Here is a 72,089-nt window from a genome sequence, read left to right on the forward strand (position 1 = left end):
TGTCTTGTTGTTGTGCGTGTGTGCACGGACGCATATACCCCTGTGAGTGTGTGTGTGGAGAGAGATAGTGCAATGGTGAACACTGTCTACCATCCCACCGATCCCAGTTCGATTCCCACTCACGACCAACACCTTTAACGATTATATTAATGGTTGCTGGGCTTTCCGTCGATCAACTCAGCCTCAAATAAGTGCCTGGTGTGGTGTGTAAATATCACCACTGGGGAGACAAAGGCAGCCGGGCGTGGTGCTGTCCACGCACCCCCTCGTGCGACATTCCAGCCTTCATAGGCGCTGCTGACTAACAGCACTTGCCCCAATATTCTGGTTAGGCTATTCGGGGGATGACTGCCGCTGTTGTGTGTGTGTGTGCTTGCGGGCGTTCACCCCCAACCCCCCCGTGTGCAGTTATGGGGACTCATTATGCCCCCTCTCGACAAACGGGCCCACATCCAGACTCAAGGTAAGTGACAAAAAAACATATTTTTTTCTATTTACGTAACTTTATTTTTTGTTTACCATACAGTATTTATTACAGTATTATTTCCAAATGTATAATATTCCGTGTTATGACTTTAACAATGCTTCCAATTTTTTGTTAAACCGTAATACATTTTACAACACTTCCAGTATGTGAATTTATATACAGTACACTATTTTATTCAGACTTATGAACTGTTCGACTTACTAACGATTCTCTGTAATGGAATCCAAAAGTTGTACTATTCATTAACAACACCTCCCATTGGTATGGTTGACTACATGTGATGCAAAATAAGTTAAACATAGATAAATATATATTGTACAACTTTCCCCAACAGTGTGTTGAGGCTACATGGGGGACCTTTGTGTTTGTGCTTGTGATTGTATTGTGGAGGCCTTCTTAGGTGCTGCTCCTTGCTAATAGCACTTGCCCCAATAGTCTTGATTCTATACGGGGAACGTTTGTCTTTGTGAATAATGTTTTAATTGGGGCGGTGTCATTTTCAAAATTGCCCCAATGTTTTTAAATGGTCGACTTGCGTTTCAGCCATTTTCGGACCCAATTAATACATCTCTTCATTTCTTGAGCTTGGTGGCGGTGGTGGCAGCTGTGGCAGCGGCGGTGGCAGTGGCGTTGGTGGTGGTGGCATCTTTATAAATTTGAGAAATGGCGCATTTCAGCTCTTTCAGCTGTCTACTGAGATGCCGGCACTCTTTGCGCATCTTCTCTTCGCCGTGCCACTTTTCCTCGTGACGCGCCAGCTTCCCGCGCAGCCTAAACTGCTTCTGCCCTCTCTGTGGATTCAGGAAGTTCAACTCCCTCAGGTGGATGCGCAGCGACCTACGGAGACCTTCCTTTTTACAGCGCAGCGACATTTGCCGCTGTGCTGCATTGCAGTCTCGGAGAAAATCCGCACGGAGAGACGCACGCTCGCAGCAAGGCACTCTCGTGGACTCCAGCTCCAACTGGTGCTCTTTAAGCTGTTGAACCAGGCCCCTGTTCTCTCTCTGGAGAGTCTCTCGGTTATCCATCAACTCCTCCTGCTGCTGCTGTAGCTTCAGATGGGGCGTCTTGTTCTTCTGACAGAGCTCCACATTCTGCTGGCCCATCATCTCCCTTTGCAGCGTCGTGGTCTCGCGGTGAAAGTCTGAGATGGAAAGCGTAAAACGAAGATAAATGAAGATCTCCATCCCAAGCAGGGCCAAGAGCAGAACGCCAACGATCAGCAGCGCCATGCTCAGCTCGTGTTGACGGCACGCGGGACAGAAGCAAGTGTGAGGCACGTCACGAAGGGGCGTTATTTATATAACTTCATTACCGGATGTGACGTACGCTTTGACGTAACAGCCATCCCTGCCCACTTATTGTCAATCATTGCCAACCACGTGACTCCACGGCCCCGCCCCTAACCGCGCAGCTCCTCCCCCATACTCTTCTTCCGCCTTCCCCACGTGACGCGAAGCGAGCCAATCACGCGAGAGGCGGCGCGCGGTCGGCCCCGCGACCGCTTCCCGCCATTCTTGCAATGGGCGGCGGGGGCGCGCAGGGTGGGGGGGGCGGTGGGGGCGGGGCCGAGTTCACTCCACGTCGCGAGCTGGAGGAGAGACGAAGGGGAGGGGCCAGGAGGGACGAGGGGGAGGGGCCAGGAGGGACGAGGGGGAGGGGCCAGGAGAGACGAGTGGGAGGGGCCAGGAGGGACGAGGGGGAGGGGCCAGGAGGGACGAGGGGGAGGGGCCAGGAGGGACGAGGGGGAGGGGCCAGGAGCGGGAGGGGGGGTGCCGTGGCGCCGCTCTTGGGCCGCGAGGCCTCCCCCTGGGCCCGCGGCTCCACGCGGAGACCGCGACAGCAGCAGCAGGAGGTGGTGGTGGTGTTTGTGGTTGTAGGCACGGGAGAGGTGGTCGTGGTGTTTGTGGTTGTAGGCACGGGAGAGGTGGTGGTGGTGTTTGTGGTTGTAGGCACGGGAGAGGTGGTGGTGGTGTTTGTGGTTGTAGGCACGGGAGAGGTGGTCACGGACAGGCGGTGAGTGCCGGGTGATGGAGTGGGGGGGGGAGTGGATTGCAGGGTGAGTGAGTTAATGAGGAGAATTAATAGGTGAGGAGGGTGAGTGAGTTGAAGGGTGAGGTGAGTGAGTGGGTGAGTGGTGAGTTCACGACAGGGAGATTGGGGCTGAGTGAGTGAACGCAGCGCACGGTAAAGATCCCCTGAGAGCATTCGCAAGAGTTGGACATTGAGTGCCGCTGTCAGGGTCCACACGCAAATTACTCACTTGGCATGATATACAAATTAACCATTGTAAACGATAACTTTAAAAACATACGCTATTAGTCAGAGCTAATGCGATGTGCCTTCAGCATATTTGTAGCACGTTATAACCAACGTCAACATCGTCATTTAGAGTAACCATTAGTCCATACGTGTCACTTGCTAATAGTCCCCGGGTCAATCACAACTTTGCCGTGCGTGCAGGCTTTGTCTCTGGCTGCTCGCTAGGGCTGCGATGCCTTTCCATGCCACAAGATGACGTTCATTGCTCCTTCCACAACCGCGACAATATTTACTGCAGTGTTCTATAACGCGGTAGTTGCGTTGCTGAATAACACCGCGTTGTGTAAACTCCCTCGTTACAATGACTAATACAGGGTAAAGCACAGTCCGTGATAACAGCGTGAGATGCGTGTGTCGGCTGAACAAAGACTGAGGCGCGTGGGGAGCATCAGGAAGCATCCAGCAGCATCCCAATGCCTCGTGTGACGCTGTGCCCAGGCAGCCGTACAACCGCACATTCCTACTCGCGCGACGTGGTTCTGTTGACTCAATCGCGTTATATCCACTTAGCATCCGCGTTATAAAACGTGTTCCCTAATACATCAATCGTGCTATATCCAAATGGCGTTATGAAAACACGCGTTAAGGCAGAAAGAACTCTATAAACTAATTTTATTTTACCAGGTGAGACCCACTGAGCTATGTGGCTGTTTTTCAGAAGCGACCTTTCCACAAATGATAGATCAGCAAAATGGCTAATCACGTTAGAAATGTGTAGCACCAGCCACAAATACTCTAGACATGGGATCCCCTTTGACAGGGTCAGTGTCTACTTACATTCACTCACTCCGCCTATTGTCATGTGGCGTGTGCAGCTGCGTCGTGACACTTGGTAGAGTGCTGTTTTTGAGGCAGAGAACTTTACAACCTTGTGCAGTGGCTAATTTGCTTAACAGCTTTACACCGAACCCCTTGCTTGTGGTAAAACATGTTTGCGACTTTGCTGATCGATAACTATGCAGATTTAGGTTCATAGTAACATGTACTTGGTGTGAGATGAACTTCCAAATAATTTCCTTTGCTCAACATCTTGCAATTAATGTCTTTTTAAATGGTCAGCTTAAGTGATTCCGTGATGTTTATGTAACTTTACCATTAAGATAACCTATGGAGCACAATTATTTCAGTATTATTTTTCATAAGTAAACTTTAAACTGAACCCATATGTGATATTATATTGCCTGATTATTTTAATTTTTAATGTAGTCTACATGCTCTTCTGGGGATATTACCCCACATTTACCATTCATTGATGTTCCCTTTGACATTGGTAATTGGCATTGTCACACCATAGTAATTCATGGGCAATTATGTAATTCTCTGTGTCTATATCTCTCTGCATCTACCTGTGCGGGTGTCTCTCTCTGCCGGTGTGTTTTTCTCTATATGCGTCTCTCGTGTGTCTTTTTGTGTGTGGCTCTCTCTGTGTGTGGATGTCTCTCGGTGTCTGTGTCTCTCTTTCCTTTTCCACGATGTGGTGTTGTATTTACATGCAAATTCTACCTCTAGCCCCACCCACTTACCCTTGGGCTGAACTTATCTCAAGCCAATATAACTTCGTGTTTCAGCAGCTTTCTCGCTATATTTTTTCACCTGATGATGGTTGCTTGTGTTGCGATCGAAACGTCATGATCTATTATTTTCTTCTACCTACGTGACTTTACAGAAAGAACCAAAGAGTATTGTGATTGTAATTTTGATAGTGATCGTTGTGGTGGAGGTGGTGATATTGATGGTGGTGTTAACGATAGCGGTGATTTTGGTGGTTGTAATGGTGGTATTGATGGTGGTAATGGTGGTTGACTATTACCCCTCTCGTGTCCTTACTTCCACCACCAGGTTTAAGAATCTGCCGGTGTCTGTGCTGGAGGTGGACGTCTGGATATCTGTGCGGTCTGGAGCGGTGGACAATCAGGTGGACGCACTGGGCAGGGAGCAAGATGGTGGTGGCCTTAGAGACCCACTTACTCCCACAGAGAGCCATAGACTCACTCAGAGAGAGCACTCACACAGAGAGCCAAAGTCTCACTGACACAGAGCCATAGACTCACTCACATGGAGACACATAGACTCACTCAAACAGAGAACCATTGATTAACCCACACAGAGAACCATAGAGTCACTCGCACAGACTCACACAGAGAGACATAGACTCACTCACGTAGAGGACTATATGCAGTACATCCTCGTCTTTTATGTAATGTGTTTCGCTTAGCGCACACCACACCCACTATAACTCGAGTAGCACATGACGGACTGCTCTTATGAGTGGTGTGGGTGTTGGCAGCGTTGTTCTGTATTGCTGGGAGCTGATGCTGTACCGGTGCGCACTGTGTTACGTGGCGTGTCATCCTCTTCCTCAGCCTTTGTTCCAGCATCTGTGTGTAGTGTCATCTCACTCACTCCCTTATAGTTTTCACTCATCATATCTTCCTTTCATGTCCTTTGTATGTATATTGATAAATGTAACATAATTTTTTATTATTTGGCTGCTATAAATTTCCACGTCATAAGCTACTTCATTCATCTATCATTTGTGGCCAGTTCGCTTCTGAAATAGAAGCTAATAGCTTAGAGGGCTTTACTAGGTAAGATAAAAAATAGTTTATTTTTTTTGTGATTTGCTTACCTTTCCTATACTTTTCACTTCGATTGTGTTTTTGCATCGTTTGTTCTTGTAACTTTCTGTACCACCCCAACTGGAAATCTGTGAAAAAGGGCTGTTTAGATTCCTCCAGTATAAATAAAGATTATAATATAGATCTTCTACATATACACAACACATTTAAAATAAACATAGAAAACAGTGTACTGTACTCTCAATTAAAAATAATAATATAAGTTATATTGTGCTAAAACGGAGTCTCTCCCTTTACCGTTTTTCCTTGTAGAAAAGTTTTCTGCTTGACGTAAAATAGCTTTAAGCAGCAATTTTCGACAACGCAACCCCCGCGTTAAGCAAGGATATGTTGTACTCACTTACACAGAGAGACATAGACTCAAACTTGATTTGGCACTTTCGTGACTGCAGGAATTACTCTTTGGTTATTTCGGTAAAGTCACGTAGACATAGACTCGCACAGAAAGCCATAAACTCACTCGAACAGAGAGACTTGAAGTCAATCACACAGAGCCATCGACTCATTCAAACACAGATGATGATAACAGATACCCATGAACTCACATTGAGACCCATGGACTCACACAGAGACCAGTAAACTTACCAGACCCGTAGACTCACAGAGACGCATAGACTTACAGAGAGGTATAGACTTACACAGAGACCCATAGACTTACAGAGAGGTAAAGACTTACACAGAGACCCATAGACTTACAGAGAGGTAAAGACTTACACAGAGACCCATAGACTGGTGAGCGAGATTTGAACTTGGATCACCAGATTTGTAGCACAGCACATTCGCCGATACACTACCGTTCACCTTACACACTCACATGCTCACTCATTCATGCAACCAGACGCTCACTTACACATTCAATCAATCACTCAATCACTCACACACTCGCGTTTTATTGCATGTAGCAATATCTTCAGGAGCTAAATGTCAATTATTGAGGTCTGTTAAGATAAGCGAGTGTGTGGGTGTGTGGATGACATAGCAATAGTGGGTGAGTAGGTGAGTGAAGAGGTGAGCTCAGTAGCATGTTGCAGGTCTTCGCCAGGACAAGGCGGGTCATATTTAGGGTGTGTAACATGTTGATTGACTGGGTTGAGTGTTGTGTTTGTGAGCGAGTAGGTGAGCTCACTCGAATGTCGCAGGTCTCGCCCAGCGTTTTCCAATCAAAGATTAAACAGATGAATGAGTGGTGGGATTTTTGTTATTGTTTTCAGGTGAGCAGCACCACCTTAACACAAATATCTGTATTACACCTTCATCCATGTAATAGCTGTGTCCGTCTTACACCTTCATTTTCTTAGAAGCCTCTGGATTTGACATAGGGCATCTTTTTCTGTGTGTGTGTGTCTGTGTGACCCAGTCCTGAACCTTCCCTCGGTCGACTCACCCTCTAAAGAGTACCTGGTGCAGTGTCTATAATAAACATCAGCAATTGGGAGAGACAAAGGTGGCCGCGTGCATGGTGTTGGCCACATCACATCCCCACAGCGGATTTTGGCGAACCATCGAACAAAGGCGGTCGCTGCATCGCACTTTCAGAAGCGCTTCTGCGGCCGTCTCGAACGCTCTTCCTTCTGATATTAGAAGCCACTGGAGCTGTGCACTTTTACATCTAGATTGAAAACTCATTTCTTTGGAACTACTTTTTGTGCTTACTTTGTTGCCCTTCCCCTGCACCTCCGATTGGCACGGTTGGCTACGTTCCGTGCAAAAGAAGTTCAACATACAAAATACATACCACCCCCTCGTGTGTTCCACAGCACAAGGCTCCAAAACTTGCCCTAACATGTCTATTGAGGCTACTTTGGTGACCTGTGTGCATGCATAATTAATTATCATTATTTTATTAAATGGCCTTCATCAACAAAGGACACGAGTCCATTGAGGGACGGGGACAGCGTGGGACCCTTCTTGGAGCCGATTCTCACAATGGCGGAGGAAGAGTTGGAGGGATGCAGCAGAGGAGGGGGTGGCACCGCACAATGTTCGTGCTGAGAGTGAACGTGGCACTGGGGGAGGCTCCGGAGTTGGGCCTCTTCAGGGCGACTGGCGATAGAGTGGAGAAGTCGAGGTGAGAGTGACTCGGGGAATGGGGGTGAGGTGAGTGGAGGGGTGACTCGGGGAGTGAGATTAGTGGAGGGGTGACTAGGGGAGTGGACGTGCACCTGATTATGCACGAATGTGAGTGGACTGCCCATGCATTCATCATCATTATGGGCATCATCACCAGTGGTAAATCCACTGTTTGATGAAGGCCTCCCCAAACCAACGTCACTTCTCGTGACACCTGCGTTGTGACAATCGGCCCCAGCACCTCCTGTGCATGAGCTTCCCACCTCCTCCCCTCCAAGTTACTCTTGATCATCAGCCATCGTCACTTCCAGAAACGTTTTCATCCGCGTGTTGCTTTTTCCTTCTCATCATGGTCAACATGAGGAGGGATCTTACCTCTGTGTATGTTCTCTCATCTGCACGTTCCTCTGTCTTGGTGTTGTTTCGAGCACGCGTCTCTGCATGCTTCTCTGCGCAGGGTTTGTTCTGTACGTGTTTTTTGAGCTGGTGGCCGCGTCTGAACCGTGTCGTGCCCGTCAGGCTGCCACTCAATACAAAACAAATGGAAGGAGTGAAATTATCTTGGGACCACAGCCTTGTCTCAATTCTTCACCCCTGGTGTACAAGTCAGCAGCTGGGACCATCACTGCTATCCATTAATATGTACGGGCTGCTAAGGATTCTCTTCATCTCTGGGTCTCTACCTCTAAATGATGACTCTGAGTATTGACCGCAGTGCATTTTTCAGCTCTATCGAGTACCCGGTAAGATCGAGAAACTCTCAGCTCACACGGTGGCTTCGGGTGATCATCCAATGAATACATCAGGATGTGCACCCTCATGAATAACAAACGTGCATTGCGGAAGGTGCCGACTGACTGCCATGCTGCATACTGCTGTATAAATAACCCACCCACACATGCACAAGCCTGTGTGGGTATGCGTATTATCCGGTAATTGTGTAGTGTTTCGCGTATTGCGCGATGAACTTGGCAACACCAGTACCGATGAACTAAAGTGGTTTTGGGCTAACCCGAGGTCGCCTCAGCCTCAAATGAGAACCTGGTGCAATGTGTAGTGAACATCGCCACTGGGGAGACGATGGCGGCCGGGCGTGTTGGTGCTGGGCACCCACCCCCTCGTGTGCCACAGTGGCGGCCCTCATAGGCACTGCTCGCTAGCAGCACTTGCCCCTACAGTCTGTTACAGGCTATACGGGAGATCTTTGTCTTTGCAGAGTCTACGTGAGTCTAACTCTAAGTGTGTATCTATTCATACGCAGACACAAAGGCTCCCCACAGGCTATACACACTCACTCACATACTCACTCACACGCTCACTCGCCCACACACTCACACACTCAGTCACTCACACACTCACTCGCCCACATACACTCACAAATTCACACACTCAATCACACACTCACTCACTCAATCACACACTCACTCGCCCACAGACACACATTCACCCACTCACACACTCATCCACACATTCACACTCACACACACATTCACACACACACACATTAACTCACACAAAGTGATTTAGTCACACATTCATTCACCCAACAACAACCGCCATTCGCCACTACGTGACGGTGATGTCACCACGACGCTTGTGCCAGGCTATGTGCACGTTAAGGTCACGTGAAGTGGCGAAAGCCTGCTGGGCAGGAGGTCACAGGGCAGACCCAGGTGCCACGGGTCGACTGACTGAGATGAGTGGCCGAAGCACCACCTGTGCCCCCTACTGTGCCAACTTATTCTGCTTTAGCCACCTGGCGCTCTGCTCGTTGTTGTGAGCGTCGCTCCTCCCCCTCTCCGTTATTATTGGAGGGCGACTGCCTCCATCTACCCAGTAGCGTCATTCAAGAGCCTCTTCCACAGAGGCTGATCTTGACACCGCTGGTACCAGTCATCGGCAAGTCCACTCAGCTCCACATCCTCCTGTACCATCTCTTCTCTACGTTTCGAAAGCATAGAAAATTGGGCAAATGAATGTGGCCGAGAAGACCTCAGAATTCGTTCAAAGCGACAGACCAGGTAGCTTCCACACAGCATTATGCAACCGATGAAAAGATAATGCTGCACGAATGATTCGGAGTGAGACTTCTGCTGGTTAACCGGAGCCAATCATGAATACACTGCCCAGGTATGGGAAACTCTCCACTCTCTCCACAACTGCCCTATCACCAATTGGGAGTGTCCGATGGTACAAAATACCCAGGCAGGTGCTTAGTTTTGGTGGGGCTGATGGTAAGGCCCCACCTCTTAGCGGAAAGCTGAAGGTTCAGCAGCAGCGCCTTCAACTCCTCCTCTGAGTAAGCAGCAATTACCAGATCATCGGCAATAGGGAGCCATCCCTTGACCACACCTGGGCATTCCTCAGCCTCCCATTGTAGCTGTAGCAGATAGAAGGCTTCAGGAAGTACGTGGTAAAAATAGATGTAAATTAATGTGGGAGCCAGAGGACATGCCTGTCGCACCCGAAGGTGTAGAGGGAATGGCTCCGACTCCCGGCCATGCAGTTTTACCCGGGCGGCAAAGAATATGAAATCCTGCAGCCACGAAAGCTGTAAGTGAAGATAAGTAATGTAATAATAGGAAGGTGATATTTAAAAAAAAATGGTTTATTTGAACGTGAGTTCACACAATAATAAAGAATATATTTTAACGTGAGTTGACACAATAATGAAAATGAAACCAACTTGCAAGTTATAAGATACACAAGCAGAGACAACACAAAGACACAGACCTCATACCTATCCGAAGAGTTGGTTCAAACTTGATTTGAAGCTTCTGTGACTGCAGGAATTACAGCACGGTAAAGTCACGTATAAATACGTGACTTTACCGTGCTGTCTCTGCCTGTGTGTGGGTCTTGTAGCTTCTGAGTGGGTGCTGCCGCGCCCCACTTTGCTCCATGCATACCTCATGCTGATTTGTCCCATTGTCTCTCAGCCTCACCTTCTCTGCCTATTTAAGGCGACTTCACTGTGTGCTTGTCTCTGTGCTGGTTCGCTCTACTTGGATGTCTGTGTGTGTGTGTGCGGTCTGTATTTTGAGTTTCATACTTGCAATTTAGCAATCTTTGAAATAGCGTGATCAACCGGACTATGCGTTAATTGTGTTTTGACCGACCGTCTGTGTTGCTTCATATGGTTTCCAAAATTTTGCTAAACCCTGTTTGTTTGGTATGCTTCTCTCTTTGTGTCCCCTGTTGTATCTGTGTTAGTTCCCCCTACTTGGGTGTCTGTAATATACATCTGAGGTTATGTGTTTCCCCGCTCTCGTAAATTTAGCTCTTCTGTACCTGATGATGGCTGCTTGTGTTGCAACCGAAACGTCGTACGATATTATGTTATTTTATTATTTCTTATTAATACGTGACTTAACCGAAAAAAACAAAGAGCAGCTATGCTTTATTTCAGTGTAAAATAATATATACAGTTCATTACACACTACATACAACTTAAACAATGAAAATACTGCACGTATATGTTTCATGACTAATAACTACAGTCATAGACACAAAGTATAAAGTGCGATCTGGCGAAAATTGAGTGCAATTCGGCATTCACCAGAGCACCGGTTTGAAGGCTGCATCAGTCCAACGATTGACCAGCACAAGTTGTTGTTGTCAAACACAAGTTGTTGTTGTCAAACACAAGTTGTTGTCAAACACAAGTTGTTGTCAAACACAAGTTGTTTTCAAACACAAGTTGTTGTTCTCAAACACAAGTTGTTGTCAAACACAAGTTGTTTAACAAGAACATAGTACACACATCACGCCATGCAGAGTCTTTGATATTGGAGTGGTTAGTACGGTACAGTAAATGGTGTGGCCAAAACGTCGTGATAATTTTATTTTATTATGTTTCATTTTTTTTATTTCCCTTCAACGTGACTTTACCGAAAGAACCAAGAAGAGTAAATAGTCACTTTTTACAGCAGGATATTTATTTTGTCTTTGTATATTTAGTTAAGCGATTTTTATATCGTAAACTATTGAAAACAGTCAATATATACAGTGAGGGGGAAAAGGATTTGATCCCCTGCTGATTTTGCACGTTTGCCCACTGACAAAGAAATGATCAGTCGATAATTTTAATGGTAGGTTTATTTGAACAGTGAGAGACAGAATAACAACAAAAAAATCCAGAAAAACGCATGTCAAAAATGTTATAAATTGATTTGCATTTTAATGAGGGAAATAAGCAATTGACCCCTCTGCAAAACATGACTTAGTACTTAGTGGCAAAACCCTTGTTGGCAATCACAGAGGCCAGACGTTTCTTGTAGTTGGCCAACAGGTTTGCACACATCTCAGGAGGGATTTTGTCCAACTCCTCTTTGCAGATCTTGTCCAAGTCATTAAGGTTTCGAGGCTGACATTTGGCAACTCGAACCTTCAGCTCCCTCCACAGATTTTCTATGGGATTAAGGTCTGGAGACTGGCTAGGCCACTCCAAGACCTTAATGTGTTTCTTCTTGAGCCACACTTTTGTTGCCGTAGGCCGTGTGTTTTGGGTCATTGTCATGCTGGAATACCCATCCACGACCCATTTTCAATGCCCTGGCTGAAGGAAGGAGGTTCTCACCCAAGATTTGATGGTACATGGCCCCGTCCATTGTCCCTTTGATGCGGTGAAGTTGTCCTGTCCCCTTAGCAGAACAACACCCCCAAAGCATAATACTCCCACCTCCATGTTTGACGGTGGGGATGGTGTTCTTGGGGTCATAGGCAGCATTCCTCCTCCTCCAAACACGGCGAGTTGAATTGATGCCAAAGAGCTTCATTTTGGCCTCATCTGACCACAACACTTTCACCCAGTTGTCCTCTGAATCATTCAGATGTTCATTGGCAAACTTCAGACGGGCATGTATATGTGCTCTCCTGAGCAGGGGGATCTTGCGGGCACTGCAGGATTTCAGTCCTTCACGGCGTAGTGTGTTACCAATTGTTTTCTTGGTGACTATGGTCCCAGCTGCCTTGAGATCATTGACAAGATCCTCCCGTGTAGTTCTGGTCTGATTCCTCACCGTTCTCATGATCATTGCAACTCCACGAGGTGAGATCTTGCATGGAGCCCCAGGCGGAGGGAGATTGACAGTTATTTTGTGTTTCTTCCATTTGCGAATAATCGCGCCAACTGTTGTCACCTTTTCACCAAGCTGCTTGGCAATGGTCCTGTAGCCCATTCCAGCCTTGTGTAGGTCTACAATCTTGTCCCTGACATCCTTGGACAGCTCTTTGGTCTTGGCCATGGTGGAGAGTTTGGAATCTGATTGATTGTTTGCTTCTGTGGACAGGTGTCTTTTATACAGGTAACAAGCTGAGATTAGGAGCACTCCCTTTAAGAGTGTGCTTCTAATCTCAGCTCGTTACCTGTATAAAAGACACCTGGGAGCCAGAAATCTTTCTGATTGAGAGGGGGTCAAATATTTATTTCCCTCATTAAAATGCAAATCAATTTATAACATAGGAATGGGTTTTACCCTTTCAACTGGCACAAAAACTGAAACCTTTATTCAAGGCATCATGTTTGCAATAACCACAACACAAGCAGTCAAAATGCAAACAAAAAAGACAACTCTGATAATCATATGCACTGTCCTTGAATTTGATTGGTCCACACCCGAGACAGCTTTTCTTAGAGCCTAGTCTCCATTGGTGTTGGAACAGAAGATGCCAAAAGGCATACAACCCCAAAAACAGCGCACTATCAGAGTATTGAAGGCTCGGGGTGAGCATTTACATTATGAGACCTCCTTTGCCAGTAACAAGATATAGGAATAGGTTTTACCCTTTTAACTGGCACAAAAACTGACACCTTTATTCAAGGCATCATGTTTGCAATAACCACAGCACAAGCAGTCAAAATGCAAACAAAAAAGACAATTCTGATAATCATATGCACTGTGCCAGTTAAAAGGGTAAAACCTATTCCTATATCTTGTTACTGGCAAAGGAGGTCTCATAATGTAAATGCTCACCCCGAGCCCTCAATACTCTGATAGTGCGCTGTTTTTTGAATTGTACGCCTTTTGGCGTCTTCTGGTCCAACACCAATGGAAACTAGGCTCTAAGAAAAGCTGTCTCGGGTGTGGACCAATCAAATTCAAGGACAGTGCATATTATTATCAGTTGTCTTTTTTGTTTGCATTTTTACTGCTTGTGTTGTGGATATTGCAAACATGATGCCTTGAATAAAGGTGTCAGTTTTTGTGCCAGTTAAAAGGGTATAACCTATTCCTATATCTTGTTACTGGCAAAGGAGGTCTCATAATGTAAATGCTCACCCCGAGCCCTCATTACTCTGATAGTGCGCTGTTTTTTGAGTTTTACGCTTTTTGGCGTCTTCTGGTCCAACACCAATGGAGACTAGGCTCTAAGAAAAGCTGTCTCGGGTGTGGACCAATCAAATTCAAGGACAGTGCATATTATTATCAGAGTTGTCTTTTTTGTTTGCATTTTGACTGCTTGTGTTGTGGTTATTGCACACATGATGCCTTGAATAAAGGTGTCAGTTTTTGTGCCAGCGAAAAGAGTAAAATCTATTCCTATATCTTGTTACTGGCAAAGGAGGTCTCATAATGTAAAAAAAAACTATTTATAACATTTTTGACATGCATTTTTCTGGATTTTCTTGTTGTTATTCTGTCTCTCACTGTTCAAATAAACCTATCATTAAAATGAAAGACTGATCATTTCTTTGTCAGTGGGCAAACGTACAAAATCAGCAGCGGATCAAATACTTTTTTCCCTCACTGTATATACAGAACACCTAAAAATATAATCGTATTTAAGAATATGCAAAAATAAGCCATTTTAAATAATGATGTGATCATCCGGTGTTTTTTGAAAATCCAGTACCCCCTCCCCTCCGATGCTGCTAGATAATCGATGATCTACTGTATTACCACAATATAGTTTGAAACAATATCATTGGTCATAGTAGGTAATGTGACAATGGTAATTGTATTGTTATTCTTGTGTTTCGGTAAAGTCACGTAGATAGAAAATAATATTTGATTATTTTTCTATCTACGTGACTTTACCGAAAGACCCAAAGAGTATGAATTCCTGCAGTTACGAAAGCTTTAAGTGACGATATCATTGTATTGTTAACAACATTCCTGCTCCGTTGACCCTGGTCAATGGCCAGGGTCAACGGCGGCGTGGTGTATTCCGCAAATATGCCCGACTGTGAGGGCGGGCACAACCCGGCGTGAGTAGGTTAAGCGTTGAGTTTTATAAGGGCACCACGGGGTGACTAGCCCCTCCCCACCCAGCCCCACCCCTCCCACCCCCCACCCCTCCCACCCCTCCCACCCCCCACCACTCCCACCCCCCACCCAGCCCCACCCCCCACCCAGCCCCACCCTGCCCACCCAGCCCCACCCTACCCTCCCCTCCCCACCCTCCCCTCTCCACCCAGCCCCACCCCTCCCACCCCCCACCCCTCCTACCCCCCACCACTCCCACCCCCCACCCAGCCCCACCCCCACCCAGCCCCTCCCCACCCTCCCCTCCCCACCCAGACCCTCCCCACCCTCCCCTCTCTACCCAGCCCCACCCCTTCCATTTTATCCAGGTGTCCGGATACACGTGGACAGACATCTACAGACATACACAATTAATCCCCTGCCTCCTGTGAATTAATCCCGGTTGGGCTTCCAGTCCACTACGTTTCCTACCAGTAATGCCCACTAATAGCGCATTTGTTATATATCAAGGTGTCCGAATACACGTGGACAGACATCTACAGACATACACAATTAATCCCCTGCCTCCTGTGAATTAATCCCGGTTGGGCTTCCAGTCCACTACGTTTCCTACCAGTAATAGTGGTTAACAGTGCTGTAATAAGTGTGGCTAATAACTTAATTGATGAGTGCATAAAAATAAAGTTATAATGGACGTTTAAATACATTATTATGCTATACTGAGTATCTTTGTGTTTTGTGTCTGTTTGTGTATAAATTTGTTTAGGTGTACTTATATTAGTGTGTGTGCATCAGGACATTACTCACTCTAACGTCTTCAAACTCCCTTCTCTCCCCAACATCACGTCCGCTAAAAGTCGGAGGCCCCTGTCTCCAATCTCGTTGTGACTCAGCCTAAACCCGGGTGAATGGGAGAAGGTACAGTGCTGACTCACTGAGCCCACGGGAACCGCGGAGTCAAACACGCGTGAGTGAGAGACACTCACAATGGCGGTGCACATGACCAGAGCACACACGTTCATCAGCAAAGTTACTCATTGTTTAATGCTTCTGTGTTAGACATTTTATATATATAATAGGTGGCACTCACAAATATCAGTTTACTCACAATCATCCATTCATTTATACTGCACTTTAACTTTATAATCTGAAACGTGTTTGTATTTATAAGGGTGTTGTGTTAGGGAGACTGTTCCCCGTCTCCCCGTTCTCCCGTGACCCACTGTCCTCCTGCTCTCCCCCCTTCGCTGCTGCTCCTCGAGGCATGATTTAACTAGCTGCACTGACCAACTCGCAGATACGCCGCGGTGCCCCTCTCGTACACGCCAACCACGAGCTGCGCAACGGCGAGAGTGCCCACGCGTACGGAACACACGGGGCACAATGCACAGGCTCACAGTTAACGTGCGCGGCAAACGCGCACACGTGGGCAAAATATGCTCTCGCGCGCAAACACAGGGCACTCCACCGAACAGTTGGATGTAAATACAATGCGCCCCGGCGATCCGACTCACGACACTATACCCTCCTCTTCGCACTCACAGAAACAACACGACACGGTTTATACTCTACTGACGATTTATTCCCCGCGACTAAACAAACTAAACTACGCGTGTCAGTGTGGCCCAGCAGGACAGGTCTAACCTATCTACGGTCTGATACTCAATTGGCCTGTCCGCTCGCTATTCTCCCTCTCCCTTTTGGAATTTCTCCCTTGCCTTACCTCTCCTCGCAGTGTTAGAGGTCGCGGAAAGATGATGCTGTACGTGGCGTTGGCTGGGAACTGAATCTGGCTGCTCTCTGACCCTTCTCATGGACGTGCGAGTAACAGCGAGATGACTCCTCGATCCCTCTCTCCAGTTGATCCCCAGCGAAAAGACCCCTTGCTTCCCAATTTCACTCCTTTTTATCCCCAGCTTCAGAGCCTACGTGCCGTCGCCCCACTGGTCCCTTATCCAATTGGTAGCCTCGCCTCTGACGCCCCGCCCCCTCCATTGGGTGACTGAGTGCTCGATGTCCTCGTCCTCCTGTACCGCCCCACCCCCCGTTGCGCCACGGTGAGGTCCCTGCGCGTGTCGTGTACCCATCCCAAAGGGCAGCCGGTGCCGCATCATAGGCATCAGCCTGCGCCGTCCCGCTCCCCACCTGCCTGCGGTTCGTGGGTGCCTTGGGCATTCCCTCAATGCGGTTCTCACTGAGTTTGCCGTGGCCATACAATTTTAAGTCACTCTACGGCGCCGCAGTGTCATTCGGCCTGGGAGGGGTTCTGCCAATTCCTGGGCCCTGGGAAACCGTAGAGCACCCCCACGAGGGGTCTCTCGGGTAAAAACTCAGGGGCAGGCGACCCCCCCACGAGGCCCTACGTGAGGGCATGTGTGTGTTTATGTGGGGGGTGGTGGGGGGAACACTGTAACGGGAGCCGGGTGGCTCCTCGGCTGTAGCAGCATGGAGACGACCCCGGTCATAGGTGCTCGCTGTTAGCGAGCACCTATGAAGACCGGAACGGCACACGAGGGGGTGGGTGGCCTGCACCACGCCCGACCGCCTTTGTCTCTCTAGTGGCAATGTTTAGACAACGCACCAGGTCCTCATTTGAGGCTGAGTCGACGTAGAGTCGACCTAGAGGGAGGCCCAGGTCCGGTTCAGATAATCGTCACTAGTGTTGGCCGTGAGCAGGAAGTGAACCCAGGACGCCGGGTTTATAGCGGAGCGGAGCGCTAATCGCGACACTACCGCTCCTCGTCTACACACCTACATACACACAGTAACTGAAGTAAATAACTCATGAAATTAACTTAAAATTCAAACCAGCAATAGAAACATGGGAATATACAGTTCTCAGCATAGAAAACAAGCAATTACATAATGCTACAAAAAGAAGATAATTACGTAATGATATTTAAAAAATACCTTAATCCTGTGAAGCTCGGGCTCGGTGAAGGCGGCGTTTTGGTTGAGGCGGGGCTTAAGCCTCGCTCCACAGTAGACAACCGCAACCTCAACGTGCTGCACTAGTTGTACTTATGTAACTACCGCTAACATTTCCACACATTGAGTTTTATTACACGATTCATGGGAGCATTTCCGCAAATTCGGATTTCCGTAAACCTGGAACTGCCTGCACATACATGCGTATATTAACTAATTTGTCCATGGCGCACTCAGATCACTGGACGAATTGCGCCTTACGAATGTGAATCCTTATTATATGAAGATTGCTTGCATTCATTTTAATGTAAAAAAATACTGTCACATTAAAACTGCAGACTCAAACAGGGGTGTGTAAAAGTGTGTGTGAGTGTGTAGTGTAGTAACGTGCAAGTATTCATGTATATGCATATTAGTGTATATGTAGATGTGAGTGAGTGTGTGTATATTCATATATGAGAGTGTATATTAGTGTACATGTAAGATCTAATACATCTGAAAATCTAAATAGGCTCGAGCCTGGATGGTGCTTCTACCCATGACTACCATGTATAACAACAGGTGTTGTAGCCTGCGGAGCTGCGTTATGGTAATGGAACATTCATCTCTATGCTCTACACCAACCCACACTGACAAGAGGGGTGATGTATGGTGAAATAACCCCCAAGACCTGCATGGTGTGGGAGTGCCTTATCCAGCAGTGGAGTGGCCAAAGGCTTTACTTGTACATGTGTAGGAGTGTGTGAGTTTATATGTACACTGTGTACGTTTGTGTGTGTACATGTCTGTGTGTGTATATACGAGTGTCTTTCATTGTTTATTTTTATACGTTTGTAGTGGAGTAAACAATACGCATAGGAATTGGCCACATACAGTACATACAGACAAGGAGAACGGGTCACATGAGGTCGAACAGGTGGTCGAGTCACGGGTGGCGTAAACAACCCGAAATAATTAAGGGAGTCGTGGCACGAGGGCTGTGATTGGTCGAGAGGCTGTTAGTGTTAAGTGGTGGCGTCTGGATGTCTGACGGAGGGGACAGGTGCGAGCTGGCGGACAACGGCCAGCGAGCCACGTGGCAATTAATTAAGGCTAATGCGAAAGGGGATAAAACGCGAGGTGATTTGAACGGGGAGAGAGAGTTGTTGCTGGAGAGTTGTTGCTGGGCGAGAGTTGAAGGGATACGAAGAAGACAGCTGGCAATGTTAGGGAAGAATAGATAGAGAGCCCAACCCCAAAGACAGTAAATAGCGATAGGGAGAGTTAGCGTTAGCGGAGATAGATAGAGTCACTGTGTGTGAATAGATAGATGGAGTCACTGTGTGTGAATAGATAGATGGAGTCACTGTGTGTGAATAGATAGACAGGATACTGTGTGTGAATAGATAGAAGAAGAACCACTGTGAGTGGAAGGGAAGTCACTGCGTGTGAAGAGATAGCGGCGATACTGTGTGTGAGGAGATAGAAGACGAACCACTGTGTGTGGAAGGGAAGACACTGTGTGTGAAGAGATAGAGGAAGGAACACTGTGTGGAAGGGGATGCACGGACGATGCTGAAGTAAATCGGAGTGTCCGAGTTGGCGGAGCACGGAGAGAATTACTGTGTGTACGGAACGATGGAATAAAAGTGACGGCAGAAAAAGAGACGGTTGTCATCCGAGTGAATTCACGGCACTACATTTGGTGTCAGAAAAAGTATGGAACACGCCATGATGTTAAGGAAAGCGGCAAAGAAAAGAAATGTGCCAGTGGACTCGGGTGGCGACAGCGACAACGACGATTTGCAGCCCGGCCAGATGGCCGGCAGTACTCCGGACGGTGACAGCGGTTCGGGTAGTGCTGAAGGCTCGGGATCGCCAGAGGATTGGCGAGTCCTCATGACCCAGTGGGAGGCCAGGATGGAGAAGTTGTCGGAGGAATTACAGAACTTCTTGACGGAGAACCGCATTCAACTAACCGTACCGGGTCCACCGCCGGAGGTTGCCGCTCAGCCGGAGCGGTTGTAAGATTCTGACGACGAAGACGACCAGTCAGAGGGACTACCACGACGGCTACACGTACAACGATTTGAGGCCAAAGTGGGAGATTGGACGGCATTCATACCAAGATTCCGTGCGGCTTACGAGTCCCTGAATTGGACGGAGAGTGCCGCGTTACGAGCACTGCCGACGGCATTGGCGACTTTTAACGGACTCCCTGCCGCTGTCAGAAAAACATTGGACGGTGCTATTGCGGCAATGAGGAAGGTCTACGAGCCGCGGTCGGTCGCCAAACGTCGATTTCAACAGAGGAGTCCCCCCTGGCATTTCGCAGCGCCTTGCAGGCCCTCGCCCAGGTTGCGTACCCGGCGATGGACGAGGAGGGCTGGGACTCCCTGCTGCAAGAGAAGATGTTACAGCTGGCGAAGGAACTGAAAGTCGTCTTGTCGCTCCCGGACAAGGATGATGACGATGACGTGTCATCGTTGCTGATCGCCAGGAACATACAAGTCAACCTTGATATACGAGACGAACCAGCGGCGGCGGTAGTGCAGCCCTCGCTGACGACCCCTGCCGGGGCTGCGAGCACGGTGGCGGTGGTGGTGGACGAGACGCCGCCGATGGCAGCGGCGGCCGGGGTGTCGACCGGAGAACGATGGCGTCGTCCCGGAGCATATGGAGACGGCGTGCATCGGACATGCTACGAGTGTGGGCGGAGGGGTCATCTCGCCCGCGACTGCTGGAGATGAAGAGGTGGTCCTCCGTGGGCACCGAACAACTACAGCGGGCGGTTCCCCCAAGACCAAGGATCCCGGGTGAGTCGAGATGCATTCAATACACGGCCGCCCTATCCACATCACTCATCTGCGTCATCTCAACCGTATTCATCGGGTTCGGATAGTACGCATGGCCGGGATATGTGGGGCGCGTTGGTACATCGTGTGTTGGGGGCCGCGCTGGGATCGTCGGATGTGATGGCATGTATTCAAGGTGTTATGGTACGGGTTATTGTGGATACCGGGGCGTCGGCAACTCTCATTTCGTTGCAAACTTTTCGGTCGCTGCCGACGTCACCTGGATCGTTAGCGCCAGTGGAAGGGCCATGTGTAGCGGCAAACGGGGGTAGTTTGGGCATTATGGGCTGCGTGGTTGTGACAATTCAAATTGGGGAGGTTATTGTGACAGGAAGTGTTTTGGTTTCAACGGCCTTGGTGGTACCGTGTTTTTTGGGCATGCATTTTTTGCAAAAGATGCCAATTAAGATTTCAGTGGAAAAAGGTTGTTTGGAATTACCGTCGGGGAAATGTATGAAATTTTTGGGGACGCCTTCGAAATTTGTGGTGGCGAACGCTGTGGTGCAGGCCGTGGTGAGCCGCACCGTGCGCGTCCCGCCTGCATCACAAATATTGGTAACGCTACGGTTAAAGAAGGAATTGCCTTGGGATGAGCTACAGGAGGGAGTGCTGTTGACACCCACAAATGCTGTGTCGAGAATGCCCACCGTAGTAGGAGCTTTGACCATAATACCAACTTATTGTGATCCCTTCATTCAAATTGTAAATGCGGGGCACGAAGAGGTTGTTATTCAAGGGGGCATTAAGTTGGCGCACGCAACGGGTGCGCCGGGTCCAGAAACAAAAACATGTTTTGCTACGGGACAGGATGAAATGTTGTCAAGGGAGGAGGACGATCCGGAATGGTTAAGGGATCTTTACAAACAAAACCCAGAGTTATCGCCTGTGCAACGGTCGAGTTTGCATGCGTTGCTAGTGGAATTTAAGGATGTGTTCAGTTCAGGGAAATATGACATGGGTCGAACGACGTTGTTGCAGCATCGTATTGACACGGGGAACGCACACCCGATCAGGCTAAATTCGCATCGTGTAGGTCCTCTTGAGAAAGAATGTATTCGGCGATCTGTTGGTGAAATGCTAGAGCAGGATTTTATCGTCCCATCGTACAGCCCATGGGGAGCCCCTATTGTCCTCGTTAAAAAACGTGACGGAACCATGCGATTTTGTGTTGACTATCGGAAATTGAATAAAGTTTCGGTGGTGGAAGCGTACCCGCTTCCACGAATTGATGATTCACTGGACGCCCTGTCCGGCGCCAGAATCTTTTCGACTCTCGATTTGTTGTCGGGCTTTTGGCAATTGCCCCTGGATAAAGAGTCAAGACCTAAAACGGCATTTCGGACACCACAAGGATTGTATCAATTTAACGTGCTCCCGATGGGACTCCACTCAGCGCCGGCGACCTTCCAGCGATTAATGGAACTCGTGTTGTCGGGCCTGCAGTGGAAGCCATGCTTGATATATTTAGATGATGTGATTGTTTTCAGTAGGAATTTCGATGAACATTTGCAACGGCTGCGCACCGTTTTTGGCAGAGTGCAGCGCGCTGGATTGAAATTTAAACCACAGAAGTGCCAATTGTTAAGAACATCGGTGAAATATTTGGGGCACGTCGTTAGCGCGTCAGGAGTGGCCACTGATCCGGAAAAGACAAGTTGTGTGCGTACATGGCCAGTGCCAAAAACAGCAGGGGAATTGCGTAGCTTTGTGGGCTTTGCGTCGTATTATCGGCGGTTCGTTAAGGATTTTGCCACGATTGCTCGACCATTGCATACGCTGACCGGGAAAGGTGTGAAGTTTCAATAGGGGATTGCTGAACAAAAATCGTTTGAAGCGTTGCGGGCCGCACTGGCGGACGCACCGCCATTGGGATACCCGGATTTTACAACGCGATTTATACTTGACACGGATGCCTGTGATATGGGCATAGGCGCGGTTTTGTCACAAATGGTTGATGGCGTCGAGAGAGTAGTGGCATATGGCAGCCGGGTGTTATCGCCGGCAGAGCAAAAATACTGTGACGCGTAGGGAATTATTGGCGATTGTCCATTTTGTGCGCCAGTACCGACCGTATCTATACGGCAGGGAATTTTTGATCCGCACTGATCACGCGGCGCACCAGTACTCGCTGCGCGTGGATCAGCCGTCGGGGCAAATGGCTCGCTGGATTGAGACCCTCCAGGAGTACTCTTTCACGATCCAGCATAGGAAAGGAACGCACCATGTAAATGCGGATGCTTTGTCGAGGTTGCCGCGACCGGCTGAGACATGTCGGTGCACAGAGGGCTCGCTGCGTTGCGGCCCGCCGCTGCAGGAGGTTCCGCAAACGGTCGCTGCAGCGGGTTCGGGGGTGCCAGGGATAATCCCTGGAGCAGAAATTGGACTGTTGGGGTTGTCATTGAAGCAGTGGAAGCAACTGCAGGTGGAAGATTCCTCGCTGACCAGGATGAGGCTGTGTGCCTCTCGTTCAAGGGGATCGGAGGATCGCCCATTTTTGATGTTAACGGAGGGGTTGCTTGTTCGCTGGGATGTGGAAGCACAAAAATGTTGTATTGTTGTCCGGAAGGTGTTGCGGGGGAAACTGATTAACGAGATACATGAGAAATTGATGTATCTGGGGGAGAAGACCGCGTTGATGGTGGGGAGTGAATTTTACTGGCCGTGAATGTTTAACGATGTGAAACAGCATGTAAAATCGTGCCAGGAATGTGCACGGAGGAAAGCGCCGGCACGGCTATATCGTGTCCCTTTGCAATCGATTCAAGTTTCGAGAGTGAACGAAATTGTGGCACTAGATATTTTGGGTCCGTTCCCCGTCACCCGAGGGCACAGATATTTGCTCGTCGTGGTGGAATACTTAACTCGTTGGCCGATGGCATGGCCGCTAGTAGACCAGTCAGCGATGTCGATCGCTGAGGCTTTCTTGAAAGGATACGTATTAGATAAGGGGGCCCCGGAACATTTGCTTACTGACCAAGGCAGAAATTTTTCATCGAAATTGATTAAGGACGTGTGTGACTCGCTGGGGACCAAAAAGATCCGGACGTCCCCGTACCACCCGCAGACTGACGGGATGGTCGAGCGGATGCATAGGACGCTGACGTCCATGCTTTGTCACCAAGTAAACACCGCTCAAGATGATTGGGATCTGCATGTTGCAGCGACGCTGGCCACGTATAGATTGGCCCCGCATGCCTCAACGGGGTATTCGCCATTTTTTCTGATGTATGGACGGGAACCGGAAGCGGTGGCTATTGTAAAATTGATGATTCGAAAACGGGAGAAATCTACGACGGTGCCTGCTCCGATGCAGGTGGCTTTGGACCGTCTAAGGGAAGCCCGAGAGGCTGCATTGCAAAATACGGCACGACGACAAGCCGCTAACGAAAGATTGTTCGGCAGGCAGCGGCCACGAGAGCCATGGAGTGTTGGAGATAAAGCCTGGTTGCACTGCCCCATGGTGCCGGTGGGAACGTCCCCGAAGTTTCACCGCCCCTGGCAGGGGCCCGTTGATATTGCGGAGGTTTTACGGGATCAGAGTGTGCGAATAAAATTCGGTCGTCGGACATGGTTTGTTCGCCCGTCATGCCTGAAGAAATTTGTGTTACCATATGATGCGTCATGCCCCATCCGAGAGCGGCCTGTATTGGATGTGTCCGACGAACCTGTGGGGAGGTCACAAGTGCGCGTGTGCCAGAGATCTGCCCCCTGTGTGCCTGCAGGATCGCCCTTTTTGGGCAGGGTTACCGACCGGACGCCGATTGAACGGCCACAGATCCGGACCAATGGCCGTCCCGACCGTGAACGACGGACAGCCCCGCCAGCTGAGTGTCGCTGGGACAGGGATGGGCGCAGGGTTCATTGGCAAGACGAGCGAGGCCCTCCCTTACCGCAGGGTATCCCGTGCAGGGGAGATGGACCGGCAGCGGGAACCCGTTCCAGGAGGAATACAATACATTGACTTTGGGGGTGGGGAATTTTGTATAAAGGTGTTGTGTGCGTGTCGTTGTGTGATTGTAGAAAATGGTTGTGTATTGCAAATGCGTTATGTATATATGTTGTCATCGTTCCGTCCGCTTCACTCCACTACTCCAATTCGAGTATATCGTAGCCGGGGATGGCTAGGTTATTTCATCACGGGGGGGGGGGGGGGGGTGTGATGTAGTAGAGTAAACAATACGCATAGGAATTCGCCACATACAGTACATACAGACAGACAAGGAGAACGGGTCACATGAGGTCGAACAGGTGGTCGAGTCACGGGTGGCGTAAACAACCCAAAGTAATTAAGGGAGTCGTGGCACGAGGGCTGTGATTGGTCGAGAGGCTGTTAGTGTTAAGTGGTGGCGTCTGGACGTCTGACAGAGGGGACAGGTGTGAGCTGGCGGAAAACGGCCAGCGAGCCACGTGGCAATTAATTAAGGCTAATGCGAAAGGGGATAAAACGCGAGGTGATTTGAACGGAGAGAGAGTTGTTGCTGGAGAGTTGTTGCTGGGCAGTTGTTGGCGAGAGGTGAAGGGATACGAAGAAGACAGCTGGAAATGTTAGGGAAGAATAGATAGAGAGCCGAACCCCAAAGACAGTAAATAGCGATAGGGAGAGTTAGCGTTAGCGGAGATGGATAGAGTCACTGTGTGTGAATAGATAGATGGAGTCACTGTGTGTGAATAGATTGATGGAGTCACTGTGTGTGAATAGAAAGACAGGATACTGTGTGAATAGATAGAAGAAGAACCACTGTGTGTGGAAGGGAAGTCACTCCGTGTGAAGAGATAGCGGCGATACTGTGTGTGAGGAGATAGAAGACGAACCACTGTGTGTGGAAGGGAAGACACTGTGTGTGTGGAGATAGAGGACGGAACACTGTGTGTGGAAGGGGATGCACGGACGATGCTGAAGTAAATCGGAGTGTCCGAGTTGGTGGAGCACGGAGAGAATTACTGCGTGTACGGAACGATGGAATAAAAGTGACGGCGGAAAAAGAGACGGTTGTCGTCCGAGTGAATTCACGGCACTACACGTTTATGGAAATGGTGAGAAAGTCGTTGGCACCATTCCATTACTAAGTGACCTGGGTTCAATATCTGGTAACAACATCTGTGGTGAGTGATAAAAAATCTGGCCCTGGAACTCCTCTATGGTGACTCAGCCTTAAATGAGTACCCTGGTATGGTGTGTAAATATCAGCAAAGGGGACAGAAAAACAGACAAGGACGGTGCTGGTCAGGGAAGTGCGATCAGCACTTGCCTCAAAAGTGTGTGCAGGCTCCACGGGGAGATTGTCTTTGTGCTCTGAAGTGCATTGTAGTAGTGTGCTTGTTCTCTGTCACGAGCTGCACTTTCCCCACCAGTTTATATGGGCTACTTGGGGGATCTTTGTCTCTTGAATGCTATACAACTAAGAATGACACCCATTACGTATCAGTTGTGTCTGTAGTGGGGGCACCATCACTGACCATGATCCACTGTGAACCAGGGGCTTGAATCGGCCACGTGGATCAATCCATGACCCTCACTCTCCACTGCAGAGCCAATATCAGTGTGGCCTACAGTTACCTCACTTCCTGCACATAGGGCTATCATTATCGCTAATTAAATGTTGCTGAAGATGATGGAAAGCGTTACAGCAGCCATGCATATGGATAACTTTTCTTCCTTTTGTACTTTAATGTACAGTGAGTGCAGCATTCACTGTGGATCCATCTACTCACTATATATTTACTCGCCCACTCACACTAATTCACTCATTTACCAAACCACTCACACACCACTGACCCACCTACTCACTCACATCCTCACCTAACTCAACATACTCACTCATCGATCCACCCACCAAGTCACTAACCAACTAAAGCAGGCACGCATTCACTCACCAAACATTATCCCTCAATGGATGAGTGGGCGTGAGTATGGGGGGAGAAGAGTGAAGGGATGGGAAAAGTGAAGGCAGGAGCAGATTGGGGGGTTAATGGGAGGTATCAGGGGAGCGGAGAGCGTGGCATGCGGGGAGAGGAGTGAAGTGAGGAGTGAAGACAATTATTGCAGTGGCGAGGGGATATATTTTGTCAAAAGTTGTGCTCATGCGTCGGCTATGCATGTCCGAGTGTTTACGCAAGTAAGGGGTTACATTGCACTCTGTGCATGCACAGTTACTAAGTGAGGATTATTATAGACACATATCCGCCATATAGCCTTAACAGGCTGCTGGGGCAAGTGCTGTTAGGGAGCACCTATGAAGGCCGGCATGGCATATGATGGGGTGGGTGACCAGAATCACGCCCGTCTGCCGTTGTCTCCTGAGTAGTAATGTTTTACACACTGCACCTGGTACTCATTTGAAGAGGAGTTGCTATCACACCCACATATACATATGCATGCACAATTTGTGAAGTAGTGAATGCGAGGTGTGCAAGTCTTACAGTAGCTCTTTACATCTGTGCAGTCCAGGCTGAAGCCTCTTCATTTCCTCGGTGCCAATGCCGCAGCCTAACAGGTAGAGTGTATTCACAGGTTCTTCTCGCTGCAGCAGGATCCAGGAGATGGCAGTGCAGTCTGGCAGGGACAGCCTTGTGCCTGACAGGTCTATCTCAGTCATGGACCGAGTGGCATCACTCAGGGCTTTGCGGTCGTGCAGTTCGTAGACGCAGTGCAGGAGACTGATGAGCCTGTGATTGTTATACTTCTGAGTCACCATGCTGCGATTGAGCCACTCGATTATTTCCTTTTGAGAATCAGCAGATGGAGGATCCAAGATACCCTCAAAGAACTTCCATGGAGTGCTTGATGCAAGTCCACAAAAAAACCTCTTAAACACGTCAAACCTCCCATCTTTGCTGTCCTCAATAGCCTTGATGACGTCACTCACTGGCCATGTTGAATGTGACAGATGCACGGCTATAGCTGCGAAGAATTCCTGCATTGTCAAGTGTGAAAATGAATAACAACTCCCTTGTTTAATGCCCTCGCATGTGAACACTTTGTTGATGAATGTACTGCCTAGTTCAGAAGAACTAACACACTCTTCTAGATATTTTTGGCTGAACACCTGGATGTTTTGCTGAACCCCCTTCAGAGCCATATTGGCAAGAGGCGAAACAATTTCCTTGGCTCCGCAGCTGCCACGTCCATGGTGCACTATTAGCCCAAACACGTATTGTGTGAAGAGGTCGGTCATTGACTTGAGGATAATCTCAGAATAATCAGACTTCTGTAAATATTCCTTCAGTGTAATGGCTGCTATATGGCAGAATGAAGGGTTCTGGCACAATGTATTCACTGTTTCATTTTCCTGCAGGAGCTTGAGTGCCCTTTCTGCTAGACTCCTATCTTGGTAAAATTTGTTAAAGAATGATATTTTATCTTTGTTGGAAAACCCAGTGATTTCAACAGCTCGATCAACATTCACTTCACTCAGCTGCTCCATGGCAATGGGTCTGGTCGTTATCAAGAGAGAGGCCTTGGGCAAGAGATTTCCATTCACTAGGGCAGCAATGATGGTTTCTACTGTTGCCGTCTTATGTGGATCAGTGCAAGCATTGGCATACTGAAGGGGCTTTCCAAACTCGTCCAACCCATCCATAACAAACAGGGTTCTGTCTTGTTTTGCGAAAACCTCATCCACTTTGTTTCCCAAACATGAGTGCATCACAGAAAACAGCTCTGCGAGTGACACTTCTCCAACATCATTTATCTCCCTGAACCTTATGAGCACAATGTGCTCAAAGCGTTGTGCAAACACTCTCTCACCTGACAGAAGGCTGTGCACAATGAATTTGCTCAACATGGTTTTACCGCTGCCTGGAGTCCCCACTACAATAACCAGTCGGGGGTGGGTTTTTTTCCAATGGAATCAATGGGATCAAAGAGCTTCTTGTAAGTAATCCCTTCTCTCTGTGCTCTCTTCATCAGCTCCTCGTGCTGCTTGCCTCTCGCTAGTAACTCGTGCTCCTTGGTTTCCTGCTGGTGGTAGTAGGGAACCAGAATTGGCTTCACCATCCTATCTCGCAAAAACACTGCAGGTTCTCCAGGTCGTGCGTCGTAGTCTCGTGTTAATGATGTCAGCTTCAGCAAGAATTCTCTGTAATCCTCACCAGGGTTATCTAAATTAAACAGAAATGATTTAACAAACAAATTAGTTTCATTTATACTAAAAAACATTCCTATAGCAGAAAAAAATGATTAAAATAAACTAAGTAATTAAAAAAGCGTAGCGAATTCGTTCACTATGGATAATGCAGCAACATCATGTACATCACGAATTATTGCGTGGAAGTTTTCACGATGTGTATTCTACAAATGCAAGTTTTATAAACACTGTACCTTTGTAAAGTAAATTTTTTATCATGACAAAAATGTTCCAACCACTTGTCTCGTTTGTTTTGCCTGTGAAAAAGAAAGTACCACCACACTTAGCATTACGATTTACATCAGCATTATCAAAAACTAATACAATTTGGGTGTAAATTTCAATCCTGCCTCGTCCTACAATTATTGATTTTTGTTGTTTAGAATGTTGAATTTTACTTTTTATATTTCACTGGTATTGGGGCTGTGTTTCCTCTCCCATCTCAAGCTGGCCTACATCACGTAGCACGGGGGCTACACTGTGGTGGAGTGCAGTACACCAGGCACGGTCCTCTGCAGGCAGAGAAGATGCAGTGATTGCACACTGGCGGAGCCAGTTGGGGGGTGTGGGGTGGCACGTGCCTCCCCAATGATCCGATCGAAATCCTTAATTTCGATCGATAAATCGGCATTTTGCTACCGCCACTGCCACTGTGTAGCATATTACTATGTGCCAGAGACTCTATGAGATGATAGGACAAGAGTCTGAGTCCATAATTGGCAATAAGTAACGGCAAAGCGGTTATAAGTCATTCACATAAGTGTGTGCAGTTGCGTATACAGTATACGACTTCCCTGAAGGCATTCACCTTCAGCGAGCGCGATGCCGATCACACACGGTTCGAATTCGACCCTCGATCCTTGGCTGCGCCATCGCCGCACACGCGTCGAATAAAAAGCAAGGGACAAGTCCTTATTTAATAACTCCTATCATTTTTTTTATTGCTGGAGTGACCCCCCTACCTGAAAATCCTGGCTCTGCCATTGTGCTTGCACCTCTAGAATAACAACCACATTAATCACAGAACTCATAGCATCCCACGTGATGCATCGTAGGTTCACTTGAACTTCAACTAACCTGGCTACTGCATCATCAGCAAGCACTGTGGCATCCCCTAGATTGGGGAGAGTGGAGATTTCCCTAATGACAGATTTGCTCGACATCTTTCATCATAGCTTTTCAAGGTAACATCAAACTCAATGGCTCATAACTTTGATGGCGTTATTTTTATGTCTCCGTAATCTCTCCATAATAAAATACTTGGAGTCATGAGTTAGAGTGGACTTTTTACAAACGATGAGGGCTTAAATATTGACATTTTATTTGGAGGAAGTTATAACCAATGCAAGTCAGGGTGTAAGAGGAAAGTAGGTTCCGTTATATGAGTCAATGGCAATATAAGGCTGGGTGTCATTAGAAATAGCAGTGATAGTCGATAATAAAAACATATTTTTTTCTCAAAACGAGGAGATTGTACTGAGAATGAAAGATGACACAGGACTGCGCCATGTGGAACACCAATAAATTAGGGTTTCTGAACAGAAGACAGTGCTTGCATGGAAAAATATGAATCAATTCCAGGAGTTAAAGCAGAACCAGGACATAAGTTTGTCAGACAACACCTGCATCGCCATGAAGATTCAAGAGGATGGAGTGGTGTGTGGTGTCAAAAGCAGCCCAAAGGTCAAGAACTAGAAGCAGCATCCATAGTTTAACAGAAGTGGTCATTCACCCTGCATAGGGGAACAGTTTCAATGCCATGGCCTTGGTGGAATCCAGATTGTACCAAGTCATGGAGATCATGGCAGCAGATGGGTTTGCTGCCTTTGCCAAACATCTTGGGCTTGACACTTGAAAGAGAGCTTCATAGGTCATTACATTATTCCAGCTTAAATACAATGTGTCTGTGTCTGAAGAGGAGGTAGAAAATCACCATGTTTACATCTTTTACAAGGAAAGAGAGGTGTGGGATATTACGAATTAATGAATGTTGGGGTCCAGTGTGGATGTAAGTTTTTGATATTTACACTAATTTTCATTATCCATTTATCCTTTCCTCCCAATTGCTGATAAATTGTAGTTTCCTTGCTATGGAATGTAATATAAATGTCCTCCTTCTGAGAGGAATGTTGTCATGCAAGCGTGGTGCAGTTTGCTAATATTAAATGAGAATCTCAATTCAAAGCAATTCCTTCACCTAAACTTGTCAGAGACATGTGAATGGCTATGTGAAGTTTAGCATCACTCACGAGAAGCTGCTCCAGGGATGGCTTTACCCGCAGTTCTGCTCAGATCAACACCCATCACGATGAGTTCCTGCTCATGCTGTGATATCCACTGATCCAAGAGGGGGATCTCGGATCTCAGTGGCACCAGCACATCTTTAAGGAATCTCATGCACAAATCTTCTCCCTTGTCGAGCACCAGGTCAACCAGGTGCCGTGTTCGTGCAATGGGGTCATTCTCGCTTTTGAGGGACGCATATTCACTGTCCAGGACTATCTCTGTTTGATAGGAATGGTCAAGCACTTCTGAAGACTTCGCCTGGAGGTATTTCTGCAGATTCACTTTGTTGGTTCTAATAATCTCATATGCAGGATCTTTTGATGCCAACACGACAAATGCAGTCACCTGAAGAAAATGAAAACAAACCACGTGTCACCTGTAAGCATAGTCATGTAATTTTAGCGAGGTATGGGAAAGAATAATAATAATTAAAATAAAATTCTGCTACAAAAAACTGAGAGGTCTCGGTTAGGTAAAATTGCGACTTTAGGTACCTGATTGTGAATATATTGAGTTATTTAAATTGTAATGTAAGCTTAAAATTGGTATTGAAATGTATGAAAATATATTAAATAGCATCGAAACACCTTAGGCATCTCAAAATACTCTTCAGTGCAAGCATATGAACATTCATTTGAACACAACACTATGTAAAAAAAATGTAAACCTAATTCAAAACACCACACAGTTTTAGCAAATTTAGCAGCTGTGTGACACCACGTGCTCACTGCCTCGACCACCATGATGCTATGCAGACGGCGAATTGCGCTGTAATGTGCAATGATCGGGATAGCGTCACCTCTAGTTGAATGACGATTAGAGGGTGGGAGCCAGGTTTGATCTTGGGTGGTCCCTAAGTAGTGGGCACTCCCATGCTCTCAGTTTATGGGTAGAGGGTGCTCTGAGGTTGTCTAGTAAACATAACCTTTTGCGGAGGTAGTGTGTTTGTGTGGGGAAGCCAAAACTTAAAGTACACACATGAGGCAGCGTCAGTTTTACTGTGATGTTCATTATGTTAAATAAATCACTTATACAGGACAGCAGTGGCAAAGGTGTCTGTACAGCCACCTTCCTATGTCTTTGAATCTCCACCTACATTGTCTCTTAGGAGTCCTTCAAAATGAGCGGCACGTTACATCATCATCAGCAGCCATTGTCTCTCTACCGCTGGATGAACGCCTTTCTATATTTGTTTAACGTGAGAAATTAATGACATTTTTTATTGATTTAACATTTTTAATTAGTATCAATAATAATGAAGTATCTGTTCAGTGAGTATGCACCACGTGCATTTACAACAGCATGCAGAGCATGAGACTATAACGAGTTTTGTACATCATGTTTGTAAACCCAAGTGACCCATTCTTTAGTTTGAAATATGTATACATTTAACTCTTTGTGTATTGAGCTGTGTGTATTGCATTGCTGCAAAATAAATATTTATACTGTACATATACAGGCCGGTCTGACTTAACCAGCGTTCTTTCTACAAGAATATGCTATAACAAGCAATATTAATTTAACCCATTTTTTTGCAAAATTAGCAAATGTTCGCATAACGAGCGGAGACGGCTTAATCAAATTGTGTTCTTTGGCAGCAGGGAGCACACGGTGGCCTGCAGTTGTTTGCATTGCGCGCTTTCAGATTCGCTTCTGCTGCCGTCTGAAATTCTCTCCCTTCTGATATTAGGAAGCCACTGGGCAATACACTTGATTGAAAACTCACTTCTTTAGAAGCTATGTTTGCGTTTAGTTTGTTGTCCTTCCTCCTCACCTCACGTACGATAACGTACTGTACTTGTAGTGAGTTCAACTGAGTCGCAGACGTACACTTGGAGGCATCACATTTATTTAACACGGGGTAACTTCTCCTTAACAGAATAACAACCTATGGTGGTGACCACCAGGCTAACTACACTAATTACAACGTAACTAGCTCCTATGGACCGGGACCACAGCTCGTGTCCAGGGCCAAGTGTTGCAGACTCGTTGAACGGAGAACGTAGACGAAGGGTTCTTTCAAGATGAACAACAGCGCCTGTCCCTCTTTGGACCCGGTTTATATTCTCTGCAGCGAGGTTGGCTCCACCCTTGGCCACGACCACCTTCCAGAATCCTCGAGAAGGATCTGGACCCCAACCATGTGACCACCCCTAGTCCCCACTTGGGGCCCCTTTGTAGACTTAACTGGTCACGTGTTCTTTTGGGTCAACCAGAATTCCATGGCCTTTAGTAACCTCATTCCTGCGACTGGCACTCCCACACCCTATCCTGTAGGTCTGGCACTGCACGCCAAGCGTGGTGCCATCCAGTGCTATCACTCAGTGCTCACCGGGCCCCTCTAGGGCCAGTACTAAACCCACACCATTTTGGTATCCGTGATGTCGCTACACCGCACGCCGTGCCTCGTTAGGGCCGGCACTGCACATTGACATCCCGCCGTGTCACTACATACGTATGATTTTATGAGTAGTCAAATAGTACGAGGAGATAATGTAATAGGGAGAAGGGGGTGAGGGCGTGGGCTCAGTCGCGTTTTCTCTCATACAGCACACATCTCCGATTCGAAGCTTTCGTGACTGCAGGAATTACTCTTTGTTTTTTTCGGTAAAGTCATGTAAAAATAAGAATAAAATAACATAATAGCGTACGACGTTTCGGTTGCAACACAAGCAGCCATCATCAGGTACAGAAGAGCTAAATTTACGAGAAAGAGGAAACACATAACCTCAGATGTATATACAGACACCCAAGTAGGGGGAACTAACACAGATACAACAGGCGACACAGAGAGAGAATCACACCAAACAAACAGGGTTAAGCGAAATTTGGAAACCATATAAAGCAGTACAGACGGTCGGTCAAAACACAACGCATAATCTGGTTGATTCCGCTATTTCAAAGATTGCTAAATTGCAAGTTAAGTATGAAATTTTTAAATACAGACCGCACACACACACATAGACATCCAAGCAGAGTGAACCAGCACAGAGTGAAGTTGCCTTAAATAGGCAGAGAAGGTAAGGCTGAGAGACAATGGGACAAATTAGCATGAGGTATGCATGTAGCAAAGGGGGGCGTGGGAAGTGCGGAGCAGCAGCGCACACTCGGCAGAGAAGGTAAGGCTGAGAGACAATGGGACAAATTAGCATGAGGTATGTATGGAAGCAAAGGGGGGCGCGGAAAGTGCGGAGCAGCAGCACACACTCGGAAACACCAAGGCCCACACACAGGCAGAGACAGCACAGAGACACAAATCCAAGCCAAGACACAAAGGCAGATACACAAGCAGAGACAACACAAAGACACAGACCTCATACCTCCCCGTAGAGGTGGTTTAGACTTGATTCGAAGCTTTCGTGACTGCAGGAATTACTCTTTGTTTTTTTAGGTAAAGTCACGTATAAATAAGAAATAATAAAATAACATAATAGCGTACGACGTTTCAGTTGCAACACAAGCAGCCATCATCAGGTACAGAAGAGCTAAATTTACGAGAGAGAGGAAACACATAACCCCAGATGTATATACAGACACCCAAGTAGGGGGAACTAACATAGATACAACAGGGGACACAGAGAATCACACCAAACAAACAGGGTTTAGCAAAATTTGGAAACCATATAAAGCAACACAGACAGTCGGGCAAAACACAACGCATAGTCTGGTTGATTCCGCTATTTCAAAGATTGCTAAATTGCAAGTTAAGTATGAAATTTTAAAATACAGACCGCACACACACACATAGACATCCAAGCAGAGCGAACCAGCACAGAGTGAAGTCACCTTAAATAGGCAGAGAAGGTAAGGCTGAGAGACAATGGGACAAATTAGCATGAGGTATGCATGTAGCAAAGGGGGGCGTGGGAAGTGCGGAGCAGCAGCACACACTTGGAAACACCAAGGCCCACACACAGGCAGAGACAGCACAGAGACACAAATCCAAGCCAAGACACAAAGGCAGAAACACAAGCAGAGACAAAGCAAAAACACAGACCTCATACCTCCTATAGAGGTGGATTAGACTTGATTCGAAGCTTTCGTGACTGCAGGAATGACTCTTTGGTTTTTTCGGTAAAGTCACACATAAATAAGAAGTAATAAAATAACATGGTGCGATTAGAAGTACAACTCAAATAAAAGAATCAAGAAGGAAAATTATTAATGTACTTATAAACGATGAATTCCTATCACTTTGCCTGCTGCGATCCTCTCACAGTCACTGATGGTTTACGGACTTGAGGATTAGGCTTTTGTTAATGACCCGTGTATGTTTTGAGTGGTATGGATGATGTCGAGTAGGCCAATGTTCGGAATTGATTCTTTGCGTCAAGCAGACGCCTGGGTTGTTGTGTGGTGGGGGGCGTGCATCATACAGATAGTTGATTCCTCCTTCACAGTGGTCGATTCAGGTCCGGCTGACGTAGATTGACGAGTTGACACGTTGTTGTAGTTGCGATGGTCGTCGGTAGATGGCGCACACAGCTCGCTCACAGCGGCGCGGCTGTGCACCGTCGGCATGGCAGCTGGATCCGTCCGTTGGCCGCTGGCACAGTCGTTTGTTGTCGGTAGATGGCGCTCGTCTGCTGGCCGCTGGCACGGTGGTTTCGTTGACGTGATGACCGCTGGTCGTGCTCTATCTGGCGCTGGACGATACGTTTGTTGCGAAGCTCCTTTGGCTGGTGCTGATTCGCACCGTCTAGCCTGTCGCTAAACAGCGATTTTTGCCATTCTGGCGAGTCGTAGAGACTCCTTCTGCGTTGGTGGTGGCTGGTCTCCTGCTGGGATGTCTTCTTCTGCTGGGACGAGTTGAGCTGGTGAGCTGCTTTCAATGCTGGAGAGTCCCATCTTTATTTCAAAATCTCCCCCCTTGGCTCCTCCTTACAAGGCGGAGCTACCTTTGATCTAGCTGTGTGTCGTGGGGTAGGGGGAAGTGTGTCCGTGTGTGCGTTTGTGTGCGTGTCATTTATGACAGAGTTCTGTTCGGTCTTCCTCAAGCCATGAACATCAAAAGGAGGAAACAGACGCTTCAAATTGCCCCTAAGGCATCTCTCTGTCTAGGTTATCCATCTGGAGGGAGGGCGGGTTTCCCCCCTCCGCGACCTTTTCCGACTCACAAAGAAATGGTTAAGGTTTTAAAAGTTAACATTTATTCTATCACAGTTTGGTATCGTATCACTTACAGTTATGATTCTGTATGTGACTCAAGGTCTGTTGTGTTAGTTTTCCATCGTGGTGTTTTATTTTATTTTCAAGGGGTGATGCTCCCTTGCGTGTATGTATACTCCTATCATGTGCTGCGGGAAGACAAAAACGGCCGGGGGGCTCTCTCTTCGTCTCTCTGGCCCTCGGTTTAACATCGCTACTCATGAGGTAAGTTTCTCAATTGTTCGTGACTTATCCCTTGGTTCTGTAAGGTTATATCACAGAATATCGTTTAAGGTGAACATCGTTATTATTAATATTATGTATGACTCATGTTAATTATTGTACGCCCGGCTTTTGCTCTCGGCCGCAATTGTCCTGGGGGTTCCCTCCTGATAATAATTATCTCGCTACGGTGTTGACTCCGCTTTCCCGCGCTGCGGGAAGACAAAGGCGGCCGGGAAGTTCTCTCTATGCGCTGCGGGAAGACGGCCGGGGTTCCTCTCACTATGGTGTTAATTCCGCCCTCCTGCGCTGCGGATGTGGGGTGGGGTTGTGGTGTGTTTCTCATTAAGCCCAGCCATCCCGTGTCGGATGGCTCCTCCTGATAATAATTCTCTCGCTGCGGGGTGTTAACTCCGCTCTCCCACGCTGCGGGACGACAAAGACGGCCGGGATCTCTTTCTATCTCTCGATCCCTTGAGTCAACATCGCTCAAATATCATCCCGGTTTAATTTTCCACAAGGTTTGATTCACCCCGTTATCTTGGCTCTTACTCAGTTTTATTAATTTCCGTCATTCGTGTGTATGCTTACAATTTATATCACCTTATTTCCGATATCCTGGGTTAAGCGGTGAGTTTCTTGATCCTGGGAATCCGTATTCTTTGGTGTTTGCAAGGTTATATAAACGGAATCTAGTTTGAGATGAACCACATTAGCATTAATGTCCTTTGTGATACTAGGTTTGAATAATTTATTTTAATTTAAAACTTGTTTGTTGGCAGCTGCTGACGCACTAAGGAATTCTTACCGCCTGCGTAGTGGGGTGGAGGTTTGTTAAGCTCAGCGCACCGTGTGTACAGATGGGCCAGATAAGAGTAATTACTTGCTCTGGGGTTAACTCCTGCTCTCTCGCGCTGCGGGAGAGACAAAGGCGGCCGGGAGACTTTGGAACACAGTTTTATCCTAGTTTCGTAAGCTTAACCCGTTTCTCATCCATTCTGAATAGCAATGGATTTGTGCTTTAACATTGTAGAAGTATCAAAGGTGAAGTAACATTTAGTATTGAATTAAGAAATGGGTGATGATTCATTGATGTAGCTTGTGGTCTGGTGTTAATTGGAGTGAGCGTGAGGATCGGTAATTTTAGCTTATTCTTGTTATTGCATTTTAAATTTTAACCGTTGTTTTAATGGCAAATAAGAGGGAAATGTGTTTAACCCTGTTTGTGTTCTCGGCGCCAGCTGGTCTCGGTTTTCCACGATGGAGCCCTGGAATTCTATTGGAGTAATTTCCCCCCTCCGCTCGTCTCCTTTGATTGGGTTTATTACCTTTTATTGCTTGGCTTCTGAAGGTCTGTTTTGGGAGGTGAGGGGTGTCTGTGTCCGCTCTCTTACCCCAGATTTATGGTTTAATGGCCCGGTTACGATCAACATCTGGTTTTTGCTGTGCTCTGGCTTACGTGTTTTCATTCATTATTTGGTCACTATTAAAAAAAATAACGTATATATCGGCAAATATTCTTATGGATATTAATTGTGGAAAAAGGGCCGTATACAACACAACTCTATTGGTTTAACTATCGTGCAGCTCCATGCTGCACACAGCAGATGCATGCTCCCTACAGAGGATAAACTGTCGAACGTCTTCTACGCCTACAACACGAGCTTCAACACAAACATCCCCCATGTAGCTCGACAGACTGATGGGTCAAGTGCTGTTATTGAGCCCGTTTGAAGACCGGCACAAAAAGTGGGGTAGAAATGGCCATCACCACACCTGGCCACGTTTGTCTCATAGAATCTGCTGATTACCTATTGAACCAGGCACTCATTTAATGCAGACTCAACCTAGAGGACCTAGCACAGCGCGTGAAGCACTACGCATGCGCGGGTCACATGACAGATGTGACGTTACAGCTCACTTGCCATGCAAAAAATATATATGCATTTTTGCCCCACCCCAAAAAAAATGCAAAAGTGTCTTTTTATAATTTTTGCATGGTGTACAGTCTGAAAAGTACCCACATGACAAATTTCAAGTTTGTTGCATGTCAGGAAGTACGCGAAACATTTTGAACAGACACACATAATCACAAATTGACCTTTTATATATAAACTAATGCAGGAGTCCACATGTTTTTAAAGTCGTGGATGTTTCTTGACCATACTTCACCGTGTGGGTTGTTGAAGGGGGAAGCAGGATTAATTTAGATATCTCCTGCCACTGACATTCACCATGGCAGGGAATCAAACTCATGTGACCAGGTTCATCGCTCAGTGCAACATCTCCTGCAATACCACTCTCACTGTGATGATTATCCTCGGGGAACTTATATCACCATGTATTATATAGAAAATATAAAACGTGTTTTTACCATCATGTGATGAGTACCCATTTCACAACAGAGAATGTGGGGCAGTGTGGTTCCTCGTGGGTACGGATAGTCAGGCCACCCCGAGGGGTTTCCAGAAGATGGTCGGTGAAAACTCTTGTGCTGCCATTCTCTGCCACGCGATTCTCTGCATCTATGCTCTGAGGTTTGTAATTAGATTCTTCATCAAATAACCATTAAGGCTAAAACTGAGCATCAAACACTGGAAAAACTCAGAAAAGAGGGTGATATGGAATAAGTGGGAAGCATGTTCCATCAGCCCTTGGGTAGCTTGCCAGAATTGTTCTCTCGCCCGCCAATCAAAGATAATCCACGGGGCCTCAAGCCGCTCTGGACCGTTGCCATCATCCTCCGAGTCTGCAGAAATAGACAAATCTCGGTCTTTCCATCTCTGCATAATCCCCTCTATGGGGCACTGCATCTGTTAAAATACAGGGTAAAGGAATTAATTAGCCAGCATGGAAAAGATCAGGGACCTGTTGACCCAAGAAGAGAACATTGATTCTTTCCATCTGGTACAGGCACAACATCATATCCCGCAGTCAAATTTCTACAAGTACAGTGAGGGAAAAAAGTATTTGATCCCCTGCTGATTTTGTACGTTTGTCCACTGACAAAGAAATTATCAGTCTATAATTTTAATGGTAGGTTTACTTGAACAGTGAGAGACAGAATAACAACAAGAAAATCAAGAAAAACGCATGTCACAAATGTTATAAATTGATTTGCATTTGAATGAGGGAAATAAGAATTTGACCCCCTCTCAATCATAAAGATTTCTGGCTCCCAGGTGTCTTTTATACAGGTAACGAGCTGAGATTAGGAGCACACTCTTAAAGGGAGTGCTCCTAATCTCAGCTTGTTACCTGTATAAAAGACACCTGTCCACAGAAGCAATCAATCAATCAGATTCCAAACTCTCCACCATGGCCAAGACCAAAGAGCTCTCCAAGGATGTCAGGGACAACATTGTAGACCTACACAAGGCTGGAATGGGCTACAAGACCATTGCCAAGCAGCTTGGTGAGAAGGTGACAACAGTTGGTGCGATTATTCGCAAATGGAAGAAACACAAAAGAACTGTCAATCTCCCTCGGCCTGGGGCTTCATGCAAGATCTCACCTCGTGGAGTTGCAATGATCATGAGAACGGTGACGAATCAGCCCAGAACTACACGGGAGGATCTTGTCAATGATCTCAAGGCAGCTGGGACCATAGTCACCAAGAAAACAATTGGTAACACACTACGCCGTGAAGGACTGAAATTCTGCAGCACCCGCAAGGTCCCCATGCTCAAGAAAGCACATATACATGCCCGTCTGAAGTTGTCCAATGAACATCTGAATGATTCAGAGGAGAACTGGGTGAAAGTATTGTGGTCAGATGAGACCAAAATGGAGCTCTTTGGCATCAACTCAACTCGCCGTGTTTGTTTGGAGGAGGAATGCTGCCTATAACCCCAAGGACACCATATGGAGGTGGAAACATTATGCTTTAGGGGTGTTTTTCTGCTAAGGGGACAAGACAACTTCACCGCATCAAAGGAACGATGGACGGGGCCATGTACCGTCAAATCTTGGGTGAGAACCTCCTTCCCTCAGCCAGGGCATTGAAAATGGGTCGTGGATGGGTATTCCAGCATGACAATGACCCAAAACACACGGCCAAGGCAACAAAGGAGTGGCTCAAGAAGAAGCACATTAAGGTCCTGGAGTGGCCTAGCCAGTCTCCAGACCTTAATCCCATAGAAAATCTGTGGAGGGAGCTGAAGGTTCGAGTTGCCAAACGTCAGCCTCGAAACCTTAATGACTTGGAGAAGATCTGCAAAGAGGAGTGGGACAAAATCCCTCCTGAGGTGTGTGCAAACCTGGTGGCCAACTACAAGAAACGTCTGACCTCTGTGATTGCCACCAAGTACTAAGTCATTTTTGCAGAGGGGTAAAATACTTATTTCTCTCATTAAAATGCAAATCAATTTATAACATTTTTGACATGTGTTTTTCTGGATTTTTTTGGTGTTATTCCGTCTCTCACTGTTCAAATAAACCTACTATTAAAATTATCGACGGATCATTTCTTTGCCAGTGGGCAAACGTACAAAATTAGCAGGGGATCAAATACGTTTTTCCCTCACTTTAGCTAAAAACGAGGGACACCATCAACAAGGCTGCAAACAAAAACTTTGCCGAGAGCACCCACCCCAAAATGGACTGGTTCGTGGAGAAAAAGCACAAACTAGCAAAGGCGTGAAGGAGTGCCATCACCTCGACTCAGGGGACGAGCAGATCAGACTAAAACCCAATAAACTGTGGGAAGCACTGCTGGGGCCTGACATCCACCCCCCACCCCCAGATATAGCGAGCCTTGGCAGCTGGTCCTTCGTCGTTCCCCTTGAAAGTTATCCCATTAAAATTCATGCATGGAGTTTACCTAACTAACTAATGGAGTGCAACATTCTCTAACTCTTCTCCAGATTATCTCAGATGCCCACAATGCACTACACAGACATAACCGCATGCTTTTTGGATTGGAGATTTTTACTGGAACATTGCCAACTACTTCAACTTGATCTGTGGCATAGAGTTCAGCCCTTCAGTGGATTCATCCCTGTGGGGCATGAAACTGGTGGGAGTATCCAAACACCAACAAACACATTACTCCAAGCCTTCTACACCATGGCAAGGAAAACTATGCTGAAAAACTGCAGACCTTGGTAGAGATCTCTAAAGGCCTTGTGAGCAATGGAACACCTCAGCTACAAGCTTAAGGGAAACAAATAACGAGAATGAGATCATATGGACCGCATTCCTTGAGAATCCCACGAAACATGAAACACCTGGACGTAATGAAGAAAGACAGTAACCAGTGGACGGGGCATGGGGAGGAGGAAATGGTGACAGGAATCACACCACTCTACCAGACTCTGAACGAGAGTTGTCCCCAGAAAGAAAAAAGGAAGAGGCAGGCTCACAGCTTATTTTATTTTCCCATTCATTGCTTGGGTTATAACAACCCCCCCCCCCCACCCCTAGTATCTCTCCTCCACCCTCCCGCCCCCCTCTAATCATGCTCGTCCGATCTTTAGCCCTACCTTTAGGAGGGAAAGGAACCCAACAAACCCCAATCAGTCCCAGTTCGGGGGAGAATAAATACTCAGAGGGCACGGCTTCCAATCACCCCACACAAATCGGTTTACCCTCTGTTTTGTTCATGGTTGCAGGTTCAATGAAAACATTACGGGAATAAATAGTTATTTTTTATTGCACAGATATTTAATAAATGCGACTAGTTTTTAGAGTAAGGTGATCGATGTTGCACTGCTCTCACTTTAGAAATAACAACACGAGAGAGTTGGCTTGCCTGCTGCCCAGCACGACCAGTGAACGGGAGCTCTGCGAGGTTCATCCACCCTGCTGTATCATCAGCGAGCTGGAGCACAGCACGTGGTCAGCTAATCCACTGGACCTCGTGTTCTTCGGGCTGCTCCATTGTATGCCCTGCTTGCGTGGTTCTGTACGCCCGTGTACGCGCTCAACGAGTGTTTACACGGGCGTGTACGCATCCGCTACGTACGGGGAAGTGCTTGCTGATGGCGCGGAGCATGGACAACGCTACCTCGACTTGCTGCTCTGGGCAGCAGAGCCGCTGATAGAAGGTCTACCCGAATCCTAGCCCCTTCATCACCACCATCGGTACAGCATGGGCTGATATAATAGGGCTTCGACATGCCACCATCTCTTCATCACCTGCACCTGGAACCCGCGCTCCTGAGGAGGCTCTCTGGCCTCGGGCTTCTTCGAGGTCAACGTCAGAGACTGCATCGGCACCGTGGTTGCAGAGGCGGTAGGGGCCGCCGTTCACAGGCCAACCTTTAACCAGCCATCTCCTCTAATCCCTCGATGCCTCGCCTCTACGGATCTTCACATCCACCTTCACACATCTGCCTCGGCCTACTCAACTCACGCTCCATTACCAACAAATAAGCCCTGATTCACGCAGGCAAGACTCCCCGCCAGCCATCTCTCTGGAAGTTGCGCCCCCGGGGTACAAGGTTCTTCATAAACCTCGCGCAACTAACCAACGGGGTGGTGGCTTAGCGGTCGTTTACAATGCACACACTTGAAATTTAAGAGCTCTATCTACCGATGGCTACTGCCACCTTCGAGGTCCAGTCCGTATCCCTCACTACTAGCGAGTGCGTTTCCATCATTCCCATCTATCGCCCTCCAGATGGCAGCATCAATACCTTCTTAAACAAGCTTTCGGAATTCCTTTACGTCATTCCTAACCCATCTTACAGGTTAGTGCTTACAGGTGACTTTAATTGCCCTGGCAATACCCCAGCCTCCATCGATAGTCACCTTGAGTCAAACTTGGCCTGCCACAACCTGGTCATCACAAACTCAGGCTCCACCAGAGCTTCCTCAACAAATGTTGAGAGCATGCTCGACCTGGTTCTGGAACCTGACCAGCATCAACGCATCATTGCACTGGGCGTTTTCCAAACTGGTTACTCCGACCACCACCTCATACTTTTTTCCCTCCAAATTCCCAAGCCAATGACCATTAAATTCACCCGCAACTCCCGTAATTTCAAGGGTATCGAGTTTTCTGCTTTACACCACCTCCTCGCAAATTCACCTTCAATGTTATCCCCATCATCGGATCCAACCGTCTGCGCTCTCCAACTAGAAGCTGAAATGAGGGCGGCGCTGGACAAACTTGCTCCATTAAAATCACGAACCGCTAGGCAGCCTTCCCACGAGACTCACTGGCTCTCAAGAGACACCATCATTGCAAAGCGAACCAGGAGCCTCGAAATTATCGCATCCCGCAATGGTCTACCTGCTGATTGACTTTCCTACAGAGTTGCCTGCAGGAAAACTAACAAACTTATCTTTACCTCACGTTCCTCCTACATTGAAGAACGCCTCAAAACAGCAACTGGAAAACCGCGCATTCTATGGAAAACCCTCAAAGATCTTCTACACCCTGGTAGCACCATGGTCCCTCACCTTAGCGATCCCCTGGCCTCACTCAAACTTGCCACCTCTTTTAATACTTTTATCCAACAAGCTGATCACCATCGCAAACTCCTGCACGTCTACTCACACATCACACCATTGTACCCCACTCCAGTTTCCTGAAATTGTAATCATTCACCCAGACACCTTTCTAACTACGCTCAAGCCGGTGTCTACAAAATAAGTTCTCACTTTAATTGAATCACTTCAATTGAAGTCATCTCCACTCGACGTGCTCCCAGGTTCCTTGTTCAAGCAATGTGCTCCAGAACTCGCCATCATGATTAGGAACATCGCAAATGCATCATTCTCTATGGGGTGTTTTCTGTCCAACCTCAAATCTGGCCTGGTTTCTCTCTTGTTAAAGAAAGCAAGTCTCGACCCGGATGACCCATCTAGTTATCGTCCCATCACTAATCTCTCGAACCTCTCTAAACTCCTTGAACGACTAGTCATCGCCCAGCTAAAACCACACATCACCTCCTCCGCAAACTACTGCTGCTTCCAGTCAGCTTACTGTCAAAACTACTCCACAGAAACAGCACTCACTAGAGTGCTCGATGACATTTGAACGATTATTGATTCTAGCTCAGTTGTTGCACTTATAAGTCTAGACATTTCGTCAGCCTTCGACACCATCAACCACTCGCTCATTACTTCCCTCCTGAAATCCGACTTCAGTATACAGTGAGGGAAAAACGTATTTGATCCCCTGCTGATTTTGTATGTTTGCCCACTGACAAAGAAATGATCATCTATAATTTTAATGGTAGGTTTATTTCAACAGTGAGAGACAGAATAACAACAAAAAAATCCAGAAAAACACATGTCAAAAATGTTATGAATTTATTTGCATTTTAATGAGGGAAATAAGTATTTGACCCCTCTGCAAAACATGACTTAGTACTTGGTGGCAAAACCCTTGTTGGCAATCACAGAGGTCAGACGTTTCTTGTAGTTGGCCACCAGGTTTGCACACATCTCAGGAGGGATTTTGTCCCACTCCTCTTTGCAGATTTTCTCCAAGTCATTAAGGTTTCGAGGCTGACGTTTGGCAAGTCGAACCTTCAGCTCCCTCCACAGATTTTCTATGGGATTAAGGTCTGGAGACTGGCTAGGCCACTCCAGGACCTTAATGTGCTTCTTTTTGAGCCACGCCTTTGTTGCCTTGGCCGTGTGTTTTGGGTCATTGTCATGCTGGAATACCCATCCACAACCCATTTTCAATGCCCTGGCTGAGGGAAGGAGGTTCTCACCCAAGATTTGACGGTACATGGCCCCGTCCATCGTCCCTTTGATGCGGTGAAGTTGTCCTGTCCCCTTAGCAGAAAAACACCCCCAAAGCACCTCCATGTTTGACGGTGGGGATGGTTTTCTTGGGGTCATAGGCAGCATTCCTCCTCCTCCAAACACGGCGAGTTGAGTTGATGCCAAAGAGCTCCATTTTGGTCTCATCTGACCACAACACTTTCACCCAATTATCCTCTGAATCATTCAGATGTTCATTGGCAAACTTCAGACGGGCATGTATATGTGCTCTCTTGAGCAGGGGCACCTTGGGGGCGCTGCAGGATTTCAGTCCTTCACGGCGTAGTGTGTTACCAATTGTTTTCATGGTGACTATGGTCCCAGCTGCCTTGAGATCATTAACAAGATCCTCCCGTGTAGTTCCGGGCTGATTCGTCACCGTTCTCATGATCATTGCAACTCCACGAGGTGAGATCTTGCATGGAGCCCCAGGCCGAGGGAGATTGACAGTTTTGTGTTTCTTCCATTTGCGAATAATCGCACCAACTGTTGTCACCTTCTCACCACGCTGCTTGGCAATGGTCTTGTAGCCCATTCGAGTCTTGTGTAAGTCTACAATCTTGTCCCTGACATCCTTGGAGAGCTCTTTGGTCTTGGCCATGGTGGAAATTTCGGAATCTGATTGTTTGATTGCTTCTGTGGACAGGTGTCTTTTGTACAGGTAACAAGCTGAGATTAGGAGCACTCCCTTTATGAGAGGGGGTCAAATACTTATTTCCCTCATTAAAATTCAAATCAATTTATAACATTTTTGACATGCGTTTTTCTGGATTTTCTTGTTATTCTGTCTCTCTGTTCAAATAAACCTACCATTAAAATTATAGACTGATCATTTCTTTGTCAGTGGGCAAACGTACAAAATCAGCAGGGGATCAAATACTTTTTTCCCTCACTGTATGTGGCTCAGCACTTAAGTGCATAGTTCCGTACCTTTCTGACCGGCAATCTTCATTCAGGGTGGGCACGTCCACATCGCCTGAAACATAAGCATTATGCGGGGTTCCCCAGGGCTCCGTCCTAGGTCACCTGCTCTTCACAGCCTACACTTCCCCGATCGGCTGGCTCATCGCAAGCTTCGGTGTTCAGCACCACTCATACGCGGATGACACTATTCTATTCACCGCCATCGATTATAACAATGCATCTGGATTCGACAGCCTCTCGGAATGTACCACTGCCTTGCAACAGTGGTTCACTGCACACATACTAGCCATTAATCCGAAAAAGTCAGTGGCCATCATGTTAGGTACCAAGCAACGTCTCAACTCATCAGCACTCCCAACACAAATACACACATCTATGGTCACAGCATAAGGTTCACCGATCACATCAGCTACCTCGGTGTCATCCTAGATTCCACTTTATCCTTTGACCGTCAAACCAATCACATCATCAGTTCTTGTAACTTTCACCTGAAGGCTCTCAGACACCTACGTCCTCTCATCTCCACCGAAATTGCCAACACATTGGCATGTTGCATAGTTGGGTCTCGCCTTGACTATTGCAACTCCGTCCTAGTCCGGACCTCCACTGGCAACCTAAAAAGACTTCAAAGACTACAAAACAACCTAGCACGCGTCGTCATTGGCCACACTCATCCCCGTCTTGACTCACTTGCCTGTCTCCGTACCCTCAACTGGCTACCCATCGCCAGCAGGGTCATATACAAGATCGCCTGCCTCTGCCACCATTCCTTTACATCTGCCTGCCCGCAGTACCCTTCTTCATTACTGACGACTTGCAGCTCAGCACATGGCAGATGCCTGCGCAGCGCGACTCACGACCTCCTCTTGACGCCAAGATCCAGGATGGTCATGTCTATGCGCCGCTTCTCGGTGGCAGCCCCAACAGTCTGGAACCCGATCCCTCTGCACATTCGCAGAATCACCTGAATCGCCTCCTTCAAAAGACACTTAAAAACTCACCTCTATAACCATGATTTCGAGTGACTCTGAGATTGGCTCCACGCCTCTGAGTTGCGGCCGTTACGTCCGCAAATTTGTGCGCGTTATAAATTGCATTATTATCCTCCCAGTTGCATAATCGCTCTCTGTCATACCCCTCTGAAGAGCTCATGCAAGCCATAGCTTTAGTCATGTTAAACTTTCCATTTTAGGCTCGATGACGTCATGTCATCGAGTCTATGGAAGAGACATAATTTAAACTATAGTAAATATAACTTAAACAATACAACAAAAACACGGGAGGTAATGACAGTAGAGTCAACCTACGGTGCGAGTGGACAAGTGGCGACGGGAGGTAATGTCAGGGGAGTCAGCCTGCAGTGCAAATGGACTGGTGGCCACGGGAATGATCGAGAATAGGTGCGTGGCCAGGTGACGTAAGAGGACAGTGGTAGAACGAGTGGTCTAGGGCCAGCGAGAACTTTTGGGAATTGGGAGGTGGCCACGGGGACAGGGGCGTGGCCACACACCGTATTTAAGGAAAATGGGCGGGAGACTCGTGGCTGTTGGAGTGGGGTCCCTGCTTGTCCAAGTGTGAGCACGTGGCTCCTTAAATAAAAATCTCAAGACAAGTGCGTCGAAGTCGTCATTACACATGGATAATATTTTTTTGTTTTTTTACCAGAATTGTTACTTGTGTAATGCCCGAGGCAACATACCACTTACCTGACATAAGCAAATGTGTCAACGGACAGGCAGGAAATCATTAAAGGTCTCTGGTTGGTGCAGGGAGGCCTCAAAGAGGATTGATCAAGAGATGAGAATCAGAGATTGGAGGACAGATTCAAACGTAAAGGGCAGGTAATGAGGATTGACTGTAGGGGCAATGGTTGACAACTGTTGGAGGAGGAGGACGAAGGTTGGCTAAAGGAAATGGAGTGAGCAAATATTTCAGAAAGGGGGCTCAGAGTATATAAAAGGAGATAGCACAAGGGGACGGGATGATTGGAGAGACGACGAAGTTCAAGAATCAATAACGAAGCCTATAAATAGTGTTGTGTCCGAAATAAAGGCTCTGAGTAACACAAGAATGTGTGTTGGCATCACAACACTTGTTAGACAATAGCATAAGTGGTGGCTATAGTATCTATGGTGTTGATCACACTTCGGATGTTGCTGGTTAAAATCTGATTATTATAAATGTATTGATTATTACATTTAAAAGCACACATTGAAATTGATATTCAGAATCATTCATTTTAGTTGTAATTTTAATGGCGCTGATTATGTTGATGGTGGTGGTTGTAATGTTCATTCTCACAACAACAATAAAAATAAACAAGTATTTTCTAATGCACTGCTCCAGGCAGTCCTCCGCACGCCGTGGCAGTCGTAGAGGTTATTGGACCATACTACTCCACACTCGTCTGAATTTGGCCAGCAAACATTCGCCTCGAGTAATTTTTGACATGCAGAGAGTTGGATGAATGAATACAAATCTGTTGTACAGTATGAGTGAAGTCAAATAGTAGGAAGAGAGGGTGGGAGTGTGGGCTCAACACAAGTGACCGAAACGTCGTGATCTATTAATTTTATATCGACGTGACTTTACCGAAAGAACCAAAGAGTATGGATTCCTGCAGTCACGAAAGCTTAAAATCAAGAGTAAACATCTGGCCAAGTCACATATATATGCAACAAAGACATCTAAAGAAAAATAACCAAATCCACAATTAGATGTGGATGTGATAATAAAGTACAGCACTGATGGATAATGGGCACCCTATGCCCTTTCGGTCGTGTTGTTTTTTTACCATAGTTCACCATGCTGCCTAGTGCGGGTTGGTGAAGCGACAGGGGCAGGACTGATTCATTTGTCACTCGCCTCTGGATTTAGTCCATACTGTAGGTGTGTAGTGATGTGCGCTAAGCACTGTGCAATTGGTCAACCCCCCACATGCCCTGGGCACCCTTTCGCATCAGATATTCAATCTCAATCGATTTTGCAGGTGAAACATTTTCTGGAATGAAAATGCAATCAAGGTAAAACAGAAAAACTGCCATAACACGGTGTAGAGGTGTGACTTAATGTATTATAATAATTCATTATCAGTCACGACTGACCATGCAAGCCAAGCACACAATGGTGGTGCTCGCTTCATCAACCCAGCCACATACTTCAGTTTGATTGTTTTCCAGCGCCTATCTCGTGACTCGCTATGGGAATCGCTGCGTCGGTGTCCGCTCGTGCAGCTCCACGCTACACACAGCAGACGCGCGCTCCCTCCAGAAGATCCACGGTCGCGCGTCTTTGACGCCTACAGCACAAGCTCCAACACAAACACCCCCATGTAGCTCCACAGACTGGTGGGGCAAGTGTTGTTATTGAGCCCCGATAAAGGCCAACATAGTACAGGAAATGGTAGGTGGTCAGAACCACACTGGACCGCCTTTGACTCCCGAATGTGTGATATTTACACACCACCCCAGGTACTCATATGCGTTACACACACACATTGACCTCCCTACCCCCCACCGCACACACATTCACACACTACACCATCTTCCACACACACACACAGCCATTTAGGCACCAATAAAAAAAATCCCCCGTGTAGCCTACACAGGCGGTTTATAGTCTGGGCCACACCACCCACCGTCATCCACGCACCACAAACTCCCCACACTCACCCACGATGTGAAGTGTCACACCACCCACTGTTCCGCACGCACCACAAACTCCCCACACTCACCCACGCCAGAAGTATCACACCACCCACCGTTCCGCACGCACTACAAACTCCCCACACTCACCCACGTCGTGAAGTGTCACACCACCCACCGTTCCGCACGCACCACAAACTCCCCACACTCACCCACGCCTGAAGTATCACACCACCCACCGTCCCCCACGCACCACAAACTCCCCACACTCACCCACGTCGTGAAGTGTCACACCACCCACCGTTCCACACGCAACACAAACTCCCCACACTCACCCACGTCGTGAAGTGTCACACCACCCACTGTCCCCCACGCACCACAAACTCCCCACACTCACCCACGCTGTGAAATGTCACACCACCTACCATCCCCCATGCACCACAAACTCCCCACACTCACCCACGCCGTGAAGTATCACACCACCCACCGTCCCCCACGCACCACAAACTCCCCACACTCTCCCACGCTGTGAAGTGTTGAGTCGCCCGCGTCTCTCATCCCTGACACGTGCAGACGCGGCCCCGCTCGCCGTGTCGCCTCCTCCGCTGCTTTCTCAGTCTCAGGCCCTGATGCAAGCAGTGGCACCAAGAAGTCTCCTCCAGTGGCAGCAGGAAGGAGAGGGGTGGGGGAAGGGGAGAGAGGAAGGATGAGAGGGGGAAGGTTGAGGGGAGGGGTGCGGGGTGTGGAGAGCGGTGGCATATGCAAGCACCGCGGTTCTTTGCGTGTGTTACATTTGATGTTTTAATACTTTATTTTTAAATTAATTTTTGTTGCTCTCACGGTAACAAAGTTTCTCAAGAGTGGAACATTTTGGGACTGAAACAAAGCTAAACTTTTAGCATGGGAATCAATGGGGTAACGATGATTGTTTGACGAGTTTTTGCTTATCTACCATTTTCCGCGTGAAGTATCTCGCTCGTGAAGCGAGACACGCCTGTTCTACATTGTACTGGGACAATGTTGGTTATTTATATTGTGAGTTCCTCACCAGGTGATTTGTCATTCATTAGTGAGCTTAACTCACGATAACCACCAATGTGATCATCTCACCTGTCACACAACTCGTGTGATGCACTGATTCAGTCATAGACACATTACATATGTCTAAAGTCAAAGTGATTTGTTCCTAAAATAATCATTCAGGCGGTGCTTACCTCCTGCTTAAAGCCCTGTTCCGGTGGTGATAATTCCACGTTCCTATGATGGGGGCGAGTTTATTCTCAAGACCTCAACCTACTTACAAATGAGACTGACTTGACTTCACCTGACTGGACTTCCCCACAAAGTAGTGCTCAATTTATCGACCCAATAAGGATGATGATACGAGTCAACCCCAACCAGGATTTGATCTCAACATTCTGATTGCAATGCCGCTTACTCGACTACGGAAATAGCAGGCCAGTTAATTTACATATTATTTTTTTATATTCAAAATGACGCTAAATATTAAATGTGGAATATCTGAGCCCGTTGTGCCTCCACAAAACAGAACTTGTATCCCAGCTGATGTCGTCTGCATTAAACCAACGTGGCCTCACCATAGTCCACGTCGTCCCTCGCACTGCTCCACTTGGAAATTCCCCCCCATCGTATTTGTCCCAAGTTATTTGATACATCATGGGTCAATGTTTAGAAACGTGTTAACTCTCATCTATTACAACTTGAATTGTGCTGTTTGTTGCTGACCGCTTTGCGTTATTGGCCTTTGTGCCTGCACTCGGCAACCGCGATTTAAGACAAAATGCTGATTTGTTTTTGGCTATGAAGTAGTCTCACCCCCCACACTGTGTGAGTGTGTGTACTGTGTTATACGTGTAGCTGTGTATGCGTCCTTCACGTGCATGGTTATAAATCCCCCCCCCCAACGTGCACACCTCACGACTCCAGTGCAAAACGGTTACATTTTGACCATTTTTCACAACGCTCACTATAATCGTGGCGTTTAGTGAGCATTACTGCAAGAGCTTCTGTTAGTGGGTATCATGGAAATCTGTCCGGCAGGGGTTATGATTAACAATGCAAAAAGCATCACTCAGTGGTGTAAGTGCAAACTCGCTTCACTCATTTACACACACGCAAACATTCACAAAAGACAAAGATAACCCGTATAGTTTGAACATGATATTGGTGAAAGTTCAGTTCGTGAGTATTTATGCATGTATGTTGAACTTCTTTCACACCGTATGCATCCAACCGTGATAATCGAAGGTGCGGGGTAAGGACAACAAACTAAACACAATAATATCGGATGGAAGAACATTCCAGACGGCTGCAGAAGCGCATCTAAAAGCGCGAGATGTAGTGACAGTCTTTGTTCGATGGCGAGTTAAAAACTGTTGCGATGGTGACTGGGGTCCGCGTGACAGTTTATGCTCCTTACCGAGATCAGCAAGGTATTGTGGTTCAATTGTGGCAAGCACTGTGTATAATAAGTGCGACCTTATATTTTCGTTCAGCAACAGGAAGCCAATGTGGCTCGACGAGCACTGGACAGACATGGTCAGATCTTGCACTACCGGTCACGACACGTACCAAAGAGTTCTGACAATTCTGCAGCTTGATAATATTTAGCCCGATGTCCCATAGAGTAGTATGTATGAAGGAGAGAATGGCGAACGAGGGGGTTTCTGGCTAGCACCATGCCCAGCCGCCTTTGGCTCCTCAATTGCCCAAGACCGGTTCAGATATTCGTCAACAATGTCAAACATGAGTGGTTCATAGCGCAGTGCGCTAACCATGGCGCCACCGCTCCCAACATGCGTTTACACACAAAGACCTCTCGTGTAGCCATGTAGGACCAAGCGCTGTTTGCGAGCACCTGTGAAGGCCTACACGGCACACGATGGGTTCGGTGGTCAACACCACGCCCGGCCGCCTTAATCTCCCTAATGGCGTCGTTTACATGCCGCACCAGGTAATCACTTGAGGCTGATTCGATACATACAGGTACACACACACATGCACACGTACACACGCTTTTACACACGTGCGTTTACACACACATGCACACACACGCGGGGCCTTAACCACCACGTGTGATTTACAATTCAATGGACGTCAACTGCGTGGCAGTGCGTACAGTTGTAGACCTCAAAGCTCAGATCCCGCTTGCTTGTCCATCGTTACATATATAACCTTGTTGTAACTGCTCTCTCGTTGGTTCAGCAGTTCCACTGCTGGATTATATTTTTTTCCGCCTGAGGACGACCACTTGTGTTGCGATCGAAACGTTGTGATTTATTGTATTTAATACCTACGTGACTTTACCATATTTTGTTCGCTGCAGTGACCGGTTCGCCACCTGGTGGACACACAAGGATTGCACATTGGGCAGGGTGCTCATTTGTCGCTGCTATCCTCAATGTCTGAAACTCCAATTCCCCCGGCATCTGAGCTGTTTTCTCACTGCCATTGAAATGTGCAAATGACAAGAAAACTCATCACAAGAGAAACATCAACGCAGGCTGGAGACATACGTTGAACAACACACAAAGGTGTGCATTGCTTTTACACAAATCTATTTTAGCTGCTGCCATTGTTAAATCTATTGTTTCCAGCCTGCATAATGTATTTGTTCCGATGGGTTTTATAATAATTTACAGATTGAAGTGTTGCATTGGGACATGTGCCAATGGGGTCTCCAGAGAGTAAATGTACAAGTAATCTCCATACATGGTGCTCCAAGAGGCATATGGCAAGATAAAGTATTGATGACTCTCCTGCAATGACGAGCCCTAAATAGACGAAATCTGTCAAAAGTTGTGTCTTCGTCTCACTGCTCTCTGTTACTGGGACGGCCACATTCTTCAGTTAGTGGTCTAAACGACAACATGGCCACACATTCACTTCTTCTGGACTGGTAGTCTGGATAAGGCTGAGAGTGTGTGTGCATGCCATGGTGCACACCTCTGTGATGCTGAATGTAAGTTGACACCCTGTCCCTTACGAGCTTCAAAATCAAGTAAATACTCAATACCTCCCCCTCTCTTCCACTGCCTTAGATCCAGCACGATGATGGTATCAGTGTTGATGATGTTGGTGACAGTGCTAATGATGGTGACGGTGGTAAGTGGTCTTCTTCTGTTTTCCTATGGGTATTGTAAGTGCAAAGCAACAACTACAAATTTACATTCAGGTGGTAAAGCCAGATAACCGTGTCAGGAGCAGCACTGTGTATGGCTGTAATGTCTCCTTTGTATTTGTGGATCGGCATTGCGTTATTATACGATTTATGGTCTGGATGATCACAGTCACACACTGAAGAGTTTTTAATTTTCCACTTGTACAGTGAGGGAAAAAAGTACTTGATCCCCTGCTGATTTTGTACGTTTGCACACTGACAAAGAAATGATCAGTCTATAATTTTATTGGTAGGTTTATTTGAACAGTGAGAGACAGAATAACAACAACAAAATCCAGAAAAATGCATGTCAAAAATGTTATAAAATGCTTTGCATTTTAATGAGGGAAATAAGTATTTGACCTCTCTGCGAAACATGACTTAGTACTTGGTGGCAAATCCCTTGTTGGCAATCACAGAGGTCAGACGTTTCTTGTAGTTGGCCACCAGGCTTGCACACACCTCAGGAGGGATTTTGTCCCACTACTCTTTGCAGATCTTCTCCAAGTCATTAAGGTTTCGAGGCTGACGTTTGGCAACTGGAACCTTCAGCTCCCTCCACATATTTTCTATGGGATTAAGGTCTGGAGACTGGCTAGGCCACTCCAGGACCTTAATGTGCTTCTTCTTGAGCCACTCCTTTGATGCCTTGGCCGTGTGTTTTGGGTCATTGTCATGCTGGAATACCCATCCACAACCCATTTTCAATGCCCTGGTTGAGGGAAGGAGGTTCTCACCCAAGATTTGACGGTACATGGCCCCGTCCATCGTCCCTTTGATGCGGTGAAGTTGTCCTATCCCCTTAGCAGAAAAAAACACCCCCAAAGCATAATGTTTCCACCTCCATGTTTGACGAGGATGGTGTTCTTGGGGTCATAGGCAGCATTCCTCCTTCTCCAAACATGGCGAGCTGAGTTGATGCCAAAGAGCTCCATTTTGGTCTCATCTGACCACAACACTTTCACCCAGTTGTCCTCTGAATCATTCAGATGTTCATTGGCAAACTTCAGACGGGCATGTAAATGTGCTTTCTTGAGCAGGGGGACCTTGCGGGCTCTGCAGGATTTCAGTCCTTCACGGCGTAGTGTGTTCCCAATTGTTTTCTTGGTGACTATGGTCCCAGCTGCCTTGAGATCATTGACAAGATCCTCCCGTGTAGTTCTGGGCTGATTCCTCACCGTTCTCATGATCATTGCAACTCCACGAGGTGAGATCTTGCATAGAGCCCCAGGCCGAGGGAGATTGACAGTTCTTTTGTGTTTCTTCCATTTGCGAATAATCGCACCAACTGTTGTCACCTTCTCACCAAGCTGCTTGGCAATGGTCTTGTAGCCCATTCCAGCCTTGTGTAGGTCTACAATCTTGTCCCTGACATCCTTGGAGAGCTCTTTGGTCATAGCCATGGTGGAGAGTTTGGAATCTGATTGATTTGATTGCTTATGTGGACAGGTGTCTTTTATACAGGTAACGAGCTGAGATTAGGAGCACACTCTTAAAGGGAGTGCTCCTAATCTCAGCTTGTTACCTGAAATCCAAGACCGGCACAGCTGGTCTTGGATTTCTTCTGGAGTCCAGCTTTATTGTGCGTAGCAAAGGCCAAAGATTGATCACAAAAGCTGCGTCCAGGCCGGAATCCCACTTGTTCTTCAGGGATCACTGACTCGATGAGGGGGCTAATTCTCAGGACGATGATACTTTCCAGGTGGTCATAGGTCATCAACAGGAGTGATAATGGCCTATAGCTTCCCGGGTTGTCAGTTGGCTTGCCCAGTTTTGGTATTGCAATGACCATCGCCTCCTGTCATGCCTTTGAGATGCATTCGGTTTTCATATTTTTAGTGTACAAGTTTGCCAGTCATCGGAGTCCCCTAGGGACTAAAGTAATTGGGGACTTCCGAGGGGACACCATCTCTGCCGGCAGCCATGCCTTCCTTGATTGATTTCAGCCAGATCCTCCCTCACCCAGGTCTCGATAAAACTGGCTGAAGCTTCTGTACTTCAGATGGTTCCCTACACAAATGAAGTACCTGGCAGTGATCATCCTTCATCGCTTTCGTTGCTCTTTCAAAAACATTTTCACACTATTCTCCAGCCGATGACCACCTCGCTTGAGGCATGGATGGACGTTCCCGTCTTTCTCCCCAAAATATCCCATCTGGTTAAGATGATGGCTCTGCCCAAGCTCCTATACCACTTTAGCATGGTCCGGACATGTTTCCTGAAGGCCTTTTTTAAGATACTCCATTCCCACATTGCTGACTTAATTTTTAAGACGAAATTTGGCACGAAAAGACGATCACTCTTTTACCCTGCCTCGAAATGATGGGGGCCAGCCCCTTCCAGATTCCCTTAAATATCACAAAGCGATGGCCCTCCAGAACATTGGGCATTGGATTAACTCGGAAAAAAATGGGACGTAAAAAGCATAAGAGGACTCCATTAACTCGTGGTCAAAAGCAAGAATCACCTCCCCTCCAAGGACAGGTGCAGAAACATGAAACCCAAATGGACGGTCACCTGAACTTTAGGGATATGCAAAAATAAACCAATGTCCTTCCCTAACCCCATACACAGACAATCCCTATTGTGGAGTGATCCCTCATCGAAATTGGGAGGCATGGGGTTTGCTGGCCCAGTTTGAAAGAGACTGGCCTGGAAAAAGTAGCCAATCTTTAACCGAGAAAGGGAGAGTGAAGACATTTGAGCAATTTTGCACGTACCATGATATTTCACACTCACACTTATTTAGATGTCTTCAGATCAGGGATGTCAACCATAGCCCCGTAAAAAGACCTGTATTATTCACCCCACCCAACTTTAGACTGGTTTGGAGAAAAGGAGAAAAAATACAAACTGGCAGGTGCATCACCTGATTGATAGAGAGGGAGCACGTGTAAGACCCACAACTAGAAAGCTTATTCTTAGCTCTTTCGGTAAAGTCACGTTGAAGGGAAACAATAAAATAATAAAATACATATAAAACAATAAAAATTCTCACGACGTTTCGACCATAACACAAACGGTCGACACACCTGATGACGACCGTTTGTGTTATGGTCGAAACGTCGTGAGAATTTTTATTATTTTATATATATTTTATTGTTTCCCTTCAACGTGACTTTACCAAAAGAGCTAAGAATATGAATTACTGCAGTCACGAAAGCTTTAAATAAAAATTTAACTAGAAAGCTCTTGGAAAGGTTTACGGGATGAGACATTCCTCTTCGGAAGTTGACCCAGATATGATGAAAACCAGATAAATCGAGTGCCAGAGAAAGGATCATAAACAAAACAGCTTCACTAACTAATGCAACGGGCGAGACAGCACATAAGGATGCTGAATGACAAGACTCTGAGTTCCATGGCACATTTGCTAAAGTGCTGCTTTTTATTTACTTGAAAAAACAGCGAGGTAGGTTCTGCTCGAGACAGCGCCGTGGTGAACTTTGGCTTCTGAGTGAGGATGAGTCCCATAGGCGGCACCACGGGGCTCAGGGTGCAGTGGGGGATATCGCTCCCTCAACTGACTGGACGTAATAGACTACAAAAGTATTAACTTTACAAAAACAACACTATTGTTGTTAAAATATGGACTTTAAATTAGCATTGCAATTAAATACATCACACTGTGAGCAACCCAAAACTATTTTTTTTTTACCAGGTAAGGCCCATGGAACTATATAACTGTTTTTCAGAAAGGACCTGACCACAAATTAATGTTCAACGAAATGTCCTATAATGAGGAAATGTATAGCAGCCAAAAACTCGAAATGCATGTTTCTAAATGTGGAGGGAAAATCTGGAGAACCCGAGGTACGTTCAAGCGACCACGGCGAGAACATGCAAACTCCAAATACACAGGCGTCATGGTTGGCATCGAACCCACAACCTCCTCCATACCAGGCGTGGTAGTGAACATTTTGCCACTGTGGCACCACAACATCCTCTGGTAAGAATACAGTGACGCAAAGGGAAGTAAAGAGACCGAGGCCACCGGGTGCTCTACCAAGAAAGCGTCAGATTAAACTCACACGACAAAGAACAAATCCAAGTAACGTGACCAGTGCACAGACGCGCAAAATAAATAGTAAATGCACCAGATTAAATGAGCAAGTATCTCGCCAAGTATTACATTTCACAAAGGAACTAAAGAATTCCAATGCACAACCAGACCTGGATGTGATAAAATCATGTACAGCCCTGCTGGATAAAGGCCACCCTATGCCTTGTCGGTAGTAATGTTTTTAGCATACTTCACTATGCTGCTCAGTGCGGGTTGGTGAAGCAAAGGGGGGGGGGGGGGGGTGGGCAGGAGTTGATTCATTTTTCACTCGCCTCCGATTCTATGCCATTGGTTTGTAGTGCAGTGCTCCAAGCACTGTGCAACTACTCCACCCCATAAACTCTGGGCATCCATGTGCACGAAACATTCAACGTCAATGGAATTTGCAGGTGAAATATTTTATGAAATAAAAAAAGTTAGGAAAATAGAGGCGTGGGATACAATTGTAACGAAGCACTTCAGAGACGCTAATTTTGTAACAAGAGGTAATTGTTTATATTTTTTTAACACGACGGTTTTCGTGATCAATATCATCCATAATAAAGGTTTTTTTGGTTAGATTGCGTAAATAAATATGTCGTTAAACCCACCACTACCCAACACAGCCAACTAGTAAGGGTTGTCACGTAAACAGAACGTGTCAATTCGTCACGAGTACAGCACACCGGTGTGTCTTGGGACAGCCAAGGCACAACATTTACAATCTGAGTACGTCGTTTCGCCAGCAATTACAACCAGCTTCATCAGGCGACAGCCATATTTGTGGAGATGTGAACCACACTTGCGTGCTCTTCTTGTGCAAAGTGGGGGCGGGGGGGGGGGGAGGTTCGTTGGAGGGGTCACGGCAGGGCTACGCCAACGGAAACCAAGTCGAAATAAGCACCAGGAGGAAACGCGGGAAACAGATGGAGGATTGGGTAACATCCACAAAAGAAATACAGATTGGCAGGCGAAAAAAACATACAGAAAGGGCTCGGAGCTTGGGGAAAGAAAAGTCTGGGAGTCAACTGCGAGCGTTGCTGCCATGTGCCCTGCAACTGTTCGTGACGAGACCGACGGAACAAGAGTCCGCTTGCCAGGACGACTCACGTGGACTCCCTTTCACGAAGATACCCTCGTATATGCTTGAACAATGCCGGGTACTTCCTGCTAGTGATACATAAAACATTCCGGGTGTTGCCTAAGCAGGCTGTGTATGTCTGGACCACACTGCCACCCACCGTATCCCATGCTGGCCTTCACAGGTGCTCGTTACCACCACTTGCCTCAGGCTGTTTACAGCCCCCCCCCCCTACCCCACACACTGCAAACTCCCCACAACTCACCCACGCTGTGAAGTGTCGAGTCGCCCGTGTCTGTCATTTGCGACACGCGCATACGCGGCCCGGCTCCCCGTGCTGCCACCACCACCACTGCTACTCTAGCTGAGACCTTGACGCCAGCAGTGGCATGAGCAAGCCTCCTCCAGCAGCAACAGCAAGGGGCGATTCCTCCTCGACTCACGCTGGGAGCACCGCCTTCAAGTTGGGCCGCCTCCACGGCTGCCAATCAGATCCACGCGGGTGGGGGGGAGGGGTGGGTGGGGTGGGTCAATGGTTGCGGGGAGGGGGAGGCGGAATGGGTGAGAGGGGCGGGTGGGGGGGTGTTCAAGAGTGGAACATTTCGAGGCTGAAACGTAGCTTGGCTTTTTAGCATAGGAGTCAATGGGATAACGATGATCTTTGACGAGTTTTTGCTTATCGAGCATTTTCCGCCGTACGTATCTCGCTCGTTTAAGTGAGACACGCCTGTTTACATTGAACTGAGACAATGGTGGTTATTTTGATTATGAGTTCCTCGCCAGGTGACTTGTCATTGCTCGGCGAGCTCACCTCACTATAACCACCAATGTGATCATCTCACCTGTCACGAAACTCGTGCGATGCACTTATGCAGTCTGCGACACACATTATATATCTAAAGTGAAGTGATATGTTACTAAAATAAGCACTGAGGCGGTGCCTATCTCCTAACAGCCATGTTCTGGTGGTGGTAATAATTCCACGTTCCTATTCTGAAGGCAAGCAGTATTGATATTGTGTGGTGCTTTGTATGGCTGGGTAGACAGCGGCAGTGTAGCAATCATAGCTCAACAATAATTTATTTTTCTGACCCCGGGCCATTTGCAAATTAGACTGACTTGACTTCACCTGACTGGACTTCCCCACAAAGTAGTGCTCACTTTATTGACCCATTAAAAATGATGGGATGAGTCAACCCCAACCAGGGTTTGAACTCAACATTCTGATTTTGAAGCCGCTTACTCTACTACTGAGATAGCAGGCCAGTCAGTTAACATATTATTTTGTATATTTAAAATCACGCTAAATATTAAACGTGGAATATCTGAGCCCGTTGTGTCTCCACAAAACAGAACTTGTATCCCTACTGATATCGCCTGCATTAGACCAACATGGCCTCACCATAGTCCAGGTCTTCTATCGCACTGCTCCACTTGGAAATTCCCCATCGTCTTTGTCCCAAGTTATTTGATACATCATGGGTCAATGTCTAGAAACGTGTTAACTCTCATCTATTACAACTTGAATTGTTTTATTGTTTCCCTTCTACGTGACTTTACCGAAAGAACCAATAATATGAATCCCTGCAGTCACGAAAGCTTTAAATTAAAATTTGAATTGTGCTGTTTGTTGCGGACCACTTTGCGTTATTGACCTTTGTGCCTGCACTTGGCAACCGCGATTTAAGACGAAATTCTGATTTGTTTTTGGCTATGAAGTAGTCTCACCCCCCACACTGTGTGAGTGTGTGCACTGTTATAGGTGTAGGTGTGTATGTGTCCTACACGTGCACGGGTATAAATTTCGCCATGTGAACTGCTCACGACTCCAGCCCAAAACCACTCCCTGTGTAAGAGTTACATTTTTACCCCAAGTTACACAGCATGTATTGCTATTTAAATCTCCGTTTTTCACAACGCTCACTAAAACAGTGGCGTTTAGTGAGCGTTACTGCGAGAACTTCTGTTCGTGGGTCTCGTGGAAATCTGTCTGGCAGGAGTTATGATTAACAACGCGAACCACTCAGTGGTGTAAGTGTACACTCGCTTCACTCATTTACACACACGCAAACATTCCCAAAAGACAAAGATAACCCGTATAGCTTGAACATGATATTGGTGAAAGGTCAGTTCGTGAGTATTTATGTGTGTTGAACTTCTTTCGCACCGGATGATAATCGGAGGTGCAGGGTAAGAACAAACTAAACACAAAAAGCAGCTCTAAATAAATTAGAGTTCAATCTAGATTTAAAAGTGCATAGCTCCCAGTGGCTTCATGATATCGGATGGAAGAACATTCCAGACGGCTGCAGAAGCGCATCGAAAAGCGCGTGATGCAGTGACCGTCTTTGTTCGATGGTGAGTCAATAGCTGCTGTGATGGTGACTGGGGTTCGCGTGATAGTTTATGCTCCTTAACGAGATCAGCAAGGTATTGTGGTTCATTTGTGGCCAGCACTTTGTGTGTAATGAGTGCGACCTTATCATCGATTCGTTCGGCAACAAGAAGCCAATGTGACCTGGCGAGCACTGGACAGACATGGTCAGATCTTGCACTACCGGGTCACGACACGTACCAAAGAGTTTTGTTAATGCTGCAGCTTGGTAATATTTTGCCAGACGTCCCGTAGAGTAGTGAGTATATATAAAAGAGAGAATGGCGAACGAGGGGGTACCTGGCTAGCACCATGCCCAGCCGCCTATGGCTCCTCAATTGTGATATGCCGAGTCGACTTAGGGGAGGCCCGAGACAGGTTCAGATATTCGTCAACAATGTCGAACATGAGTGGTTCATAGCGCAGTGCGCTAACCACGGCGCCACCGCTCCCCACGCGCGCTTACACACACAAAGACCCCTCGTGTAGCCTTAACAGACTGTCGGAGCAAGTGCTGTTAGCGAGCACCTATAGAGGCCTACACGGCACACGATGGGTTGGGTGGCCAACACCACGTCCGGCCGCCTTTACCTCCCTAATGGCGTCGTTTGCACGCCGCACCAGGTACTGATTTGAGGCTGATTCGACACACACATGCACACACACACGCGCGTTTACACACACATGTACACACACGCGTTTACACACACATGTACACACACACACATGTACATGCGTTTACAACAACTGCCATTCGCCACTAAGTGGTGGTGACGTCACCACGACGCTTGTGCCAGGCCATGTGCACCTTGAGACCACGTGAAGTGTCGAACGCCCGCTGGCAGGTGGTCCCTCCTCACCAATCAATTCTCCTCATGAACTCACTCACTCACCCTCCTCACCTATTAATTATCCTCACTCACTCCACCCTCCCATTACCTGGCACTCACCACCTGTCTGTGACCACCTCTCCCGTGCCTACAACCACAAACACCACCACCACCTCTCCCGTGCCTACAACCACAAACACCACCACCACCTCTCCCGTGCCTACAACCACAAACACCACCACCACCTCTCCCGTGCCTACAAACACAAACACCACCACCACCTCTCCCGTGCCTACAACCACAAACACCACCACCACCTCTCCCGTGCCTACAACCACAAACACCACCACCACCTCTCCCGTGCCTACAACCACAAACACCACCACCACCTCTCCCGTGCCTACAACCACAAACACCACCACCACCTCCTGCTGCTGCTGTCGCGGTCTCCGCGTGGCGCCGCGGGCCCAGGGGGAGGCCTCGCGGCCCAAGAGCGGCGCCACGGCTCCCCCGCTCCTGGCCCCTCCCCCTCGTCCCTCCTGGCCCCTCCCCCTCGTCCATCCTGGCCCCTCCCCCCCGCCTCCCTCCGCCCCACCCTGCGCGGCCCCGCCGCCCATTGCAAGAATGGCGGAAAGCGGACGCGGGGCCGACCGCGCGCCGCCTCTCGCCTGATTGGCTCGCTTCGCGTCACGTGGGGAAGGCGGAAGAAGTGTATGGGGGAGGAGCTGCACGGTTAGGGGCGGGGCCGTGGAGTCACGTGGTGAGCAATGATTGACAATAAGTGGGCAGGGATGGCTGTTACGTCAGCGTACGTTACATCCGGTATTGACGTTGGTATAAATATCACGCCCCTTCGTGACGTGTCTCACACTTCCTTCCGTCCCGCGTGCCGTCAACACGAGCTGAGCATGGTGCTGCTGATCGTTGGCGTTCTGGTCTTGGCCATGCTTGGGATGGAGATCTTCATTTATCGTCGTTTTACGCTTTCCATCTCAGACTTTTACCGCGAGACCATGACGCTGCAAACGGAGAGGATGAGCCTGCAGAATGTGGAGCTCTGTCAGAAGAACAAGATGCTCCGTCTGGAGCTACAGCAGCAGCAGGAGGAGTTGATGGAGAACCGAGAGACTCTCCAGAGAGAGAACAGGAGCCTGGTTCAACAGCTTAAAGAGTGCCAGTTGGAGCTGGAGTCCACGAGAGTGCCTTGCAGAGAGAGCAAGTCTCTCCATGCGGATTTTCTCCGAGACTGCAATGCAGCACAGCGGCAAATGTCGCTGCGCTGTGAAAACAAAGATCTCCGGAGGTCGCTGCACGCCCACCTGACGGAGTTGAACTTCCTGGATCCGCAGAGAGGCCAGGAACAGTTTAGGCTACGCGGGAAGCTGGTGCGTCACGAGGACATGTGGCATGGGGAAAAGAGGCTGCATGAAGAGAACCTTCATCTCAGTAGCCAGCTGAAAGAATTGAAATGCGCCGTGTCTCAAATGTACCATGATGCCACCGATGCCCCTTCCACCGCCGCTGCCACAGCTTCCACCACCACTTCTGCCACCACCGCCACCAAGCCCAAGAAGAAGAGATTTATCCATTGGGTGCGAAAATTGCTGACGCGCAAGTCGGCCAATGTAAAAACATTGGGGAAATTGTGAAAATGACACCGCCCCAATTAAAACATTACTCAGCAAGACAAACATACCCCATAGAACATCAACATACTATTGGGGAAAGTGCTGTACAATATATATGTATATATATTTAACTTTCTTTGCCATCGTATGTAGTCAACCATACCAATGGAAGGTGCTGTTAGCGAATAAGACAACTTATCGGTTACATTCCTGAGAACTGTCCGTAAGTCGAACGGTTCATAAGTCTGAATAGAATAGTGTACTGTATTTAAATCCACATACTGTAAGTTTTTTAAGATGTTATCACGGTTCAGCAAAACATGGAAACATTGTCAAAGTCATATGTAAGACAAAATATCGTACATTTGCATGCAACAATGTAATAAATACTGTATTGTGAGCAAAACATAAAGTTACTTAAATGGAAAAAAAATCTTTTTATTGTCACTTACCTTTAGTTCGGATGCTGGCCTGCTTGTCGGGAGGGGGCGTAATGAGTCCCTAAAACTGCACACACGGGGGCGGTGGGAGGGGGGTGAACGTCCATACACACACACAACAGCGACAATCATTCGCCGTATAGCCTTACCAGAATGTTGGGGCAAGCGCTGTTAGTGAGCAGCGCCTATGAAGCTCAGAATGGCACACGGGCCAGCACAACGCACGGCTGCCTCTCTCTCTCCATACATGAGACTCACAGGCGTACATGCGTCCGTGCACACACGCACAACAACGCAACAACCGTCGTTCACCCCTAAGTGGCGGTGACATCACCACAGCAGATTTAAAGCTTTCGCTGTCCTCCACACAGTCTCGTCCCTTCACCTGATGAAGGCCGCTTGTATTGTGGCCGAAACGTCGTGATTTTTGTTATTTTATTTTTTACCTACGTGACTTTATCCAATAGAACCAAAGAGTGTCACCACAGCACTTGTGCCATGCTCGGTGCTTTTTGAGGCCACGTGAAGTGTCGAAGGCTGGCTGGCAGGAGGTCATGTAATAGACGCAGGTGCCATGGATTGACTTAGGAAGATGATCGGCAGATGCAACAGCCGTGCTCCCCACTGTGCCAACTTTATTTGTGTCAGTTGTTTGGCGCTCTGCTCGTTGTTTTGAGCCTCGCTCCTCTGCCCTATGCTGTTGCTGGAGGGCGACTGCCTCCAGCTCCCCAGCAGCGCTTTTCATGAACCTCCTCCACAGAAGCCGATCGTGACACTGCTGATACCAGTCATCAATAAGTCCAATCAGCTCCACATCCTTCTGTACCACATCAGTCCATCTCTTCTCTAGCCCGTACCACGCCCATTTAGCACCATCTATCCAGCCAAATTGAAGCTGCTTGGGGATGCCGTGGCTGTGCATACGGACTGCATGACACAACCAACGCAGCCTCGCTTGCTGGAGGAGCCCACAGATGGACATTTGTACAGATATTCCAGGAATCTGAGCTCCTCACAAAGTCCAGTCTGGTTAAACCCTGGATAGATCGTGGGCTAACCAAAATGTTTCAAACCAGCGCAGATGTTCCTTTCGAGAGAGATACGGGAGGGCATAACTGCGGTCCAGAAGACATGAAGGTTTGTATGGAGTGACATGCCAGGTAGCTTCCACACAGTGTTCAGCAGCTGATGAAAATATAATGCCACTCGAATGATTCGAAGTGAGACCTCGGCTACTGAAACAGTTGGTCATCAGCACACTGCCCAAGTATGGAAATATCTCCACTCTCTCCACAACTGCCCCAAAATACATGGGGAATTGAGGGAGGGGAGCATTTTCATGATGTAAAATACCAGGGAGGTGATTTGTTTTCGTGAGGCTGATGGTAACGGCCCATAATTTAGGAGCATGCTCCATGTTGAGCTGTAGTGTCTCCAACTTCTCCTTAGAGTGGGAAGTAATCACCAGATCATCCGCATTCATAATATGGTTTAACAATAGAGAGCCATACCATGACCGGACTGGGGCATCGATCAGCCTCCCATTATATCTATACCAGATATAAATTCTACTGGTACATCCATGGAAATCGTCTCAAACTACGTAGTCAAAAAAAATGTTAAGTCGTGAAAGGGCCAGAGGACACCCATGTCGCACATTACTCACACATTCTATCATCCCTTAGCTCCATTACGTCGATTTCCCATGTGACGCATCAGTTGTTTTGTATTATTTATATTTGCTTTCATTACTGTAACTCTGTGTTTTTATTTAGCTTTGGTCATTTGGGTGATCCAGGTCTCTCTTGCAAATGAGACTCATCCTGGTCGCTTTAGTTCTCACCTTGTTCAACTAAATAAACTGGTACTCACTCACTCCATTATGAACTCACCCACTTCTCTTACTCTATGACTTACATAAATGCTCCCTCTCCCTCCTCATGAGTCATATATTTACCTGATCATTCACACAATCACCTGATCATTTACTGTGTCAACCTCACTCACGCACTTTTTCATGCTCTCAAGAATGACCCACCCATCCTATCACTCACTACCTTAATCACCATTCCCTTCCCTCATTGACCCACTGGTAAAATGAAAATACTCTACAGCAACAACACGTGAGATTGTACTCAGGCTTACACTCACATGTGTAAAGAAGCTCCTTTGCAGGTTCCAATTTCTTGATGATTTTTTTCACGACAAAGTATTTACAACGCAGGAGTACGACTTTTACGAACCTTCCCCCGTAAAGTACCCTGTACCTGTCTCCACCCATCAACACTGACACCACTATAACCTTTGCCATCGAAGAGAAGGGAAGTAGATGACGATAGAGTTTGCTGATAGAATCTACCGGGGGCAAGTGCTGGAAGTTACCAGGGCGTGGCCGTAGGGGTATATAAGGGGGAGCGAGGCCCGCAAATGGGTTGATTCCTTGGGGACTGAAGAACAACTGCAGGTGGACGACATCGGGGCCGACTGTTGGAGATCTACATGGTGGAAACCATCAAGAAAAACTGTTCGAGATTAATCTAGTAGAAACCACTTGGACTGCAGATAGTCATAGCCTTGTGAAACGTGTGAGTCGTACTCTCACCTGTAAATATGTTATCGTGAAATGAATCATCTATAAAACGGACCATGCGAATGAGCGTCTTTGCACATGTAGGAATACAGGACATGCCCAATCGGCAGGCCGTTTTTTGTCTACAACAGACCTATACACACGAAATATGTAAAATGGCGTTTGATTAGGATTATCAAAACCCTTCTCTGCATTATACCTAAGATTTTAGATTTGTACATCTCGTAATTTCCAGACCACGGGTTGACCAACGTGGCATTGTTATTTTCTCCTTTTATTGACAGTAAAAAAGAGAAAATGGCATAGTTTTTAAAATTTCCGTGTTAACTTATACATATGAGTGTAACGGTGGCACAATGGTTTGTGCATTGAAATATGAATCAGACCACTTGAGTTTGATTCTCAGTCATAGTTACCATTAAGCAAACTGGCCTTCTCGTCATCAACCCACGTTGACAATCATGATGGAGTATGGTCAAACAGTTTCCACGACTTATCCAGTATGGGAAGACTTCACCCATCAGTGGTATGACAAAGGGTAACAATTATTATTGTTGTTGTTTATTACCACCGAAGGAGTAACTTCATATCTGTCAGCCAGCCTATATATACTCATAGATAAACGTTCTCCTAAACACCACCGTTGGGTTGAAGCTGAATTGGTATCTTCCACTTTGAGATCCTCGCCAGTATTGAACTGATACAATCTGTTTTTCTGTTCGCTAAAGGACAGGCCATGGCCACCATGTAAGTCACCAGTCAGATGTCAGAAGTCCTCCAACATGAAAATGTCAGATTAGACATGAGCCTGAGAACACCATACATAGTACTGGCATCCCTCTACTTAAGAAATGGATGAGTTCTTGAGTCAAACGAAATTTCGTGATCGGAAAATATTTTCCCATTATATTCAACACAAAAAATTAGGGATGAGTTTCAGTCATTTCACCCCACTCCTAACCAAAAATTGTACACATATATTGACAAATCAGAAATAATAATAAAGTATATAAATGTTAAGAAGATTGAATAATAATTAAAGACAAGTAATTTACATTTTCAGGGAACTCACCAAACGATCTGCATGTTGGAATGCCTAGAAAGGCGATGTGGAGGCGTTACTGGTGCGATGTAGGGATAGTGACAGTGTCGCGGATAGATGACGCATCCTCCTGGGTGCTTCTTCTTTGATGCTCTCATGGCGTGTGCCGTGTCAAATTCGTTAACATGGAAATTCGATTTCGTTAATCGAAAAATGTCCATAATTTGTGCATGCACGTTATGTATGCACATTGTTATTGTACCTCATGTCGTTTGTGTGCCCTAAAATAGCAGTACCTGTTATTGTCTGCGTACAGATGTAATGTGCGACTTCCGCGACACATCGTGTCGAGGGTACTTCTTCCATTATTTGTATACAGGCACAACACAGGCCTCATCTCTCACTCTGAGTACAACACTGGATGTTAGCGTCTCTACGGGCTACACGCCACTGCTGATTCCTCGGCGTGATTCCACCATCCGCACCCGGCCACGCCGCTGTCTGGTGGCATGCCGGGGAGGGTGATGGAAGCCGCAAGAGATCTTCCACGTGGCCGGACGACGGAGAGAGATGACGGCGAGCAGCGACACAGTCAGGACCCAAGACTCCACACACCAACCCCGAGTCCTCCACCACCCCCGCTTATATTCTCGCAGGTGCGGCTAGGCTCCGCCTCTGGCCACTCCCTATGATGAAACCTTCGCGCGGATTCCCGGAGCATCCTGGCCAGCCCCGCCCATTACCTTTGGCCCAGATACCTCTCTATTTCGGATTGGATGTTTTAGCGGTGCCTGTATCCGTGCTTCCCTTTTCTAACCAGTAGGTGTCATCATGTTATTACACCGGTAATCGCCATTGATGTATGGCGACCTGTCAAGGCATGCATGCAGATCTGCTATCTGCATCCCATTGTCCTAGTGGGGCCTATGGTGACCTTGCTTCCTGCACCCAGTACGAGCACTATCATTATTCTAATAAAATATTGCCGAGGATGATGGAAAGCGTTACAGCAGCCATGCATATGCATGCACTTTCTTCCTTTTATACTTTAATGTACAGTGAGTGCTGCATTCACTGTCGACCTACCTACTCACTAAATTTACTCTACCACTCACACTCGCACACCAATTCACTCATTCACCAACCCAGTCACACACTTACTGACCCACCAACTCACTAATTTCCTCACTCCACTTATACATCGATCCACCCACCACTTGCCCACCAACTCAAGAAGAGACACACTCACAAACCAATAGCCCTGAGTCGATGATTCAGTGGTAGGTGGAGGGGGGAAGGTATTATAGGAAAAGTGAAGGGAGGAGCAGATAGGGGGGTTAGTGGGAGGGATAAGGGGAGAGGCGAGCATGGACTGAGAGGAGAGGAGTGAGGACAACTATGAGAGTGGTGAGGGAAGTATTTTGTGAAAAATTGTGTTCATGTGTGGGCTCTGCATGACCATGTGTGATGCATGTGTGGAGTTACATTGCACAGTGTGCAGTTACTAAGAGAGGATTCTTATTATACCATACAAAGACACACGTATACATGCAGCATTTGTGAGGTAGTGAATGTGAGGTTTGCGAGTCTTACCATAGCTATTTACAGCTGTGCAGTTCAGGCTGGAGTCTCTTCATTTCCTCAGTAATGATACCGCAGGTGAACAGGTTGAGTGTCTCCACAGGTTCCCCTCTAGGAATAGGTTTTACCCTTTTAACTGGCACAAAAACTGACACCTTTATTCAAGGCATCATGTTTGCAATAACCACAACACAAGCAGTCAAAATGCAAACAAAATAGACAACTCTGATAATAATATGCACTGTCCTTGAATTTGATTGGTCCACACCCGAGACGGCTTTCTTTAGAGCCTAGTCTCCATTGGTGTTGGACCAGAAGACGCCAAAAGGCGTACAACTCAAAAACAGCGCACTATCAGAGTATTGAGGGCTCGGGGTGTAAATGCTCACCCCGAGCCCTTCTGGTCCAACACTAATGGAGACTAGGCTCTAAAGAAAGCCGTCTCGGGTGTGGACCAATCAAATTCAAGGACAGTGCATATTATTATCAGAGTTGTCTTTTTTGTTTGCATTTTGACTGCTTGTGTTGTGGTTATTGCAAACATGATGCCTTGAATAAAGGTGTCAGTTTTTGTGCCAGTTAAAGGAGTACAACCTATTCCTATATCTTGTTACTGGCAAAGGAGGTCTCATAATGTAAATGCTCGCCCCGAGCCCTCAATACTCTGATAGTGCGCTGTTTTTGAGTTGTACGCCTTTTGGCGTCTTCTGGTCCAACATCAATGGAGACTAGGCTCTAAAGAAAGCCGTCTCGGGTGTGGACCAATCAAATTCAAGGACAGTGCATATTATCAGAGTTGTCTTTTTTGTTTGCATTTTGACTGCTTGTGTTGTGGTTATTGCAAACATGATGCCTTGAATAAAGGTGTCAGTTTTTGTGTCAGTTAAAGAAGTACAACCTATTCCTATATCTTGTTACTGGCAAAGGAGGTCTCATAATGTAAATGCTCGCCCCGAGCCCTCAATAGTTGTACGCCTTTTGGCGTCTTCTGGTCCAACACCAATGGAGGCTAGGCTCTAAAGAAAGCCGTCTCGGGTGTGGACCAATCAAATTCAAGGACAGTGCATATTATTATTATCAGAGTTGTCTTTTTTGTTTGCATTTTGACTGCTTGTGTTGTGGTTATTGCAAACATGATGCCTTGAATAAAGGTGTAAGTTTTTGTGCCAGTTAAAAGGGTAAAACCTATTCCTATATCTTGTTACTGGCAAAGGAGGTCTCATAATGTAAATGCTCGCCCCGAGCCCTCAATACTCTGATAGTGCGCTGTTTTTGAGTTGTACGCCTTTTGGCGTCTTCTGGTCCAACATCAATGGAGACTAGGCTCTAAAGAAAGCCGTCTCGGGTGTGGACCAATCAAATTCAAGGACAGTGCATATTATTATCAGAGTTGTCTTTTTTGTTTGCATTTTGACTGCTTGTGTTGTGGTTATTGCAAACATGATGCATTGAATAAAGGTGTCAGTTTTTGTGCCAGTTAAAGGAGTACAACCTATTCCTATATCTTGTTACTGGCAAAGGAGGTCTCATAATGTAAATGCTCACCCGAGCCCTCAATACTCTGATAGTGCGCTGTTTTTGAGTTGTACGCCTTTTGGCGTCTTCTGGTCCAACACCAATGGAGACTAGGCTCTAAAGAAAGCCGTCTCGGGTGTGGACCAATCAAATTCAAGGACAGTGCATATTATTATTATCAGAGTTGTCTATTTTGTTTGCATTTTGACTGCTTGTGTTGTGGTTATTGCAAACATGATGCCTTGAATAAAGGTGTCAGTTTTTGTGCCAGTTAAAAGGGTAAAACCTATTCCTATATCTTGTTACTGGCCACGGAGGTCTCATAATGTAAATGCTCGCCCCGAGCCCTCAATACTCTGATAGTGTGCTGTTTTTGAGTTGTACGCCTTTTGGCGTCTTCTGGTCCAACACCAATGGAGACTAGGCTCTAAAGAAAGCCGTCTCGGGTGTGGACCAATCAAATTCAAGGACAGTGCATATTATTATCAGACTTGTCTTTTTTGTTTTCATTTTGACTGCTTGTGTTGTGGTTATTGCAAACATGATGCCTTGAATAAAGGTGTCAGTTCTTGTGCCAGTTAAAAGGGTAAAACCTATTCCTATATCTTGTTAGTGGCAAAGGAGGTCTCATAAGGTTCCCCTCTGCTGCAGGATCCAGAAGAGGGCAGCGCAGTCCAGCAGGGACAGCATTGTGTATCTCAAGTCTATCTCCGTTATTGATCGAGGGACATCACTCACGGCTGTCATGTCCTGCAGCTCGTGCACACAGCGCAAGAGACTGGTGAGCCTGTGTATGTTTCCCTTCTGAGTCTCCATGCTGCGATTGAGCCACTGAATTATTTCCTTTTGATAATCTGCAGACGGAGGATCTAGGACAGCTTCAAAGAACTTCCTTGGATTGTTTGATGCCAATCCACAAAAAAACCTCTAAAACACATTGAACTTCCCATCCTCGCTATCCTCAAAAGTCTTGATGACATCTCACTGACCGTGTTGGATGTGACAGATGCTTGGCTATGGCTGCAAATAATTCCTGTATCATCAAATGTGAAGACGAAAACTCAATTTTCTAATGCCCTCACATGTGAACACTTTGTTGATGAATGTACTCCCCAGTTTAGACGAACGAACAACAAGCTCTTCCAGATCTCTTTGGCTGAACACCTGGATGTTTTCCTGAACCCCCTTCAGAGCCATGTTCGAAAGAGAAGATAATATTTCCTT

General features: G+C 47.1%; 2 long non-coding RNA genes across 2 annotated transcripts; one reads left to right on the plus strand and one right to left on the minus strand.

Annotated features, from left to right (window-relative positions):
* The first annotated feature begins 4,565 nt into the window (after positions 1–4,565).
* On the plus strand, positions 4,566–6,891 carry LOC142908451 (uncharacterized). Its single transcript, XR_012931786.1, has 2 exons — positions 4,566–4,724; positions 6,806–6,891. It is a non-coding gene; the product is annotated as an uncharacterized LOC142908451 (long non-coding RNA).
* Positions 6,892–26,935: 20,044 nt separating this feature from the next.
* On the minus strand, positions 26,936–31,263 carry LOC142908437 (uncharacterized). Its single transcript, XR_012931759.1, has 3 exons — positions 30,864–31,263; positions 28,809–28,871; positions 26,936–28,588 (listed from the first exon to the last, which is right to left on the minus strand). It is a non-coding gene; the product is annotated as an uncharacterized LOC142908437 (long non-coding RNA).
* Positions 31,264–72,089: the final 40,826 nt, after the last annotated feature.

This window comes from Petromyzon marinus (assembly GCF_048934315.1).
Source record: "Petromyzon marinus isolate PM22_M1 ecotype Great Lakes invasive population chromosome 84 unlocalized genomic scaffold, UKy_Petmar_22M1.pri1.0 chr84_unloc.3, whole genome shotgun sequence".
Classification (NCBI taxonomy): domain Eukaryota; kingdom Metazoa; phylum Chordata; class Hyperoartia; order Petromyzontiformes; family Petromyzontidae; genus Petromyzon; species Petromyzon marinus.